The sequence below is a fragment of the Lepisma saccharinum genome, chromosome 30 (genome assembly GCF_977018435.1).
Source record: "Lepisma saccharinum chromosome 30, izLepSacc3.1, whole genome shotgun sequence".
Taxonomy (NCBI): domain Eukaryota; kingdom Metazoa; phylum Arthropoda; class Insecta; order Zygentoma; family Lepismatidae; genus Lepisma; species Lepisma saccharinum.
Genome location: NC_139258.1, coordinates 31,257,957 through 31,330,045, shown reverse-complemented (window position 1 = coordinate 31,330,045; position 72,089 = coordinate 31,257,957). Strand labels below are relative to the sequence as shown.

The window sequence follows — 72,089 nt, the reverse complement described above, 5'->3', positions numbered from 1 at the left end:
ATGTATCACAGGTTTTCGGAAATAAATATTATTATTATTATTATTTTCATCTCCATGGAAATCGTTTGTCGTCTGCTAGCGTGTTTCCTCCGCCGGTCACGGCAGTGAGCGCTAGTATCGCCGGAAGCATGACGTCACATGCTGTCGTCATATCGTTACTATGGCAACACATAGCATAGTTCGTCTGCTTTCAGTGTCCTTCTTTGAAAAGGAAGAAAGACGCCAATATTTTACCTTGTTAACATATAACAGAAAAAGTTCAACCAATATTGTAGAAAATGCTGCTTTTTTGCTTCCACTTATAAGTACACAGCACCTAGAAAACTTTTTGTTGCATATAGGAATAAAGGTAAAGTGCTCCCCTGTGCTTAGCACCACGCCATGAAGGTGTATAGGGGGTGTGGGGGTAACGCCCCACACTTTCTTGATCCGGTCATGAGTGGGGGTGATGTGATCAGCATCACGCCCCTGACCGCCTTTACCCCCAGGGTTTCCCCCAGGTACCCATGTTATTCGACGCTGGGTGGGCGCCGGGCCCGCTTCCATCGATAGAAGAGTTCCCGGATTTGAACCGGCCGGGGATCGAACACGGGACCTTTAGCATGGTAGTCAGACGCGTTACCGACTGAGCCACTGCGGCCAAGTGAATATAGGAAATGCCAACAAGACTAAGATCTATAAAATAATAGAAGATATCCTCATCTTCACCAACCTTTCCGATAATTATTATCATATTATCAATTTACTTCAGTTATCAATCAGATATCTGGACTGCAAGTTTTACTTTGATACTCTTTCTAATATCTAGTATTATAAAAGTGAAAATTTATTACAGAAATTCAAAGGGACCATAATTTTGCACAAGACTAAGAATCATACGAATGAAAGGAACACATTTCAAAACTGGGAGTGGAATCACAAGAACCCAATCCAGAAGTAGAAGTGAACTGTTTGTTCATTCTGCAACTGTTTCTCTTGCAGACTCCAAAATGCACGTCAATTCCAGACGATTTGCAAAATTCCCTGATTTTTCCATGACAAGCCAAATTCCGACATTTCCCAGTTTTCCAGGTTGTCCATACGTAGCAAACCTGCCAATGTACACTTGCTCATACCTGGAATTGTGGTGTCAATAATCTTAACTGCTACTACTTCTTGCAGTTACAGGGACAACTGGAAGTTGTGAAGCAACATGGCTCCTCACGGACTCAAAAACTTCACGGTCATATTAAACTAGATACGATTCATTAAAATGTTAAATTGGTACAGAAGACGTGTTTTGTTTGGCAGAACCCATGACACACCTATGATTTTACTACAGTTCTGGTGTGCTAACCCCCTTTTTGCTTGATATTTCTATTTGCTTAGGAGGGGGGGATCTTATTTGGTTGAATTACATTATACACTTTTATGACCTATAGGGTTATATGGCCTATTTTTAGGAAGGCTGTTTTTTTTTATGTTTCTCTTTCCAATTTGGTTCTTTCTGTCCCACTATTATGTTGTTCCACTGAATGCAATTCATTCCATGCAAGTTCAGCTAGAAAGGTAAAAAATAACAATTAACAAAATAGGCTACACTTACAGTGTGAATGATAAAAATGTAATTCAATTGTTATCACTATGTTCTATGGAGATTGCACATGCTGTTGGTTTGTTGGGAACATCACCGTCCCCTTCTTCATCCCAATGTTTGTTTGCAGGGGGGTCATTCCATGTCAAATCAACCAATTTTAAAATATTTGGTTGCATGACCATTTTAGAAAAAAATCATTTTTAGTACATAGGTTTGTACATGTTTCTAGATATCAAAACCAATGTTCAAAAAAATGTATTGTCTTTAGTTCTCCTGGGGCAGCCATTTTTCCAACATGGCGTATGGCTTTTTTTGCTCATGTAGCAGTATACAGAAACCTTAATATCTCAGAAACCATTAGAGCTAAAAACCTGAAACAAAATTCATTTTGTAGCTAATGAAGTATACTTCCTATGCTATTCAAGTATATTTCGCTTAAAATTGCATCGTAAGTATGAAAATTATGGTGGAAAATGGGGTAACAATAGTTAAAAAATTGGATTTTTAAGCCCAATTTTTTTAATGAAGGGGTTTAGTCTAAGGCTTGATTTTTTTTTCATGTGTAGACCTACCTGCAGGGTGTCTGTAAATAAAATATCATGGAATGACCCAGGGCAAAAGCTAGAAGGCAACCGTGGAAAACGCAAGAAATGTATAACAGGGTATCACCCTAGGACGATAAAATTCAAGTATAATTCCCAGTTTTCAAAGCGAACTTTCCAAAAATTCAAGGGTACAAGCAGATGTATTCTCTATTTCAACCTTACGTATTACCGCCTTTCACCCCCCCCCGCCGCCCACACACACACAAATATATTAACAATATAAAGGGTCTGTGCGAATCCAATTTATCAAAAAATTATAATTCGATTCAATTAAACAGTGTGTGTATATAATATTTAATCTAAATTGCGGAGTTTACATTTGCCATTTCACATACTCAGACTTGAAATACATCCACAAACACAAGTCACAAATGTTGTTGGATATAGTGATCTTTGAAAATTTATAAATTGTATAAACATTTCAGCAAATTTCAGCCGTTTGTCCGATACGAGAAATTTACCAAAATTTCAATTGAAATTTACCTAATCAACTTCAAGATATCTTGCAATAATCTTCCATCTGTCAAATAGATTGTTCTGCAAAGGACACTAACAAAGTAAATGGGTTGAGAGAATTCTGTTTTATTTTTCATGCAGCTCTCTCTTCTTTTCATTCCTCGGTAAAAATAAAAGCTAAAACTGTGAAAACTTGCCTCAGGGCATTAATAAATTTGTATAAATTCTGTGGTATTTAGATTAGTGTAAGTTTCAATTTTTCACGTCTACGGAGAAAAATTCACGTAGAATCCACACATAGTACCCGAGAGCCAACAATTCACGCATAATTCCCAGAATTCAAGGAATTCCCGGTGAGAAGCCACCATGTATAAGCTTTTGTAGCATGATCTGGATTGTAAGAGAAAGGGTAGAAAATTACAACATTGTATACCATATAAAGGGTCTAGTAATTTGAACATCAGAACTTTAAAATTAGATAGAATGTAAACCACAAGTGATAATGACATATATATTTTTATTTTATTTTGAAGAGCAAACAATGGCATTAAGTTTTGAACAATATGTCGTTCAAATGTCCTCCTCTGCTTCGATGGCTGGAATGGATTCTGAATGTCCAATTATGCAGCATGACTTCACACATATTGAGTGGTATAGCCTCAATGGTTCGTTCGATGTTCCATTTCAGGTCACGAACTGTGCGTGGCTTAGTCTCATAGACCTTAGATTTGACATAACCCCATAGAAAATAATCCAGGGGGTTAGATCACATGATCTTGGTGGCCAGTTCACATCACCCTTTCTGGACAGAACTCGTCCGGGGAACTTTTCTTTCAATAATTCCATTGTTTGGCGAGCTGTGTGGCAAGTTGCACCGTCCTGTTGGAAAAACACATTGTTGATTTCAAGATTTGCCAGTTTAGGCCACAAAATCTGTACCACCATATTCCTGTATCGCTCCCCATTGACAGTGACGTGATTTTCATGTTGGTCCTCAAAAAAATAAGGCCTGATCATGCCATTGGCCCAAAAACCACACCACACAGTCACTTTCTCAGGATGAAGGGGTACGTCCAGAATCACTTGCGGATTTTCATCTGCCCAAATCCTACACTTTTGTTTGTTAACGTAACCATGAAGAAAAAAATGTGCTTCATCAGAAAAGATGATTTTCCGGCCAAAATCTGGATCGGCATCCAACTGCTGTAGAGCCCAATTAGCGAACTTCCTATGCAGACATTGATCATTAGGCTTAAGTTCTTGAGTCAGTTGAACTTTATAAGCTTTTAGGTGAAGATCATGATGCAAAATTTGCCATGTTGTCATCTGTGAAGGGCAGAGTTGCTGCGAATGCCGTGAAACAGACAGGTTTGGATCATCCACCATGCTCCGGCTTACCGAAGCGATATTCTCAGCTGAACAACCGACTCAACGATGGACAGATGTTGGCCTGTTTGCTACTGAGCCTGTTCATTCAAATTTTTCTACGAGGTGGTAAATATGGCATTCTGTTGGTCAATTATATTGACCATAAATTCCTCTCAATGCACGAAATGTCTGTTGAACTGAACACGAATTTTGATAATAAATTTGAATAATTTCTATGCGTTGTTGCATTGTGTATCTCTCCATGATAACTTGCTACAGACTACTGCACAGAGATGTCACAGTTGAATCTAGTCATTTCAGTCAGCGTTGCCACAACACTCTTTCAAAGTTCTGACGTTCAAATTGGTAGACCCTTTACTTGGTGCATATTCATTCTTTTCTCTTAATATTCATTAGAATTCATTCTTTTGATTTCTGAGGAAAATACTCTTATTTGGAGTGATATAATCTCAGAACATAAAAAGCCCATAATGAATTCTTAATTTGGGATTACCTATGTATGTGATGGTAACATATATACCACACCACATACATATAAGATGACACATGTAGTATGCTGCCCATTATTTTGAATCTACTATATTTGATTGATGAATACATGGCAGTTTTGGGAATGTTTAGTGTGTTATTTATTCAGGGCAGTTTAAAGTAACTCTCCACCAGTTTTCAGCTTTACTTTTTTTTTCAGTTTGATTATTTTGTATCTAGGCTTGCCAACTTTAAAGAATAAAATTCCAGGAGATTTCTTTACAGCCTTTGAACCCAAAACAAAATCCATATACAGATTCAGACTCTTCCGAATCTGTAATACTATAACAGAATTCTTCAAAATGATATACCACAGGGTCATACCATGTAAAGTGGCCTAAATTCAGATATGGCCCCTCCTCAACCCTCTTCAATTTTCATGAAATTTCTACAGGTTGTACACATGTATCTTACACGGAGACCTGCAAAGTTTCAGATTCATAAGTTGTTTGGTTGGGGCGTCAGGGGTGCTTCTGTGAAGGTCACTTTTTCAAAGCCTCAGCAAATATGAATGTTCTGAAGTATTTGCCCCAACGTTTTGCAAGCTCTAACTACTGAATAAATTGCGTTGAGAGGCTGGTGTTTCTCCAGTTCAAGGGCCATGGGTATGTCGTAGACTCGAAATATATCTACACACGAAATATATCTACACATGTGCACAAAAACAATTTACAAATGTTATAGGATACACTAATCTATGAAAAATTGTTAATTGTATAAGAATTTCTGACTCAAATTTAACTAATCACCTTCAAGATATCTTGCAATAATCTTCCGTCTGTCAGATACATTGTTGTGCAAAGGACACTAACAAAGTAAACAGATTGAGAGAATTCTGTTTTATTTTCCACGTTTCTTTCTTTTCCTTCCTCGATAAAAATAAAAGTTAAACTGTGGAAAACTTGCCTCGGGGCATTTATAAATATGTACAAACTGAATAGAATTTGGATTAATAAAAGTTGCAATTTTTCACATCAATGGAGAAAAATTTACGCTGTGTAGCCAACCTGTGAATTCATCAGTAAAATATGCAAAGTATTTGTGTGTGGCGGTAGAGAAAGAAATATCAAACAATGGATAGGCATTTTAGAGTTTGAATGTAGGTTACATCCAATATAATACAATGGTAAAAAATATAATAATACATTATATTTTAAAAAAAAATATATTTTACAGCTGTTATCTTGAGCATGCCTAATTTACAAATAAGTATCAAATGAATACCTTACTCGAATCCAAGTGTGGGCATTTTTTGTGACCGTTCCTTCATCAATTTCATTGTATCATCACTCATCATCTTCCCAATTAGCCAAAAGTGGCAGAAAAGCGAAGTAAAATAAACCAATAGTTAGGTTATTCAGTTGGGGAGGGGGCCAAATCTGAAAGTTAGAAATTTGTTCCTATGTAACTATTAGCAGAAACAAAATAATAATAATAAAAAAATGCCTCTATTGAGAGGGCATGTTTCAGCCTCATGGGTCGTTCTTACAACAAACCCTTGTGAAATACATATTACATTTGACACTTTAAATAAGAGTGAGTGAGTGTGTGTGTAAAACATAGACGCTGGGCCTGGTCCTACCCCGAATAACATCCCTGTCAATCAATCAAACAAGGATGGGGATTTTTTTCCTGGTCCCAGTACTAGAATTTTGGGTTGCTTATTTGCAAATCACTTTTTCTGCATTAAAACTTTTCTAATGGGCTTGAATTTCAGTTTCAACCATTGGCATGGTTGTAGCACGTGTGACGTTTTTCCACGCAAACTGTAATAAAAAAGTATTACGTTAATTTATCGCGTGAAAAAGCCCCACATTCCCCTCATTCTTCGGTACGCCTGTGCGTCAGTCTGTTATTTGGCGGCTAGTTGGTCGATTGACCGCTAGAGGCCCTCAGTGGTAAATCCCTTTTTTTGTGCGATCACGATCGAAAGGAAAAAATCAGTTCGTCAGTTGCATAGGAGTAAGAAGTCACGACCTCGACTCGTGGGTGAGCAGGAACTCGTATGGCTAGACATACCTCATCCTTGCTTCGATGATCTTCGGTAGAAGGGGACCACGCTATTTCGTTCAAACACGGCGTGAAGCTGCCCCTGTTTCGTATTTGAGTGAGGAAAAATACGTGGAGCTTCCAGTTGGTTTTTTTTGGAGGAACTACAGTAAGCATATGAGACGACCATGTGAAGCAGATTTTGACAATTGGCCGTTTTGATCGTCGTTCTCTTGTGTTTGAAACGGAATCGGAAGCTATGAAGACGTGATTGGGCAATCTCAAGAAGGAAGTATAGAGGCAGGAGGACAGGATACTGTGGATGTACGTGGACAGGAATATTTGGAAGGCCTCTTTCGGTTCTCTAGTTGCCACCATCGATGTGCCACGCAGCCTGATTGTTCCATTTTTTTGAGGTATGTACTTTTGCAACCATAACGTAGTGAACAGTGAAGTGTTTCCCGACAAAGGTACGCGTCGCTCAGCAACAAACCACGGGTTGCAATACCAGCCGGAATGTCAAAAAAAGAAAACTCAAATGGAAAGTTTTATTGACGTTTTCCCCCCAATTTGCATTGCGTCGTCGCGATTGCTCTGATAGGTCGTGACGTGACTTTTGTTCATTCCCTTTTATTCGCAAGGCAAGCACTGACCGTAATTAATTGGGGATATAAAAAAAAGGAGGGGAATACAATTAACTAATTTCTGTTGGCTCTCTAGCGCACAAGTAAGCACTTTATGCATTTTTGACGAAAAGATTAAGAGCATCAAAGGTTGGGGGTTCCTTTTCCCAAGAATGTTGTGGTCATACAAAAGCCAAGAATTGATGTTATAACTTTTAACGGTATTTTGTATACGTCATTCATTTGTATACACATGTTATTCGTTTAACTAATTTATTGTATTGTTACAGGGGAAGGTTAAACTTTTGAACATTTGTTGAATTCATCAAAGAAAGAATTGTTGTAGTTATATGGATGTATTTGTGATTTGAATGAGAAAAAATATTAACCATTCTCCGTTGCGCGGTTAATATAATAAAATTGACCACGCGTCACAAACTATTTCTTGTAGTACGTGTTTGTTTGCCGTACCAGAACTGTGCCTTAGATTATAAATTGTACAAAATGAGGTTGTGGTTGTTCGAATACGGAATCGTGGCAAAACTTACATTCTAATTTAAGGTTTACGTGATTATAAAAAGAGAAGGAGGGGGTCAAGTCTTGACGTCAAGACGAAGAAACCGTTTTGTTAAACGCGTCGCATTGTCCCGATTTAATTGGTTCTCACTCGAGACTGAGGTGACCGTACAAAATACGCGTCATTAACCTCAAACAACGACATTTGTAACCGTTAGGTTGGGTGCGTGTAAGTTGTCTACGGCCTCTTTGCGCGTCTTCCCACATTTTTTGCTATTTAATTGAGCGCCCACCTATCTAGTTACAAAGTTTTGGTAGCAGATCTGGTTCTGCATACTTACATTTTTCCGCTTTACGTCTTAAAAGTAAGAAAAGTAAGAAAAGTTTGGATTCATTTCTTTTTTTAATAAAAAATTTCCCCCCCCCCTCTAGAACTTTTTCATTCTCCCCTTTCCTGGACGTCTGGTTTTGTAATATTTGAGGGTTAGTTGGTTTTACAAAACACCTGCAGTCGATTATATTTCTTTTTATATCTATATTTCCTTATGTTGCAGTTCCGTATTGTTATCACGTATGTGATAGTACCATTTACCCTTTTGTTTTGGTTATTTACTCTTTTGAATTTGGAACAGATTTTTCGAGTGGTTTCAATAATGTCAACCCCTCTTCCTGGCCATTTGTATGGCTCGTCGACCTTCCCATTTCCGCCTGTGACTATACAACCTTCCCCCTTTCAGCAGACCCCGCATCTCCATACACCCAGAGAACTTTTTTTACCCCCCGACTATTCACATGTTACACACAGGCCCGTAGCTAGAATTGATCTCTAGGGGGGGCTCAGGGTTTATCAGGGGGGCTCACGGTTTATCAGGTGACTTTTTAAAAAAACGTTTCACATTAAATAAAGGTAAGCTATTTTGTGTGTGTTAAGGGGGTCATTAAGTTAATATAAAACATTAAAGAAATAGAAATATAATACAAATAATACCCTCTTTTTCAATATCTTCTAAAACACGGTCATCTCTCGAAGTGCTAATTGAATGCTACTGACCTCATTCCTTACTAAACACTTCATACACTTTTGATTACACAAATATTTGTATCCCATATGAAAAATGCATGTTACTTCTCTCTTCATAAACTTTTGTCTTCTCGTATACTATCTAAGAAACTAAAAGTTAAAATATACAAAACAATAATTTTGCCTGTAGTATTATATGGATGTGAAACTTGGTCCCTTACATTGAAAGAGGAACATAAATTGAGAGTATTTGAAAATAAGATCCTTAGGAAAATCTTTGGACCTAAATGGGATGAGGAGACAGGTGAGTGGAGAAGGTTACATAATTTAGAACTACATAATTTGTATTCATGTCCAGATATTATTAGAATAATTAAATCAAGAAGACTTAGGTGGGCAGGCCATGTGGCACGAATGGGAGAGGAGAGAGGAGTTTACAGGATTCTTGCTGGGGAACCTGATGGTAAGAGACCTGTAGGAAGGCCAAGACGAAGATGGAGGGACAACGTTGAGATGGACCTAAGGGAAATCTGTAGGGATGGAAAAGAGTATATAGATCTTGCTCAAGATAGGGAAAGATGGAAGGCCTGTGTTGCTGCAGCCATGAACCTTCGGGTTTAAGAAGGCTAGAGAGTTAGTTAGTTAGTTAGTTAGCATATGAAAAATGCACAATATTCAATAATAGTGACTACAGTACATACCTCTGCCATAAAAAAGTTGGAGTCGACGATTCTTCATGTTGTTGAACCTGTGAAGCAGTCTCGACATATCTATGTTCGATGCTCGTTTCTTCTCAAATGCCAGAAAAACAAGATTTGCCAGGCGCTTGATGCACATTGACAGTCTCTGAGGGCTATTGATGCGGGTTAACACAGAGAAAGTGGATTCACACAACGCTGTACTGCATGCAAAAGTTCTTATGCCAGCAAGTAGAGCATAAGTGTCTTCGTAGGCCATTCTAGTTTTGTACAGTTCTTTAAAAGTATCAGGGGAATCCAGTTTCTTGAGATATGCATTGGCAACAGTTAGTTCCTCTTTTGACGGAATGGTGATTCCAAAGGCTGATAAATATTCAATGTTGCTAAATTGAAGGGACTCAGCCGATGATATAGCCTCCAATAAGTCGTCGTTATTGGTAAAACGTCTATTTATTTCTGTTAGCACAAGATCTAAACATTCGTAGAATATTTGTGTGAGAGATGTGAGCTTTTCCTCTCCTAGGACGTCAGTGATAACGAAGTCTTGCAACTGTGTATTTCGTTTTCTCTTTCTTGTGGGGTGCTCAACAATCTCGTCATGAATTCCATCCTCTTCTAGCAGTACATTACTTTCTTGCAGAATGCCTTCGTACACATCTTCCTGACGCATGCTCCTTAATGTTTCTATGGCAGCTTCAGTCATCTTTCTACCAGCATCCAAATGAACATTACCTGCTTGAAGCATTTTATCAATTGGGCTTAATATTTCAAGGATCTTTTTCATGAACACTAAGCAAAACCGAAACTGAGGTTTGCTAATGACTACAAGCAAACCAACACTTGCTGCTACGGCATCCCCGTTAAAATTTCCATTTTTCACCAACTGCAAAACATGAATTATATCTCTGTAGTTTTCAAATATTGTTCTCGTCATTTTTAAATGTCCTGACCAACGTTGTTCTAAAAGTCGCGATAGACTTCTCCCCTCGTATAAAATGGCAACTTTTCCGTTTTTTAGAAAATTGTGCAACATGGAACTCTGTTCGAAAAAGTGTTTAATTGGAGAAATTTCATCCACACATTTAACAATTATCAGATGTAACCGGTGGTTAAAACAATGAACGTAAGGAATTGGACGCCCAAGCCGTTGCTGGATTAAAGCTTGCACACCCCCTTTCTTCCCACTCATAACTGAAGCCCCGTCAAAACACTGGCTGAGCAATTTCGCACTATCCAAACCATATTTCTGAAAAATATTTAGAGTTAGATCTGCAAAAGACTCTGCATCAAAAGCGGACAGTGTTTCTATGCACAGAATTGATTCCACGACTGTCCCATTCTTTACATAGCGGATTCCTATGGCTACGTTTTCTCTGTTGTTTTTATCTCGCGTACCATCTTCAAGCAAAGTATACAAAGGAACATCTGCACTATTAATGTCACTAACAATGTTTTCACGTACGATGTCAGCCATTATTTCAATAATGTCATTTTGAATTTCAGGGGAGAAGTAAGATGCGTTTTTAGGCACCTGCTTAAAACAGTCTGCCAGTTTCTCATCTTTTCGAAGCGTGAACTCGAAAAGATTTCGAAACAGGCTTTGTTCCTCATGTTCTTCTAAGTGGTACGTTCCCCTAAAGCCCCTATCACACGGAACTGGATTTCTAGTTGGAATGCCCTAGTTGGCGATGAACTGACTTTCTGGGTAGTAATCATGGCCGCCTGGCTGACTGCTTGACTGGTTTTGAGGAATAGGACATGTTCTAATTGCTACTAACTTCTTCGACTAGATTCTGTGGAACAGCCAATCAGAGCAAAGTTTGGCCATGTGAAGATATTCTGTGAGTTTGTAAAGTAGCCTTTTTTTGTCTGTGGCTTCCGAGTGCATACAACACGAAAGGCATGTTTACAATTGAAAAAGCTAAAATATTCTTCCATACGTGTATAGTAAACGTTGTAAAGTATGTATTTTATCAGCGCCGTTCTTCTCTACCTAAAACCATTTAATACGAAGCGATATTCCTCTCGGTTGGATAGTTATCGTATTTTAAAAGTGTGAAGTGATACGTTGTTTACATCTCGCGCGGCCGCCATTATGGGAACGAAAGACTATCGACAAGTACGGTATAACAAGTACCGTGTGAGGCGAAAACTAGCAAATGGGTAGCCAGTCCAGCGTCAACTAGAGCATTCCAACTAGAAATCCAGTTCCGTGTGATAGGGGCTTAAGAGGCAATTCGTTTATTGCAAGGAACTGAAAAACTTCAGCAATGCTCTTGACATAATATTGATTATTTTCAAGAACATTCTGATTGACTAGTGTAGAGATAGATTTTCCTACCAACGAACGGTTTTGCTTTTCTGCCCACCTTGACATTGCTTCTATGTGTGTAAGTGTCGCATCATGTTTCACTAGCCCTGCTTTGGTTTTATCGAGAGCTGCCTTCCAGTTCTTAAAACCTTTAGATGTAAAGGCCACTTCTTTGCATCCGAAAGGCCGATATTGTCTACAAGCATAGCAGAATGCTGCATCTAAAAATTGTGAATACTCTAACCGTTTGAACCTTTTAAACCAGTCACTTTGAAAACACCGTCCATCAGCATTTCGGGGGTAATGTTTGAGTTTTAGCTGTTTAATTTCCTCACCTGGTTTGGAAATGTCCTTTACTTCTGTAGGCAAGAAATCCTCTTCTTGATTGGAGGCAGCCGTAGATGGGGAAAGAGTAGGTACGGTGGTCGCCGTGGTCAAAGATTCAGATGTTTTTTTACGAATTATAAATTTATCCATGGTGCTGGGGAATCGTTAAAATATCACAATACTACACACCAAGGACGAAACATGGTTATATTATTCGTCACTAAAACCACTCACTATCACACGAATCAGTTTTACGAAGATACGAAACACAATAACACCCGCGCAAACGCGAAACCTTCTTTACACGAATGAAGAACTCAACAAAGTGTCTTTGTCAATGTTTTTCCCCGACAGGGCATGGGCAAGCCCTTATATTCCACCCCCGACCGGGCAATAAAACTTCCCTTCGCAAAACTTGGGAGCCTATGACCTTTGATGCAGATGGAAAGGACCTGCTACAAGGGAAAGCCGAAAGAGGGGGAGCGAAGGTGCATAGATCCCCTGTGGAAGAAATTTGGAGAACCTTCTAAATACTTCCCGTTACTTAAACTTCGGTTTATAAACAAGATGAACAAATGTGATAGCTGCTCTTCATGTTCTGTGAATTTATCCTTCTATCAAGTTATGAGCAAATAATATCCACACTCTACATTTTCACTTGTCACGGCAAACAAATTATGCAATAGTTTTACCTAATACTAGGAGGCTGACGACAACGCCAGGGGGGCTGACGACAATGCCAGGGGGGGCTGAGCCCCCCCTGGCCCCTGCCTAGCTACGGGCCTGGTTACAAACCACATTAGATATTCCGCAGCGATAGAACTTTTACAAGCTTTACCGCATACGGATGGTTCAGACCCCGACCAATTGTTTCATTTTTTGCTAACTATATATAAAACTTTCAAACTTAATCTTTTGGATTTAGAATCCTTATTGTTAATGGCGTTTTCATCCACTATGGGACTACTTCGGGAGGTTTGGTACAATTCTCTTATTGAGAAATTTCCCTGGCCAACGTTCACACGAGTTATTTGGTATCGTTTGGTTCCCTTTTCAAAATTGCAGATCTTATTGAACAAATATCTAATGCGTCCTCAGAAAACCGATGAATTTCTTTCTAGCTATTTGCATGACATTTTTGACGCTTTCACATATTACCCATTGATTGGTCCGAATCAAGTCTTTTGGAATCGGTCCTGCTGAATTTACAAGATGCCACCCGTCTACTTTTAATGGGTTTCAATCGGCCCACTTCTATAGTCAATTTTATAAATTTATCTAGAGAAATATGGCCCATGGAATTACGTCGTGTAGAGCAACAAGCCGAGGAATACACCCCACAATTGGGTGCCTCACCGCCAACCCCGTTGCTTGTCCCTGTAGAACATCCTTCCACCAAAACTTTGAAACTAGATAGGTGGGCGCTCAATTAAATAGCAAAAAATATGGGAAGACGCGCAAAGAGGCCGTGGACACAAATTACACGTGCCCAACCTAACGGTTACAAATGTCGTTGTTTGAGGTTAATGACACGTATTTTGTACGGTCACCTCAGTCTCGAGTGAGAACCAATTAAATCGGGACAATGCGACGCGTTAAACAAAACGGTTTCTTCGTCTTGACGTCAAGACTTGACCCCCTCCTTCTCTTTTTATAATCACGTAAACCTTAAATTAGAACATAAGTTTTGCCACGATTCCGTATTCGAACAACCACAACCTCATTTTGTACAATTTATAATCTAAGGCCCAGTTCTGGTACGGCAAACAAAACGTACTACAAGAAATAGTTTGTGACGCGTGGTCAATTTTATTATATTAACCGCGCAACGGAGAATGGTTAATATTTTTTCTCATTCAAATCACAAATACATCCATATAACTACAACAATTCTTTCTTTGATGAATTCAACAAATGTTCAAAAGGTTTAACATTCCCCTGTAACAATACAATAAATTAGTTAAACGACTAACATGTGTATACAAATGAATGACGTATACAAAATACCGTTAAAAGTTATAACATCAATTCTTGGCTTTGTATGACCACAACATTCTTGGGAAAAGGAACCCCCAACTTTTTGATGCTCTTAATCTTTTCGTCAAAAATGCATAAAGTGCTTACTTGTACGCTAGAGAGCCAACAGAAATTTAGTTAATTGTATTCCCCTCCTTTTCTATATCCCCCATTAATTACGGTCAGTGCCTGCCTTCCGAATAAAAGGGAATGAAACAAAAGTCACGTCACGACCTATCAGTGCAATCGCGACGACGCAATGCAAATTGGGGGGAAAACGTCAATAAAACTTTCCATTTTAGTTTTCTTTTTTTGACATTCCGGCTGGTATTGCAACTCGTGGTTTGTTGCTGAGTGACACGTACATTTGTCGGGAAACACTTCACTGTTCACTACGTTATGGTTGCAAAAGTACATACCTCGTAAAATGGAACAATCAGGCTGCGTGGCACATCGACGGTGGCAACTAGAGAACCGAACGAGACCTTCCAATAATTCCTGTCCACGTACATCCACAGTATCCTGTCCTCTTGCCTCTATACTTCCTTCTTGAGATTGCCCAATCACGTCTTCATAGCTTCCGATTCCGTTCCAAACACAAGAGGACGACGATCAAAACGGCCAATTGTCAAAAATCTGCTTCACATGGTCGTCTCATATGCTTACTGTAGTTCCTCCAAAAAAACCAACTGGAAACTCCACGTATTTCTCCTCACTCAAATACGAAAACAGGGGCAGCTTCACGTCGTGTTTGAACGAAATAGCATGGTCCCCTTCTACCGAAGATCATCGAAGCAAAGACGAGGCATGTCTAGCCATACGAGTTCCTGCTCACCCACGAGTCGAGGTCGTGACTTCTTACTCCTATGCAACTGACGAACTGGTTTTTCCTTTCGATCGTGATCGCACAAAAAAAAGGAATTTACCACTGTGGGCCTCTAGCGGTCAATCGACCAACTAGCCGCCAAATAACAGACTGACGCACAGGCGTACCGAAGAATGAGGGGAATGTGGGGCTTTTTCACGCGATAAATTAACGTAATACTTTTTTATTACAGTTGGCGTGGAAAAACGTCACAAACTCCCCCCACTAGCACAAAAGGAACCTCCCTAGGCAAGGCACTGAAACAATCAATAGTATATGCACCCAGAGCACCATAAATATAATGAAACCCGTAATGAATAAAGTAGATATAAATAGAATGAGAGCATTTCATGACCCCTTTTTTGTTTTAGAGAACTCGATGAACATTGAATTAGATAAGCCAAATACAAACAATGTCATGTTGCATATTGAATAACTTGAAAAATATTTCGCCCAAGGAACCTGTTACATTTGTATAAGTCAATAACCAATATCAGAATAAATATACATAAAACATCCCATAAAATTGAAACATAGCAAATAGGAATGATTAATAATTACAATTAATGTGATTTTAAAAAATGGACATGAATGAAGCGATTGCAATCTGAAATGAAATGAAACAAGAAATATGAAAACACTTAACGATTATAAGATATGAAAATACATAACATTACTTTCCAAAAAATTACCCTTATACGCCTATAAATAGTCTATAATATTCCTTGGTTGATGCGTATGAATTGTACTGCAGAGAATAGGATGATAGTATACCTGGTTGTGTTGCACTTGTTTTTGTTGGGGGGGGGCTAACGATTAAGGAAAGCACTCGGGATGTACACTAGTATGTAGAAATATTCCAGAGAACACGTAAGACCACTATTTTTTTTTACGTAGAGGATAGGCTGGCCATTCCAGTTGATGCCTCATTCCAGAATTCCGAGGTGGTACGTAAATTTTGTAGGTTTCCTCGTAAACCATGAAAAATAAAGAAAACCGCAAATTAGAAGGAAAAAATAGAAGAAAAGATAGGAAAGAAAAGAGGAAACAAGAAAGAAAGGGAATACAAAGGGAGATAAGAGCACCATTACAATTTTGTTTTGTTTAAAACAGCCAAATATAGACATATCCTCAAGAATATACTACAAGTGAGATCAAAAGTTACGAAATGAATTTAATATGAGGTATGCAATTATAAATCATCTCAAAATGAGCATATTTGAACAAATGGTTATAAGTTATACAGAGTTCCAACAATGAACATAAGGGAACACCTCTGCATAATGAAAAAAATACATCATACAAAAATCCATAATAAAACCCTTAATATTCTAATATACACAAACAATACTAATACAGCCCAACAGTCTTATTGCTAAATGGACCTGTCACTGTTTATAACTCATGGGTCCCGAGGATTGTAGTTGTTCGGAGAGGGACGACGTCGGCAGTACTGTGAGGAGTGTCCAGTTCTCCGGCAAAAATTGCAGTACAGCGCTGGAAGGTGACGCTGTGGACGATTATAAGTTTGTCCCCGTGTGGTGACATTAGGTGGTGGAAAGGCATCACGTTGATTAACCTGGCCTAGTTGCTGTTGAGTGTACGCTTTTTGCATTTCTAGAGGCGTAATAGATTGTGCCAATGCCACTAATTCAGTCATAGACTGCGGACGAGCCTGGAATAAAAGGCAATTGGTGGAGGTGTTATTGAGATGTTGGAGAATGAAGGTTACCAAAACGGCAGGATCCCATCCCAATTCCAAAGCCTCTGCCGAATCTCTGACGTCCGACACGTAAGTATGGAGCATCGCAGTTTCCTTTTGAGAGCGTGTAACATGTGTATTTACCAAAACGGTATACAAAGACATCGGAACAGAATGGCGCCAAATATAAACTTTCATGTCCTGCCAGGACATCATCGAAGCCATGGCGGTCATCCAAAGGGTTTGTAAAACTCCCGCAGTACGACGAGTAGCATTTTGCAGGAGCCAATGTAAAGGATATTGGTGGGACATCACTAAACGTTGTAAGGCCAACATAAATATAAACAAAGCGGTATGGCATTGGCCATCACACATGACAAGGGCATCAATATGGGTATGTAAATTCCTCAACAGTATCTTATTAGAGATAGAAAAATCGCTACTATGGTGGGAAGACATAACTGAAATCGGAGATGTAGGGACCGTTACCGTCGCGGCGGTTGTGGCTGGCGAAGGTGATGAAAAGGTTAAGGAGGCCGTAGAAGTTGTAGCCACATTTTCAGGAATTAAGGTTGCCTGGGAGGTAACATTAGCTGGATGTGAAGAATGGGGACCAGTTAAAGACGGAGGTGGTGGTATAACAAATGGGGAGGACTGCTGCTGTATATGTACCAATTCTCCAACACTACTAAATTCAGGTGGAGCCATGATAACAAAAGGTCAGTAATGTGTGTGTGTGTGGGGGGGGGGCTGCTGTGATGCTATAACCAAACTTTCAAAATGAGGAGAAAATTTTTTTTTCCAAAATTAAGCTCGATTAATTCTTCCTTTTGCAAAAAAAAATAATATATAAGGTACAACCAGACGTCCCGGAAAGGGGAGACTGAAAAGTTCTAGAGGGGGGGGGAGGAAAAAAATTTTTATTAAAAAAAGAAATGAATCCAAACTTTTCTTACTTTTAAGACGTAACGCGGAAAAATGTAAGTATGCAGAACCAGATCTGCTACCAAAACTTGGTCCTGCTGAATTTACAAGATGCCACCCGTCTACTTTTAATGGGTTTCAATCGGCCCACTTCTATAGTCAATTTTATAAATTTATCTAGAGAAATATGGCCCATGGAATTACGTCGTGTAGAGCAACAAGCCGAGGAATACACCCCACAATTGGGTGCCTCACCGCCAACCCCGTTGCTTGTCCCTGTAGAACATCCACTACCGACTGGATCTGCATTTCCTTCTCCTACCCCCCCCCCTTTTGGAAACCTTTGATACGTGGGACGATTTTCCTTCTCATCCGGTTCCACGGACTAGTGTTGATTTACCGAATCCTATGTCTTCACATTTGGGCACTCAACAAGTTTCGGTACCAGCGGCTACCACCTTAACGCATATTGAACACCCTTTGACTATTATTGAGACAGCTGTGCCGATTATTAATGCCACCTTGAATTCTACACCGAGTCGCATTCTTCTCGATTCGGGAAGTTCCGTGTCCTTGATTGCGAGGGGATTTTTGGCTAGCTTACGCCCCAGACCCCCCGTTCGTAAAGACACTACTCGTACGTTGCAAACGGTCAATAGTCAGGCCATACGCCTTGACACAAGTGTTGTATTGACTTTGAAGTTACATGGTTTGTCCTGGAAATGGAATTTTTGGATCTCAGAAAATTTACCCCTTCCTGTTATCCTTGGTTCAGATTTTTTTTCCCATTCCAAGGGTACTATTTCCTTTGAACATTTACTTGTTTCTTTTCCCTATTCCACTGATCCCATTCCTTTCGCCTCGTCCGTACCTCCCACCACGCTACACCAGGCACGGTCTCCGGAAGACGATGGCCCTCCTCATTTGATGGAGGTTCCCTCTAACATAACAAGTTTATTACATGAATATGATGATGTGGTCACAGAACGTGTTGGCAGTTGTACACTGGAACCAGTGTCTATTCCTTTAATTACTAATGTTCCCTTTCGTTCTAAGCCCTTTCAGTTAAACCCTACACAAACGGCCATTCTACGTCAACAAATTCAGGAGTTGATGGATCAGAACATCATAGAAGCGTGCGCCTCTCCTTACGCATCCCCTTGTTTCCTTGTTGATAAGAAGGATGGTGGACATCGCCTGGTATGTAGTTATAAGCATTTAAATAGACTCATCGCCTATGACAACTTTCCCCAAAGCCGTATCGATTTGATATTTCAACATTTACAATCGGCTCGGGTATTTTCTTGCTTGGATCTCTGTCAAAGTTTCCATCAGATACGGCTGGATGAGCCCAGTAAAGACTTAACGGCGTTTGTCACCTCTTTCGGTCAATACCGGTATACCAGGGTTCCCTTTGGTATCAATCTGGGTACTCAACTTTTGACACGTGCCTTAGATAAAATTTTGGGTCCATATAAATTTGAATTCCTGGTCACATATGCCGATGACGTCTTGATCTTTAGTCCGGATGAGGAAACTCACCTGCAACATCTTCAATTGGTTCTTCAAGCATTTCGAGAAGCTGGGTTAACAATCAATCCCATTAAGTCCAAATGGATGCAAAGGGAAGTTAAATACTTAGGATACATTTTACGTGAGGGACAGCTTGTCTTAGACCCTGACCGTATCTCCGCGATTCAGGACATACCCCCCCCCCCCTAGGAACCTTAAAGCTGTCCAGCGCATTCTTGGATTATTGGGGTACTATTCCCGCTTCATTCCATCATATTCGGAGTTGACTTCTTTTCTTACAGATAAAAAGAAAAAGGGCATAACCTTCACATGGTCAGAGAGTGACCAACTACAATTTGATCACCTTAAGCAGGTTTTTCTTGAACATACGGTTTTAGCTTTACCGGACTTTTCTAAGGAATTTGTCCTTCAATGTGACGCTTCCGGTTTGGCATTAGGGGCTACTCTTAATCAACGTATGCCTGATGGGTCTTTACGCCCTATTGCTTTTGCTTCCCGTAAGCGGACCGATATGGAACGTCGACAATCCATATACGAGGCCGAATGTTGCGCGATCGTTTATGGATTCAAAAAGTTCGAGACTTATTTAACTGAGAAGCATTTTACTCTTCAGACCGATAATCAGGCTCTTTCCTGGCTTCTACGACACCCTGAGCAATATGGCAAATTTGGGCGATGGTTGCTGTACCTGTCGCGATTTTCGTATTCGGTCGAGCATATCGCCTCTCGACTTAATCCTGTTGCCGATTGTTTGTCACGAATGTACTCACCTGAGGAATTCCAGGTTTCTCCCCTACCTGTTACCTCTTTTGCTTGTGCGGCACCTAAATTCCAAATTATCCCCTTTAGTAAATCCGATATTCTTGATCTTCAACAAAAAGATTCTAATTTACAACCAATAGTAGAACAATTACGTGCAGGACAAAAATATAAACATTATGCTCTGTATCATGACTTACTTGTTTGGCAACCCCCACGCTCTACAGCTTCCTTAGTTGTTGTTCCCCACACTCTTCAACATCTGATTTGTCGATATTATCACGATACGCCTATGGGAGGTTCACATTTGGGTATTCAAAAATGTACTAAGAAAATAATGTCAGTTTTTTGGTGGCCATCCTGTGTTCAAGATATTAAAGCCTATGTCAAGTCTTGTGATACGTGTCAAAAGGCCAAATTGGCCATACGAAAGCCTCCGGGGTTCTTGTCATCTGAGATCATAAAACATCCTTGGCGACGCTTATATATTGATCTTGTTGGTCCTCTTGTGCGTTCGTCAAAGGGTCATTCCTATATTCTAGTAGTGGTGGATGCCTTTTCAAAATGGGTTTCTCTTTATCCTATTCGGGGACCCACATCAAATCACATAGTGGAAAAGCTTCGCTCTTTATTTCTTGTGTTTGGGGCTCCTTGCGAACTGGTGTCGGATAATGCTTCTTATTTTCGATCCCGTCACTTTAATTCCTTTTTGTTTGAATCTCGGGTGAAACATATTTATACTAGCTCCTACTACCCTAATCCCTCATTGGCTGAACGATTTATTCGTAACTTAAAGGCTTCCTTGATAGCGTATCATTCCGATGACCAACCAAATGGGATGTACACTTAAATGCTATTTCCTTTGCCTTTAATACAGCAGTACATGATAGCATCCAAACTACTCCATCACAAATATTGTTTGGACGGGACATTGATGGGCCCATGAATTTTTTCTGGGAATTTCAATCAGACTCAGAATTGGCCGGTCCTCCTTCTGCCGACCGTGCCAAATGTTGGGCTCAGGCTTTTCACCATTTACAAAAGGCTTGGGCTACGCGGAGAGCCAGATATGACCCCAAAAGGCAACCTTCTTCCTTCAAGGTAGGGGATATGGTTCTTTACAAAACATTTCCACAGAGCAATGCCTTTCAGAAAGTCACCGCTAAACTCAAAGAACGTTGGGCAGGTCCTGCCAAAATTTTCAAGCTTTTGGGTCCGGTAACAGTTCTTCTGGTGGATCCTGAAACTGAGGTTTTTCTTCGTAAAGTGCATATCGCACATATCAAGCCTTATTTTATTAGGGATGAACCTTCACCTGATGTAGATTTGTCGGATACCTATATTGCTTCAGTATTGCAATCGTCACGGGGACAAACTTATAATCGTCCACAGCGTCACCTTCCAGCGCTGTACTGCAATTTTTGCCGGAGAACTGGACACTCCTCACAGTACTGCCGACGTCGTCCCTCTCCGAACAACTACAATCCTCGGGACCCATGAGTTATAAACAGTGACAGGTCCATTTAGCAATAAGACTGTTGGGCTGTATTAGTATTGTTTGTGTATATTAGAATATTAAGGGTTTTATTATGGATTTTTGTATGATGTATTTTTTTCATTATGCAGAGGTGTTCCCTTATGTTCATTGTTGGAACTCTGTATAACTTATAACCATTTGTTCAAATATGCTCATTTTGAGATGATTTATAATTGCATACCTCATATTAAATTCATTTCGTAACTTTTGATCTCACTTGTAGTATATTCTTGAGGATATGTCTATATTTGGCTGTTTTAAACAAAACAAAATTGTAATGGTGCTCTTATCTCCCTTTGTATTCCCTTTCTTTCTTGTTTCCTCTTTTCTTTCCTATCTTTTCTTCTATTTTTTCCTTCTAATTTGCGGTTTTCTTTATTTTTCATGGTTTACGAGGAAACCTACAAAATTTACGTACCACCTCGGAATTCTGGAATGAGGCATCAACTGGAATGGCCAGCCTATCCTCTACGTAAAAAAAAATAGTGGTCTTACGTGTTCTCTGGAATATTTCTACATACTAGTGTACATCCCGAGTGCTTTCCTTAATCGTTAGCCCCCCCCCCAACAAAAACAAGTGCAACACAACCAGGTATACTATCATCCTATTCTCTGCAGTACAATTCATACGCATCAACCAAGGAATATTATAGACTATTTATAGGCGTATAAGGGTAATTTTTTGGAAAGTAATGTTATGTATTTTCATATCTTATAATCGTTAAGTGTTTTCATATTTCTTGTTTCATTTCATTTCAGATTGCAATCGCTTCATTCATGTCCATTTTTTAAAATCACATTAATTGTAATAATTAATCATTCCTATTTGCTATGTTTCAATTTTATGGGATGTTTTATGTATATTTATTCTGATATTGGTTATTGACTTATACAAATGTAACAGGTTCCTTGGGCGAAATATTTTTCAAGTTATTCAATATGCAACATGACATTGTTTGTATTTGGCTTATCTAATTCAATGTTCATCGAGTTCTCTAAAACAAAAAAGGGGTCATGAAATGCTCTCATTATATTTATATCTACTTTATTCATTACGGGTTTCATTATATTTATGGTGCTCTGGGTGCATATACTATTGATTGTTTCAGTGCCTTGCCTAGGGAGGTTCCTTTTGTGCTAGTGGGGGGAGTTTGTGACGTTTTTCCACGCAAACTGTAATAAAAAAGTATTACGTTAATTTATCGCGTGAAAAAGCCCCACATTCTTCGGTACGCCTGTGCGTCAGTCTGTTATTTGGCAGCTAGTTGGTCGATTGACCGCTAGAGGCCCTCAGTGGTAAATCCCTTTTTTTGTGCGATCACGATCGAAAGGAAAAAATCAGTTCGTCAGTTGCATAGGAGTAAGAAGTCACGACCTCGACTCGTGGGTGAGCAGGAACTCGTATGGCTAGACATACCTCATCCTTGCTTCGATGATCTTCGGTAGAAGGGGACCACGCTATTTCGTTCAAACACGACGTGAAGCTGCCCCTGTTTTCGTATTTGAGTGAGGAGAAATACGTGGAGTTTCCAGTTGGTTTTTTTGGAGGAACTACAGTAAGCATATGAGACGACCATGTGAAGCAGATTTTGACAATTGGCCGTTTTGATCGTCGTTCTCTTGTGTTTGAAACGGAATCGGAAGCTATGAAGACGTGATTGGGCAATCTCAAGAAGGAAGTATAGAGGCAGGAGGACAGGATACTGTGGATGTACGTGGACAGGAATATTTGGAAGGCCTCTTTCGGTTCTCTAGTTGCCACCATCGATGTGCCACGCAGCCTGATTGTTCCATTTTTTTGAGGTATGTACTTTTGCAACCATAACGTAGTGAACAGTGAAGTGTTTCCCGACAAAGGTACGCGTCGCTCAGCAACAAACCACGGGTTGCAATACCAGCCGGAATGTCAAAAAAAGAAAACTCAAATGGAAAGTTTTATTGACGTTTTCCCCCCAATTTGCATTGCGTCGTCGCGATTGCTCTGATAGGTCGTGACGTGACTTTTGTTCATTCCCTTTTATTCGCAAGGCAAGCACTGACCGTAATTAATTGGGGATATAAAAAAAAGGAGGGGAATACAATTAACTAATTTCTGTTGGCTCTCTAGCGCACAAGTAAGCACTTTATGCATTTTTGACGAAAAGATTAAGAGCATCAAAGGTTGGGGGTTCCTTTTCCCAAGAATGTTGTGGTCACACAAAAGCCAAGAATTGATGTTATAACTTTTAACGGTATTTTGTATACGTCATTCATTTGTATACACATGTTATTCGTTTAACTAATTTATTGTATTGTTACAGGGGAAGGTTAAACTTTTGAACATTTGTTGAATTCATCAAAGAAAGAATTGTTGTAGTTATATGGATGTATTTGTGATTTGAATGAGAAAAAATATTAACCATTCTCCGTTGCGCGGTTAATATAATAAAATTGACCACGCGTCACAAACTATTTCTTGTAGTACGTGTTTGTTTGCCGTACCAGAACTGTGCCTTAGATTATAAATTGTACAAAATGAGGTTGTGGTTGTTCGAATACGGAATCGTGGCAAAACTTACATTCTAATTTAAGGTTTACGTGATTATAAAAAGAGAAGGAGGGGGGCAAGTCTTGACGTCAAGACGAAGAAACCGTTTTGTTAAACGCGTCGCATTGTCCCGATTTAATTGGTTCTCACTCGAGACTGAGGTGACCGTACAAAATACGCGTCATTAACCTCAAACAACGACATTTGTAACCGTTAGGTTGGGTGCGTGTAAGTTGTCTACGGCCTCTTTGCGCGTCTTCCCACATTTTTTGCTATTTAATTGAGCGCCCACCTATCTAGTTCCTATTCGAAATATTGTCTACTCAGTCCCCTCTACTTGCCCTAGGAGTTTGTAAGGGGAATTTCCGAGCACCCTGTATATATATATATATATAGGAATTGTTCTATGTACCTTGCACTCTTTTTCAACATAGTCACCACAGCAGTTCAGGCATTCGTCCCATCACACTAGTTTGGAGATGCTGCTGTTGTAGAATTCAGCCAGTTGATTGTTGAAGCACTGCTGGACAGCAGTCTTCGCTTCGTTGTTGCAAATGAACCTGTCCTGCCAGGAACTTCTTCAGTGGTGCCACGTCCCGGAGAGGGTGACACCAGTCCGGCTTAGGCCAGGGTAAAACATGAGTTTCTCAGGGCAACTAAAACTGATTGATAACTTATTTTAGGAGAAAAAGAAAACAAAGCAAACACTTGTTTAACCTACTATGGAAGGTACAATGCACCATATATTCTTAATTTTCATACTACATTAAATTTATATACAGGATTGTAGTTAAAGCTGTCTCTTTGTTTCTTGGTCACATATATCTCTATTAAACATATTTCATCTACTGGAAGGCTTCTTCTTCTTCTTTGATGGATACGTGATGGACTACTACTTCTATTTGGCTAACAAGATTCTTCTTCCATCGTTGATTGGTTGAGGGACTTCTTCTAACGTTGATTGGTTAATAGACTACTACTTCTATCGGCTGAGAGGCTTCTTCTTCTATCAATTAGTTAATAACTTCTTCTTCTATCAATTGGTTGATAGGCTTCTTCTTCTATCAATTAGTTAATAGACTTCTTCTTCTATCAATTAGTTAATAGACTTCATCTATTGATTGGTTAATAGGCTTCTTCCATCAATTAGTTAATAGGCTTCTTCTTCTATCAATTGGTTAATATACTACTTCTTCTATCAATTGGTTAATAGACTTCTTCTTCTATCAATTGGTTAATAGACTTCTTCCTATATAAGTTGTTTAATAGGCTTCTTCTTTTATCAATTAGTTAATAGACTTCTTCTTCTATTGATGAAATCATATGCCTTTCATATATTTATTCTTCTAGTAAATATATCCTTCATTTACAAAAGCTCCTATATCCAAATTCCTTCATTTATTAAACATTGGATTTGTTCCCGTATCTTCCCTGCTATATTTCTCTTCTTTTTGGGCTTTGTCAAAGATACAACAATAATTCAAATCAATATTTTTCTGCATGATGGCTTAGTACTTGTACTTGTACAAAAGGGGTTAATCGAGGGGTTCCACCTGTCCCGCTCTCGATCTCGATCCGGGTCAGCAACATATTCACACCAACGAAAGTGCTTGAGGGCCACCACTGAGTTGTCACCGCACTGGGGGAAAAAACCAAAAAGGTCTAGTGGGAAAACTCCTTCCCACTAAGACGGTAGCTATATAAAATTGTAATCGCTTTTTACCTTCACTAATCTTTACATACAATCACATATGCTGCAAGTGTCGATCATTTCTTTATCTCGCCTTTATCCATCTCTATTGTTTATCTCAGTTTATAAATTTATGTAAGCAAAATTAAATTCAGTTCTCCCAAACACTTTCATTCAATTCGTGTGCGCATTATTACTTATTTCAGTCATTGGCCATATGGTTTACATGTGCGGGTACGTAACAGGGGATCGAACCCATGGAAATCACTGGGGGCAAGGTCTGGCCTATTCGGTGCATGCTCCAGAATCTCCCATTCGAATGACTGAAATCTGTCAATGGTTCTGTTTGCCACATGAGGCCTGGCGTTCTCGTGGAGGATACCAGCATTGTCCACATCAAGAATCCCTGATAACAGCATTGTCCACATCAAGAATCCCTTGGTGCTTTTTCCTGATGGCAGCTTGCAGCCGTGAGAATGTGCCACAATAGCTGTCAGCGTTGATAGTGTGACCTTTAGGCATGAAATCCAGCAGGAGTGGTCCTCGGCGATACCAGAAGACTGTGAGTAATGTTTTCTGTTGTAAGCGAGGACACCCTGACCGCTCATTGTCATGAAGGTCTTCTCGGTCATTTTTGAACTCACACCACCACCGCACACTTCTCAAAGTGAAACACTTGTCCCCATACGTCGGCTGCATTTCCTTATGGATCTCGATGGGTGTTCGTTGGAACGAATAACACTTAGCTGCTCATACGACGTGGACATGTTCAGTACTACAGCCATCTTTGCAAACTGACAGCAGCGGGGCAGCTGAGAGTTAATGCTGGGTCGTTCCAAGAAAAACCTATTACATTGAATGTTTATCTCGGTTTCTCAATCACACTAATATTTCGGCTGAAACAAATAGGGGCAGACTTTTCAATTTGCCCTCGTATATACATTTATTTTTTAAAAAGAAATTTGAATTATATCGGATCCCCACGAAGCTAACACAAGGATGCGAGGGTTCAAAACAGTACCTGCATATTGCCGGATATGTGTTCCCTTCACGCGGCTAGAATTGCACACTTGCTGCCAATACTTTTCGGAGATAAAAAAAAAAATTATAATGTAAAAGGCATGATTTTCTATGGGAGGAAAATTGTCCCCATCCCTCCAAATATATCCAGAATTAAGTTAAACTTTACACATTGCTTATAAGAAACCTCAGGGACTTGTGTAGCATTCAAAGCATGTATATCCGAACATTACCTCTCAGAGTATGCTCCAAAATGTGACATACATGTCACATTGCGACATTTAAGGGTTAGTTCACGTTATTGTAATTAAAAATTGACACATTTTCATGATTGTCACTTTCTTCATCTGAAGTAATTGATACAATCTCAGTTGTTCTTCTATTCCCAATATTATTAATATTACCTTCACATGAAAGAGAAGTCTGCTCAGATTTACTTTGTGTTATTTTGTTCATGGTGATCGCAAACATTACAGACCTTAAAATGGATGCTACACTTCACTGGTACGTGCAACAAATGTAGTAAATATGACTTGTTGATCTCTTGCCAAACTGAACTCTATGTAGAATGCAAATTGGTAGCTGTAGCCAGGGGCGGATTTTAAAGTGGCCCCTCGGGCAATGTAAAACTTTGATTTGTTCTCACATTTATTTAATCTAATTGTCAGTAATTTTCATCATCACAATTAAAACAAGCACAAAAAAAGATGACCCAAAATTACCAAAATATAATACATACACATATTATAGCTAAAGAAATTTGAAAGAAATTACTTATTACCCAATCACCAGAAATTAATAAAATTCCACCTTCCTGCACCAACAGGACAACAACATAGAAAAAAAAACAATAGGGATCTTTTAATCATATTTCTAGGCATGAGAAACACATGTGGTCACCAAAAGTGGCATCCTAATAAATGAAGGTAAGTGTGAAAATTAAAAATTGTGGTTGTATTTTGCAACTGATAATTTTAAATCTTGCTGAATTACATCATATTACAAATTATATTTATTTTCCAAACATACTGTAAAATTATCTCACAAAATAATATTCATTTTATAACAATGATATAGAAAAATATAATTCGAATTACAATAGCCATCTTCTAGACATTTCTGTATAAGCAAACATGTGGTAAAATTCTCTCATACAATAATATTTTTTTATACCTATGGTAGAAAAATATAAATTATTTAATTACATTAACCATCTTCAAGATATTACTGTACAAGAAATTCTGAACAAAGAATAACTAACTTCCTCCTTACTGCATAACTTACATAATTAAATGTTAATTGTCTTCTAAAAAAAATAGAAGTTGAAAATATTTTGCAATTATTAATTTTCAATATGTATTTACATTATACAGAGTTGACTCATTTTACAATAATACACAAAATAAAAAGTGGAATGTTAGTTCCTGTTTACTATTATTTTTTGTATGAAGTGTAAATAATGTATATACAGTATTTAAAGAAAAATATAGCTTTGATATGTTTTGATTCATTTTCACATTTTATGATTTTCTTTTATATTTAAGTATGATTTTAAAAACTTTCAGCTATCATCTACAACACTTAAGGCAGCATGGTTTATTATTTTCTTTTTTTTAAGAAAATGCATGCATAAATACAACCATTATTGGTGCTTGTTTGTTCCTTAATCATATAATCATATAATGAGTAATTCGTCCAAATAAAAGAACTCTTAAATGCACAGACTGGAGTTTTCACAGGAAACTGAATCCCATTATAACATTTTCAAAAAAAAAGAAAACACACGTTGACACATTTTCATGATTGTCACAGACTCTTTGAGTTTTCACAGGAAACTGAATCACATTTTAACATTTTGTTCACATTAATCATGATCTACTTTCTTCAGTGCCTTTCTTTCCATCTTCTTGTTCCTTTGCATGTTTTCTTCGAGTATGTTTAGTTTTATTTGCAGCATTTGTAAAAGATTTATCACAGAAATTACAGACGTAAGGTCTTGCTCCCGTATGTATATTAATATGGTTCTGCAAGATAAAATGAACAATAGTGCATTACATTAAGTCTCCAGTTTGACATATTGAATAATATTCACTAAATTTTACTTATATGAACTTGTAAAGTTATTGTTGGCGTTACATATTAATGCATTATGATTGAATTAGGTTATGTTACGTTTCTGCCACTTTTGGCTAATTGCGACAATGAGGATGGGTCATTATTAGGAAGTGGATTTCTAGATTTTTTGTTGCCTCGGAAGTTGGCCAAACTCGATAGGAGTGATGACCATAAGCCTTGAATGTTATCTGCGAAGTTTTATTTCACACAAAAATGCAAAATTTTACCTTTAGCACATAAAACATATATTTTTAGGGAAAGAACATAAAATATACATAATTTAGACATTCCAGACAAAATAGAGTTTCCAAATTCATTAGGTAAATACATATTTTGGAGTTAATGCACAAAATACATAAAATATGCAGCAAATTAGTAAATTGATAACCTATTCGGGACTCCACAACACACCGATCACTACCACCCTCTACGGGCATGCTACTGAAATGTGCAAGCTTTGTTCAGTTAGTGGATTGTAATATGCCGGAAGTGAAAATAAGTTTGTTAATGTCTTCAGTGACATGAGTATGTTTACAACTGATGGGCAGGTGGTGTTTTGTCAACTATGTGGCAAAACAGTGCTTGCATTCTCTTTCTCTCTCTTCTGAGGGAGAGAGGAAGAGAACAAGGGACAAATTCCATGTTTTTCATCATTTGTTGAATCCGAATCAATGAACATTTTTGTAATTTTAGTTGCAGTTATCCTCATAACTCTTTCATAACGGTAGACAAAATATTCGTCATGCATGGAAATCCCCCAAGGTTGGGGCTCATTTGAAGCAAAATGTAACATGTTGGAAAGTGATTTGTTAAAAACATTGTAATAACATGAAACATGCAAATGAGGGCTCGTTTTATTCAGAATTTCCAAGCCTTTCGATCTGTAAGGTAAACATGTCAATGTGTACCTATTTTCGGAAGCAACAAACAGAGGAATTTCCAAATTTATTATTATTATTTTTTTAAAATTTTTTCAAAATTTGGCTAGCTTCCATCTGCTAGTGCCCATCGATCTGGGCAAACTGCCACTAGTCGCTGATTGCCCCAAGTTATATAAAGGCGAATACGTAGTATCAAAACGATAATACAAATAGTAAATTAAAAAAAACCTCAAAATCAAGAATTTTCATCACAACTGGCCGCAGAGACGTCATCAGAAATGCACCCATTGATCAGGGCAAACCGCCACTAGTCACAGATTGCTCCAAGCTATATAAAGGCGAATACGACAGCACAACAATCAGCCTGGCAACACGAGAATGACGTAATGACGTCAGAGTCTACTCGGCGATGACGGCAGATGTGAGGCGAAAGCTTGGAGATTAAACCCGCGAAACCCTCCCAGTGTTCCACAAAGGTTCAGAAAAATACTAAGACAAGAGCATCTACTCTTTAATGCTAAGAATGGATTATGAGAGAAAGAAAATATACAAATTTACAGTGTTTATTTACTGAGTTAAAGAAATTGAAGTAGATAAGCCGAAAACATAGACATGACTAAGCATCGCCAGTTCCTACAGGTTGTTATTAGGAAGAGTTTGCATGTCCCCCTATTTTTCTTTGCAAGTAGATGAAAGCACAGACATTACAAACAAAGCAACACTGATGTGCTACGTCAGATATGAACATCTCAAAAGTGTTTACGAGGACTTACTCTTCATCTCCTATTTGACGCACACTACAGCTAAAGAAGTCTTTGCCAGCTTAAACGTGTTTAAAATATCTCATAATATGGACTGGTTGAAATGCGTTGGAGTTACCACAGATGGAGCATGAGCAATGTCGGGAAGGCTTACTGAACTTGCAGCACGAATAAAAGTCACTGTATTCAAGACTTTTTGAGCAACTCTGCAAAGAAATGGACATGAATATCATCAACTTTTGCTTCACTGTGAAGTTTACTGGCTGTCATGAGGTAAAGTTTTGTAAGTTTTGAGAGACGAAATAAGAATATTTCTGTTCGATAAGCAATTTCATCTCAGCAATCGTTTCAATGATTTTTCCTGGTTAGTCAAGTTCGCACACTTATCAAATATCTTCATCCATTTAAATAATCTGAACTTAAGCCTTCAAGGACAAAAAGTAACAGTCTTTTTAGTTGAAGACAAGATTGAAGCAATGATGAAAAAGTTGGAGTTGTGGCGTCAGCGTATACTGAATGGAAAATTTTCCTTCATTCCATGGAAGAAGAGTTTTCAAGAGAACAACAAGTCACTCTTTGCACAACATTTGAAACACTTGCAGCAGTCGTTCAGAGAATATTTTCCTGTGCCTGACACAAGCAAAAATTGGATCAGGGATCCATTTTCAGTTAGCGTGCATCAAGTAGAAGGGTTCACAGAAGCAGAAGAAGACCAACTCCTGAAAGTAACAACGGGCAATGCTCTGAAAATGCAGTTCAAAGAAATGACACTTGCAAACGTTTGGGCTTACTTACAGGATGATTTTCCTGGACTATCAAAAAAAGGCCATGAAAGTATTAATGCCTTTTGTAACAACCTCCTTATGTGAAAAATCATTCTCTGCTCTCATCTATCTTAAAAAGAAGTACAGAAACCGTTTGGAAAATGTAGAATCAGAACTTAGGATTCAGGTTTCTACCATTAAGCCCGATATATCACGACTTGTCAGTGAAATGCAGCATCATCCCTTTCACAGGAAATAAGATTAACAAGTAGTGTTGTCTCATCTCTTGTTAGTATTCATTATTAATACAAAAATTGTATTTTACATACTTTTAATTAATTGAATGTAATTGCTACAATTAACATTACAATAAAATGCAAATAAAAATAAAATATGCATGTTCATTTAATTTTCCCTTCCTTAAATGGTGAAAATCAGTGATAAAACACTAGAGTGCACTTCAAATCTCCTTCATATGGCGATAGCCAATAGCAGCGCACTGTAGCGGTACCATGTCGAAATCTCACACGAAAAAGAGACAGCGTGGTTGAGCGAAACGCCTTGTCACGGAACAAGGCAACGCCGCACGTTTGTGATTCGCTGGTGCTGTTCAGCCGTTCAAGGCCATATGCAGGAGATTTGACGTGCACTTTAGACATAAATATGTATGATGCAAATTCCAGGCTTTAAACTTTGAGTTAATTCTTGGGGGTCCGCGAGGGCAAGTGATTACTGAAGGGGGTCCGCGGTGTAGGAAAGTTCAAGAATTGCTGTTCTAGCAAATATATTGGTATAGACTGATTGATTTATTTGGTTTATTTTACTTTGCATTTCTGCCACTTTTGGCTAATCGCAAAGACTAGGATGAGAGATGATATGATTAAATTGAAGGGAAATTTACAAAGCAAAGCAATGCCCAGGCCAAGATTCAAACCTAGGACCTCTAATGTCCCAGTGCACTATGCTAACCACTCCATCACAGAGTCTGGTGAATATACTTGAAAAAAATATAATAAATTCTTAACTAGTATTCATGTTTTCTTGAGCTTTTCAGGACAATTTTCTATGTTCACAGCATTTCCATTTTTGCAAAAGTTATATTAATCTTGTTACTAAAAAGGTCAGTTGATAAAAGTTTTAAAAACCCACATGAAATGATGTTGATCATTCGGCACATAATTATGTTGAACTATAAACATGCATTAATACACTAAAAGGAAATACTCACTTAACCTTGATCACAGATAAGTCAGTACTCACTTTGAGCGTACTAACTTAGTAACACATCTTTTATTCCCAAAAACATAAAAACATTAATATTTGCAAAATTTACACCAATTTTATGAAAAAATAATGAAATACAGTGGAACCCCGATTTTATGGACCTGGATTTTACATTTTCCCATATTATACATTAAATCTTGATAGCCCCAAGACAGTAAAATGTTAATAAATTTTCCTCGATTTTACATTTTCCTACATTTTAATTTTTTTCAGCTTGGTCCCCTGATCAACATAAAATCGAAGTTCCACTGTAATTACTTTTCATACAAAATGTTAAAAATTCGAAAAAAAAAAAAATCAAGATTGCAACTACCATTATTCAAGTCTCACATTGGTATTTATAAGATGCACTTCTTACAAATATTGTACACAAAATTATGCACCGCTTAAGTTAATGCTTTACTAACTTACATTTTTAATCCATGTTTGGGGAATAACAAAAATAAGAAAATGCTGTAGGATAATCAATACAAGTAATCGAATTACTAGCTTTATCTGCGAGACTTACATCAAGTTCTCAAATGGATGGTGGCAGGTGCCACCAAACTTAATAGAACAATGGATAAAGCTGGTAGTTCAAATACATGTAATAATTAGAATTTTGCATGTGTATACATGCACTAAATCACAATCTTGTCACCAAAAGTTCTGGGTTCAAGTCTTGCCCTGCGGAAGAGTGACTCTCAACAATCTTATCAATTCCATTGTCAAAATTAGTCAGGCATGACAGTAAAGCAACTCAAAGGAAGAACATAACCCCCTCCCCTCCCTCACATGCACACACTGAAATGTGACGAACTCTTGTTTTTAATGAAACATGTACTGTCAAAAAAATAAGTTGTACAAAATATGAAATCAGAATCACATTTACCTTCAGTCCTACATGAAGATGAAATCCCTTACTGCAATAAGGGCACGTATATGATGGATTAGGCGAATGTGTTTTCACGTGATCCCTTAACTGCCTCCGTGATCTGTATGTTTTTGAACACACTGCACAGAGAAATGGGCGTTCGTCACTATGGCATCCATACCAATGCAGTTTCATTCGTTCTTTTGTTGCACACCTAAAATGAAATTAAAGGAAACATTTCTCATGAGTATCTACCATCATAGATACACCAGGTTCAGTTACTAGTGGAAATCGGCAAAACATTGGCATTGATCCAGCAGCGTGACCAGTTAGGGAGTTACTTGAAAAAAAGTAGCCAGCTCCAGTATCGAAAGACAAAAATTAGAGGTGATGAGACTTGATGCATTGATTGAATTATTAATTGAATTAATGTTACTCCATGTTAACTGATTTACATGTTTCAGTGTGAATATTTTAAATTTATTATTCATTTTTTTCTTAGTTAAATGTTAACCTTTAGGTGCCCAAGCGTCTCGATCGAGATACCCAAAAGTAACCCTCAATTGCCCAAGCGTCTCGATCGAGATGCTGTGTCAAGGTCGTTTTGAGAGTTAGCCCCCTCCCCCCCCCCCCCCCACCACCACCACCACATATACGCCGAATTTGCAAAAATTTCATATAGTCTGAATCTCTGGTTCATTCCGCGTACAACGGTATATCACTCATCTCTCTAGGGCAATTAGCTTCCGAACTACACTCATTTAATTGAAACTCTGCATTTTGCTCAAAATCGGCTTGGGCAACCGAGGCTTACTATTGAAAAAGGGCTTGGGCGTCAAAAGGTTAAAGATAATTTGAAAATTGTTTAGATACATGTCTTATGTGACCAAGGTACAGCAACTGCTGTCCAAGGCTGCTGAGACCTGAGACCAGGAGAGTTGCCTGCTGGCCTCCAAATAGTCCAGATTTAGACCCTCTGGACTATTATGTGTGGAGCATGGAACATTATTGAAAGGGTTAATAACATGTCACCCCAATGTCGCTGGTTTTGAGACGACATTTGCAGATTTGGACCAAAGCAGTTAAAGAGGCTGTGCTTATACTTAAGTCATCAAAAGAAAGTGGGTTACATTTAATAACAGGACTCAATAAGGATCCCGTCGGTGATACATAAAAGCAGATTTGGTAAGTGTAAGTTATTGATGAATAAACACTTGCTATAATAAAATTGTTTGTTTTGTTCAGATTTTGCTGACACACCCTGTATATGCTACAGGGAAAGTTGATACAAACATGCACAAAAGAAGGCAGCAGGTTTCAAAGCTGTGCTTTGTTTGTATTCGTTCTTTTGTTTTTGATTATCATCGATCGCTTCATTGCATTTGTGATAGTGTTTACAACTTTTAACTCCCCTCTTAACATATTTTGCTCGTGACCTTACTCTGTTGTTTGAACAGCATACAGTTTTATGGAACCTATGTCCTTATCCGTTTCACCCCCTATTTTGCCACTGACTTGTTTATTTACTCATGTGCACTTGTGTCAATGGTCATGACCAAGGTAGACAGACTATATTGTACATTCCGATTTGCAAGTGAAAGGAGTACACTTAACGTAATTTGATTAATTTGCTTTATTTTACTTCGCTTCTTGTGCCACTTTTGGCTAATTTGCGAAGATGGGGATAAGAGATGATATGATAAAATTGATGAATAGACACTCACAAACATCCATGCCCAGGCCAGGATTCAGGTTTGGGACCCCTGACATCATAGCGCAACATGCTAACCACTCCATCATGGGGACCGGCTCGAAACAATAGATTCCACCCCATGATCATAGAATCCTCTAAAGTCATTCCTAACCATATTTTAACATTTTTATCACATCTTGTGGTTATCTCCCATCCATGAGGAATGATCAACAAAACAAAGGTAAGTAGTTGCTTTTATAATTCTGTTGATTAAGTGTTGAATTAACCAGAAAAAGTTGCCACAATATATCTAGATATGTAAAAATAATGAATTGAAAGTATCATTTTTTTCCGGCCGGTTCAAATCCGGGAACTTTTCTAACGGTGAAAGCGGCCCCGGCGCCTACCCAGCGTCGAATAACATGGGTACCTGGGGGAAACCCTGGGGGGTAAAGGCGGTCAGGGGCGTGATGCTGATCACATCACCCCCACTCACGACCGGATCAAGAAAGTGTGGGGCGTTACCCCCACACCCCCTATACGCCTTCATGGCGTGGTGCTAAGCACAGGGGAACACTTTACCTTTTTTTACCTTTTTTACATGCAGAACATTTTCAATAAATATTTCACCATGTGTACTGTCTCTCCAAGTCATGAAATCTTCTACGTGTATATTCCAGGCATTAAAGGTAATTTGTAAGAACTATTTTAAAGTTCAAACTAAATTACAATTTTTGTAATTACAATTTAAAATTAACAAATGAGCTAATACTTTCAATATACAGTAAAAATAAATATTCTCTTACCTTTTACCACAAGTGTCACAAATAAATGGAAATTCTTTTGTGTGTGAAATATGGTGGGTCTGCAAACTCCCTTTCTGCCTAAATGTTTTTCCACATGTCTCACATACAAACAGAGTCCTGAATCCATTTCTTTTGTGATTCAACATATGTTCATTGTAACCATGTTGTGAATACAAACTGCAATAGAAAGACTATATTCATATAGTAACAACACATTTTTCTCTTAACTTAAAATATCACATTGAATTCATGAACCTGGACTCCAGAAACCACCTAGTTGATTCTTGTTATTTCATCGTGAAGTCAACACACTGGGTTACTAGTGTGAATCAGAAATACATATAAAAATATGTCATAAATACATGTAAGTAAATTACTAACTTTTTTTTTTGCAAGACTTACTTGTAATGGTTTTATTAATTTTGGTGGCTCCTGCCATCATTCACATGGGAACAAGAACAACTGAAATTAATAGAACCATAACATGTAAGTCTCACAGAAAAGGTTCCTAATTTGCTCACATGTATTTATTATACTACTGTACCTTTCATTCCCAAAAATGAAAAAAAAACATGTAATATTTATTATTTATAAAAATATTCTTCCAACTAAGCTCTAGTTAAATATATAAATCCCCATGAAATGAATTCATCTGAAGGTAAATTTATTTCTCAAAATAAATATAAAAATTCAAATTATCTTGGATTTTATGTTTAAAAAAATTCAATATGTTGTTCGAAAGCCACCTTTCAGTTGCACACAGAAGGCATGTTATAATTCTTTCTGGATACTGAGCTTTTTAATAAATATCCTTAATTTTTAAGCTGTTCCTGCAATCAGAATTCTGTAGGTTTCTTTCTGTCGTCTCAGAAATATGAAAAAAAAAAATCATCTTTGTTGCATTTATGTCTATGTCAAACTTCATTGAAAAACTAAAAAAAAACTTAAAACTAGAAACACTTACATTTTATTACACTTCTCGCAGGCAAACTGTTCTCTTGTAGGAGCATGGATTGTTTCCTGATGTTTGTAAAAACCTAGAGCTGAATAGAGCCCTTTGTTGCAAATATCACACACGAAAGGTGCCGAAGGTGAATGATTGGCCAGCTTGTGTAGATTCAGCTCATACATATTTGAACATGTTTTTTCACACATATCACACCTATTAATAAAAGTATGAAAAAGGCATTTTATAAAATAATACAATTGCATCTGCGTGATTCAAAAATTACACAGCATGAAAACATAATCAACACTCGAACATCTTTAAACCTGAAATTTTAATGCTGCAGCACCAATCAATTTTAAAAATGTAGCACAGCTACAGCCTTTAGTGGCCAGCAGGCCCAGATTTCCCAATAGGCCTCATAGACCCGGGCCTAGGGCGGCACTTTGTTTTAAATTTATAAGGAATACCTAATTCTCGGATTGCCTCTTTTTTTCTCCGGACACATGAATGGAATGACTGAATGTAGTTGTATTGTAAATATAAGTTAACGAAGAATATTTCTTAAGAGAGATAGGCTAGCAGGGCTCGGAACTAGTTTACTAATTTGTTGTTTTAATTACCGATGCTGTTGTTTTGAATGTACAGTATTGTGCTGAGTCGGGTCGGCGATTGCAGCAAGAACGTGAAGCCTGCCGCTTGCTTTTGAAATAAAACACTGACTTGGCTGCATTCTAGGAATGCCGTTCCTTGTTACTGCTGGCATTGGCCGCATATCAAAAGCATGCGATTCGCGTTGAATTGTTGAGAATTAAACTGTCAAGCATTATTAAAGGGGTTTCGCATTGTACTATTTTACTGTTAGTTGCTCGAGAATATTATTCAAGAAGTAGGTGCTGTGTCGCGTCTCTCGTGTCTCAGTGGCTGACGTGCATTTGTTGGGGTAAGTTTAAAACGTCATTATGCTCATTATGAGTGATTAAAGAGTAAGACTCAGTGGGTCACAATACAAAAAGAGAAAAGCAGGAAGTATTTCTGATGAAGGTTCTGAAAATCAGTTCTTTTTTTATACAGAAATGTAATCAGGAAAAACGTGAGGAACGTGCCGTTGATGAGCCCAGTGTGTGTTCTGTCAATTCTACAGATGTTCCTCATGCATCCAATGAATCTCAGGCATCGGCATCAGTCATCAGTGGCGGATCATCTAATGATTCTTCAGTTGCAATGGCAAGAATAAAAGTCTTCTCTGAAAAACTAGGTAAATGTTACAATGTAATTTCTATAATTTATGTCATATCGCTTTGTTACATTTTTTGTATGTAACTATCATTTAATTAATACTGCATGCCGTTAATAGTAAAAATAGTAATACAGAAAATAATGACTTTTTTTCATTCTTGATAAACGGTATGGGGGGGTAGCAGAGCCTGTTTGGCCTAGGGGCAGCAAAGACCGGCCCTAGGTGGCCGGATGGGAAAGTTCTTTCCACTGGCTGACCTATTGACGACGGACGGGAAAAGGCTCTCCCAGTACATGATTAGCAATTATTGGAATGCCATTCCTTGAAAATTACAATATTTCATTTCTGTCTTTTTGTTCATTAGTATACCTATGAAGGTTTGACATACTTAAATTACAAAACAAAATATTCATTGTTACTATTATTAACAAGCAATGTTTGAAAAGTACTTGGGTTCCCTCTGTTAAATTATGGGATAGGTTTTATAAAAAGGAATCAAATTTCTCATCCACCACTTTTTTCTCATACATATTTCATTTTTATGACTAATAATGAGCACAAAAGAAAGATGTTAACAATGTGTAACAGTTAAGAGGTACAGAGGGGAGCCAGGGGCAATGGCTGAAACTTCCAAATTTATGAATGTCGTAAAATCCAATTATTTTCCAAGTTGGGGCATGAGCATTACATATTTTCAGAGTGGTATTTTGTCATGCTTCCCTTTAATTTGGTTTATCCAGTATCAATGCTAGAAACAAAATTCCTGAAATTGTTTCCGTAAGCTTGCAACATTGCCGTTCTTATATATTGTTATTATTTTTTCCCAAGAAGTAAGAGTCTGTTTTCAACAAAACTTGGCACTGTTGTAGGAATGTACCTTCTACATAATTCATTCACTTTGGTGAATTGTAGTTTGTACAGGGACATGCTGAATACCATTTTTTAAAAATTGTATTCTTCACCTCTGCTAACAGCTCTGTCATTTAGAAAGAAAACAAAACAGATTTAATCTTTCTACAGCAATTATTTCCCAAACTACTTTCTTTTTAATTTTCTATACAGGGGAACCTCAATTTTACATTTTTCTGGGGACCAAACTGAAAATACTTGATATGCGGGAAAATGTAATATCTGGGAAAATTTTATAGTATTTTGCTCTATTGGGACTATGAATATTGAATGTATAAAGCAAGAAAATGTAAAACCAGGGAATGTAAAATTGGGGGTTCACTGTGCAAATATATCGCAGCAAGTGTGAAAAGCTCATGCTTGAAAAGTTCCCGGTGAAGAGGCTATCCACAGGTTCAAGGTTCTGTCTACTAAAGGTTAAATAGGGTTCTACCAAAATAACAAATCCAAAATTCTTGACTTTCTCATGCCGTTTTCTTGACTTCCCCCCCCCCCCTATTTCTTAACATGGATATAATCGCCCCCTACTTAGGTATAGTTGGAAATTAAGAAAATAGGTACTTTTATTCAATGAAAAACCCCTACCATAAGGCCGGTTAAGATGAAAACTGAAGCTGTACTTTAACAAGAGATGTAGACTTGCTTTAATTATTAACGCATGTAAAAATTAATGCTTCAGACTTCATCCTAGATGGGGAATGGCCACATTACTTTAATATTTTTACAAAACTTCACAAATAAGAGAATGTAATTTTTAAGAAACAAAGGAAAAAATCTTAACCACAATTCAATACGATTTTAGATTTCCAAAAATTCAATTTTATCAAATTCCACTACAGGTATGTAACAATGTAAATTCGCTATACTATAAAAAATAGCAAAAATTCTTGACCACAAGCATAATTATTAACCTAACCTAAACTGTGATTTCTTGACTTTTTCTTGACATTCTTGACAGGTAGACACCCTGTTAAAAATCTATTACTGCTACAGCTACACATTTTGCAGCTAGCTACAGTAGCACCACCACAAGTATTACACTTCTTCTGATCTCTGGGTGTGGCAAAGCTTTACAAATGCTCATGATACTAAATCTTGAGTTCCTTCCTCTCACGATGTGGTGAAGCACAGATTTCGTGTGTCTAAAGAACAACCTATAGAGGTGGTTTAGTTCTTAAAAATCACACAATGGCAAAGGATTAAAAGCAGCAAAACGAGGTACACTACTTCAATTCCCAGGGTGTGTTTTTATGCAGAGAATATCCAAATAATTATTCCTCAATAAAAAAAAAAAATGGGAAAGTATGGTGACACTGTAGGGAAGTAATACACATACAGGGTGTATCATAAGTAATAGCGCAAACTGACACAGCTGAAAGTACTCGATAATAGAAGCAAAACATGGGTCCGCAAATGAACCATTTTCGAGATAATTGCAAATGTGTGGTTATAAGCCGCCACTGATTTCATTCTTTGTAAACGTTGTCCTAGTTGGTAAATTGCTAATAATAAAAAAAATCCCATTGCTTTTATTGAACATTCTACTTACCTTAACAAACGTTAGTATGTTACATGTTACAATTACTGTACACTTGTACCTGTTAAAGGAGGTGTTCAAAGTGTCATCCTTGCATCTGGATGCAATACTGTACATGATTCCGCATTGAGTTTCGAATTCTTTCGAACACCCCCTGTTCATTTCGGAATTGGTCACAAGCATGTACAATTCTCTGTACTGATTGTATCCATCCTGTTCTATTACAATGCCAACTCTCGGAAATGGTCTGTTTTGTAAACAAAGAACAAACCTCGGAATGTGCAAGGAGTAAAGCACTCGGTGTTTACAAAATGCAATCAGTGATGGCTTGTAACCACACATTATTAGCATTTCACCAACTAGGATGACTTTTTCAAACAATGAAGTCAGTGGCAGCTTCTAACTACACATTCGCAATTATCTCGAAAATGGCCTGTTTTCCATTTCCCATTTTCACTGCGACTTTTTTGCTTCTATTATTGTGTCTGTTTTTAAATTCCAGGTTTGTCCAGGTCTATATTTTTTTAAACAAAGAAAAGTTGTTATTGTTAATAACCCCTACCAGAAGGGCAGTTGAGAAAAATTTGCAGTAACTAACAAAAGCAAGCTGAGTTCTCACCTTTAACTGCCATGTAATTCATATCCCTTGGTAGTAGTATATTTTTTACATTTTGTTTTTACTACAAAAATTTAAAAAAATTAATTTAAATTCTAAGCATATGTTAATTTATATAATTACATGTAACTGCATATTCTTCTTGGATGGGGAATAGCCAGTTACTTTATTCTTACAAAATTTACTCATACATACGTGGTCATACCCAGGACCAAGCTTTCACAGACTTACTCAAAATTAACGAAAAAATCCCTTGAATCGCAGCATTCCCCCAAGGGAGGCAGTGACAGACTCTGCTCAGGTATCCCCGTGGTCGCCATCCACGGTCTCACAAAACATAAGCCCCTAAGTGAAGTGGACACATGTAGTGAAAATGGTAATTTTGAGAAAAATCCAGGTTTCTGGTTAAATTCCAGGCTTTTTCCAGGTTATCCAGGTACAAAAGTAGTTTCCAGGCTAATTCCAGGTTTTCCAGGTCAGTAGACACCCTGTATGTATAGTTATGGAATGTAGTGGTATCGATACAACCCAAAAGTGTCCGTGACTATACAATATGTTTGTGTTTCAAGTACACTTTATGCACAGAAAGGCTAATCGGGACTGGACCTACAGTTTAAAGTGGGATCCGAACCACTATGTGCCTCCACCGGGTATCAAACCCAGGACCCCTTGATTACAAGGCATCGACGCTACCACTGCGCCATTGGGGAGGCCCTATACAATATGTGTACAAGCAATAAACTTCTATTACTTTGACTTTTACTTCAAGAGACCAATCAGCCCTAACTTGTCAAATATACACAACTTATTTGAAAACAGCAGATATTATTACTTGGTATATTATACTGATATCCTTTTTTCTTTAAATTTTCTTCATTACCTGCAATATTTCGCTCTGATGTGTCTGTAGACGTGACGTGTATAAACATCGTAAGTTTCCTTTATTTTGTCACAAACTGAACACTGATAAACTGGTACTTTGTCATATGTTTCCCAATAGTGTTTATGAAACTCTTCTCGTGAAGAAAATATCTGATTACAATTCACACATTTTACAGTCCACTCACGGATCAAAGCAACCCTCATTTGTCTACCCAGATTCTCATTCCGAACTGGTATTTCTGCATTTTCAGATTTCACTACATCATCTTCAATTTTTGGTTTCTTGCCTGGAGGGGAAAAGTATGTAATTAAATTTGTTCAAAATTAAATATTACAAAAAGCAATATTATAAGTCATGACAGGACATAATACTACAACTGAGCTGGTATTGATGTTGATGTATCAGTATTGGCAAAAAAAAAAAAAATGAAGCTAGATAATAATAATAATAAATTTCTTTATTAAGCGGGCGAGGTTCAGCCTATAGCTGCTCTGTCACCTAACCCTTGTCAATGTATGTTACATATATAATAAAATGCATGTGGAGCAGTGAGCTACAAGTAAGATAATATATATATATATATATATATATATACTTGTAAGAGATACACAAAATTAAATGAATACACAAAGTGATTAACTGCAAATACAAAAGACAAAATAAAAAGTAATAATAAAAGACAAAAGTAATAAATAATAATAAAAATACAATTTCATGTAGTGACTTGATACCTTCAATATGTGCCGCAACTGCCATTGTTCCATTAACAGTATATCTTTTACTTTACCTCTGAAATTTACGGGGTTCTTTATGCATGCAATGTTTGCAGGCAATGCATTCCATGCTTTGGGAGCCGAAAAGGAGAAACGTTCTTTGTAGGCCGTGGTAGATCAGAACAAATTTACTTTAAAATTTTTGTATAAATATTGTGTATAAAAAGCAATTTTTTTATTTCAATGAAATTCTGATTTTCTCCTGTGTAATTCTTCAAATATTTTTAAGCAAAACTCTGGCAGACTATTATCCTTTTTTTAATTTCAAAGGAATACTTATTAAAAATAATAAATATTCTTAACACTACTTTTAATTCTAACAGTATTCAAGCATCGGTGTGGGTATTGGTTCAAAGTAGTATGGTGAATGTTTTGAGTAACATAGTTGTTTCAATGTATTTGTCCCATCATCTATTTCATTCTTCAACCTCTTTGTTTGAAATAGTAAAGAAAAAGTGAGAATTAACATAAAATAACCAAAATAGAAGAAAGAAGTTGATAGAGTGGATATTAATTTGGTTTTACTTTTCATGTAAATGCATGCTCTAATGATTTGGTAGGCTATACCAGTGGTGGCATAGCTACTGGTAGGGTCTCCTTTAGATGGATGGCCATCTCAACAGCGAAAAAGCACACAAACCTAGAGAAGTAACACGTCTTTAACTTTAGTGGACAGTTGGTTTCAAGTGAAACCACCTAAATTATGGCATTCTGAGTGTCTGGTTTCGATCAAGACCACTTCCATTAACACATCATATCTAGAAAACTACACATGATATTTCAGTTGTGTCTTTTTTGTCATTAGTATACATATGAAGATAATATAGGACATACTCGAATTACAAAACAATATATCAATTGTTACTATTATTAAGAAGCGGAGATTGAAAAAGTCCTTTGTTGCACCTGTGATATTATAGGATAGATATATAAAAGTGGCTATAACTTCTAAACTATTGAAAAATTTTAATTCTGCAAGCAAGAATGAGTAAAAAGCAACATTTCAAGCAAGGCTTGACGAGAGATGCGAGGGCAAAGGAACGATTGTCGAAATTTACCCAGACCACGATTTCAGTTCTTTTTGTTCATTAGTACACATCTAAAGGTATTAGATATTAGAATTAAGAAACAATATATCCTTTGTTACTATGGGATAAATTGAAGATAAAAGGCTATAACTCTTCAACCACTACACCTTCTTGAAAATTTTAAATTCTAAATGTAAGAATGAGCAAAAAGCAACATCCGACAATTAAAGGTCCAGGGGGTAAGCAGAGGTAAGGGCCAAAGTTCAAAAGTTTCCGTAATTAAGCAAAATTAAACTGATTTCATCTCTCTACGACAATTGATTCTTGAGCAACATTTTTTTTAAAATTCATTCAAGTTTGAAATCCCATTTAAGAGGCTTACACGCGAGAGGCTCTCACCGTCTAAAGGTTAAAACTCATGGTTCAGCTGGTTCTGGCTGGTAGTACTATGTAAAGGCCCCGTACCAGGGTTATGGCGACGGCAGATGCAGCAGAGAAGGAGTCCATCGGTATGGCACACATGGTGGAAGAGGCAGCCCACTCTTTTGGGAATAAGGAAGAGAAATCCACTGCCTTGTGGAGTAGAGGGAACTTCAAAGGCTAAGGAAGTACACTCTAACAGAAAAACTAGCAGGCCAAGGGCTAAGGAGGGAGGCATCTCCACTGGCTATGGACTCAGGGGGCTAGCAATCCACTAGTCCAAGAACCCTTCATTACAAGAAAACAGAAGGATGCTGGATGACAACGTTGACAACCAGAAGGGGAAACGGGGTATTGAAAATTGCAACTTGGAATGTGCATAGAGTACAGTGGGATCCATGAGCATTGCCGTGCAAATTATCCATCACCAAGTTCGTGCACTTTATTTGACCCAATAAGAGCTTCAAGAATAAAAAGAAAACTTAAAACAAGCTGTTGACAATTTCTGCACCAGCATACATAAAAATCCATCACTTAAAAACACATCGGATGTAAGAGAAAAATTAATGAAAATAGTCATGGACAATTTGCATGGTAATACTCCTGGATCCGACTGTACATGGTAGAACTTACAACAGAAATAAATAAAGCAAAACTACACGTCCTAGCAATAGGGTCGGATTAGGATTAACCTATGGGCAACTGGGGCAGCCCCGGGGCCCCCGCCAAAAAAAAATTCTGCGAAAGAGGTAAGAAATGTGTGTCTACTATAAGTGTTAAGCCTTTGGAAAATTTCTTGACAAAAGTGTAGTTACTACAATTTCCACAATGTACCTGTTGGTAATTGACTAGTAGATGGACCGTGCATATGTAGTGACATATTTACTCTTAATTGTAAATAATATCATTTATAAAAAATTATGTATATAAGTACATTCTACTGCTCAGTTCTCTGTTTCTGTCTGAACCCCCTTAGTATTTACTATATATTGTAGTTACGGTGTTCACTCTTCATATATACTGTAGACATTTAGACGCAGAATTTTACTGCTGCTATAGTGCTACAATTTTCGTCCTCTAACTTTATTTTACTGCGCTATTCTCCCTGCAAACATATCTGCGATATGTTCGATTAAGAATGACTACTTATTCTAAAATCAGGTCTACCATTTCAACTGCTGAAAATTGGTGGTTAACAGAATTTTGGAAGATATGTGATGCTAGAGTGTATAGAGGTTTTCAAATAGGAAGTGATCATCATCTATTAGTAATGAAGACAGCAAATAACATCACCATTTAGGAAAGAATCTAACACAAAGACATAAGGGAAGAAATTATGAATCACAAAATTGAAGAATAAAAACAAAAGGCAAAGAAAAGGAAGAAAAGAAAGAAGAAAAAATGATTTACAAGCAGAAATCCAACAAAAGATACAGGAAATAAATGGCACTTCAAATACTCTAGATGATACATGGCAAAATTTTAAATGGATTATTTTTGAACCAGCAAGAAAAGCATGTGGAAAGATGAAGGTAGGAAGGCAGCAAAAGAGTGGTGAACAGAAGTAATCAGGGAATAAGTCAAAAGGAAAAAGGAATCTGGAAGAAATACTTGAATAAGAGATCAGCTAATGCATACAAAAATGTAAGAAACAAAGAATAATGTTAAAGAAATGGTAAAGCTAGAAAACGAAAATCTTGGGAACACTTTGGCCAGAAATTAGAAATTAATTTTAATTGAAACAAGAAACTGTTCCACAGACCACTAAAGGCTACAAGGAAAGATAAAGAACACCCATTGAAATTTATAACGAGTAACAATGACACCCTTTTAACTGATTAGGAACACATAATGAAAAGGTCAAGGAACTGTTGACCACAGAGGAAGATCAAAACGAGGAAAGAGAACAGTGTGAGCAAGAGGAGAACTTGAAAAATGAAGGAAATAGAAGAGGATTACCTGGATAAGGTTATCAAAAAGATGAAGTTAGGAGTCAGCAGGCTATGATGAGATAACACCAGAGATGTTAAGATAAATGGGAATAGAAGGTAAACAAATGCTGCTGCAAGCAATCAACCCAGAATGGAAGGAGAGCAGAATACCAGAGGATTGGCAACTCAGTATCATTATATCAATATGTAAAAAAGGAGAGAATATGAAATGTGAAAACCATAGAGGGATTTCTTTATTCAGTTTCCCAGGGAAAATTTATGCTCGAATGCTGGAATAATATTAAGAACTAAGGGGTGTCTCAAAAATATTTTCATTTTTAAATCTGCCCTCTGGGGAAACTCGCACATTACGGAGAAATGAGATAGATCGCAAACACTTGGCAACATTGTTAATATTTAGTAGCCATGGAGTGCTTTACGGGGCAGCAACGTGCTTCTTGTGTTCGTGCGTTTTATAAAAATAATGATTCTTATGTTGTAGTGCATCATTTGTACCAGCATCATTATGACCTGGCAACAAATTTAATGTAATACTCGGTGAGAAAGTTTGAAAACAGTGGAAAAACTATGACGAGTAAACCACCGGGATGTCCAAGGACATCAAGATCGAACAGAAACGTTGACCGTGTGCGCCAGTCTGTTAGTGAGGATCCTCGCCAATCGTTAAGACTGCGTGCAGCTTAATTCAAATTGAATGTGAAAACACCATTTGTCCAATTCTCTTTTCCACAAATAAAAATTTAATGTTTAAGCTTTCTTTTGGTAATAAATTTATCTTTATACAAAATATTTAAGTATTTAGTTTAATAGTTTTAAAAACGAAAATATTTCTGAGACACCCTGTATAATTGAACCAAATCTAGTTGAGGCTCAGTGCAGATTCCATTCTGCGAGAAGCATGCAGAATCTCATTTTCAGCATATGGCAAATTCATGAGAAGCTATAGAGTTTTCAAAAACAGTACATATGGCTTTCATAGATCAAGAAAAAGCCATTGACAACATGCTTATGATCTGGGCAATCCTAAAGCAAGGAGGTGTAGGGATAGATCCACTACATGTCATACAGAGTCTGTTTACAAAATGTCATAACTATGATGCTAAATCAGAAAAGTTTGAAACAAGGATGTATACTCAATCCTCTCCTTTTCATCAAATTGATGGATAAAGTCACAAAAGAATGTAACAGCTAGCATATAAAAAATATGAGGACGTTTATTTAATGCCTTGAAGAGAAGTTTTCTCAATAAAAAGGAAATAACAAAATCAACAAAATTAGCAGCGTACAAAACTATAGAAGTACCCACAATTCTGCACAGGTGCGAGTCATGGACATTGACATCAAAACACCAAAATAAAACTACAGGCAATGGAAATGAGATTCTTGTGTAGATCGAGTGAGAAATCAAACCATAAGAAATTGTCCGAGAGGTTCTCCATTAGTAGAGATGGAAGAACAGATCATGTGAAGAGAATCACTGGAATGAATGTAGCCAAAGCAGTATAACATGTGAAAATGCAGGGCACAAGACCAACAGGAAGACCAGAAAAGTGTGAGAAGATGATGTAGAGAGAGCTGCGGAAGTAAGGGGCAGAGACTGGAAAGAAGTTTAAGATCTAGCATGATGGTGATCCTTCTGGAAAACCTCTACACCACAAGCTAGAAGAGGATGAATTAAGTAAGTAAAATAACTTAATACCATGTTCCAATCTTGTGAGATTATGAATGGTGACAGACAGTTACTGAAATCAATATACGGATAACTTATATCTCTTATAAGTTACATGTATTAATGTAAGGTGTGTCCGGAAAAATATCTACCAATAAGAAATTAATATTTGTCGGCAACCAACAGTTATAGGATCATCCGGTTTCATTTTTCTGAAGGATAAATGCATCAAGTTTATCACAAACAGGTGTAAGATTGCAACATTGCTAGAATGCATGAACTTCGTGTTTGTTTACAAGTGGGCAATATGGTGTGCATCAGAAAGTTGAGTTCTGTTTTTGGTTTGCTGAATTCAAGTCTCCTGTTACCATACAGAAAAAATTCAGACAACATGGACAGGAACCACAAGACCATCATTCCATTGTTTGGTGACATAATCAATTGTTGGACACGGGTTCTGTGTTGAGGAAGAAAGGTAGTGGCAAGAAACCAGTGAGGAACAAGTGGAGGCAGTTCGGGATGCTTTTCAATATAGCACACAGAAATCGATTAGAGTACACAACTTAAAATCCCTTGATCGATTGTGCATGACATTGCACACAAAAGGCTGCAGCTTACAGCTTACAAGATACAGCTCTTTCAAAAAATTCAGCTTAATGAGGGACCTCGAAGGAAAGAGTTCGCTATTGAAATGCTATTCTGCATTGATGAAGACAGTGAATTCCTAAAACATGTAGCATTTTCTGATGAAGCCACATTCCATACATCAGGTAAAGTGAATAGGCATTAACTGCAGGATATGGGGTGAGTAAAATCCCCACTTGATGGAACATGAACGGGACACCCTCAAATTAAATGTGTAGTGTGTATCGACTCATGATTCTGTGATCAGTTCAAGGGAAAGTCTCCTTCCATTAACAGTAAAAGAAACTGAAATTTGTTACTAATTATTGAAAACAATAATGTAGTCACAGTTACTAGTATGAAAAAGTTATTTATGTACTTGTAACTGAATTACAAGTAAATAATTACCACCTTACCTGATTCATCAACTGTGTCCTCTGCAAAAAAATCAAATTCTTCTTCTTTGAAGAATAAAATGTGTTCATCTGAGACATCTTCCGTTTTTCCAACAGTAATTAATTCTGGAGTTATACTTTTTGTAATTTCATTATCATACACTACTCCAGATTTTCCAGCAGACCCATCTTTCTTCTAAAATTAAAAAGGAGATTATTAGCATTCAATTGTTATCATTATACTTTACAGTATGCAAAAGAATTGTATGGTGTAGAACCGTAGTGAACCAAGTGACATCTTACAAACTTATGAGAAAAACAGGTCTAAGCTCTTATTCAAAAAATTCTCACTTTAATTTTCAGAGTGTATACTTTACTAATAGACTGAATTATTGAATTGTTATTTTAAGTCCACTTTATGCACATAAAGGCTAATCAGGACTTTAAAGTGGGATCCAAAGGTCTATGTGCCTCCACCGGGTATTGAACCCAGGATCCTTTGATTATGCAACAACACACATTCGGAATGACGAGCTTACCCAATGTGACAGGAGGACAACTGTGCAAGAAATTTCATTTTTCAACATGACATCGCACGTCCACATACAGGTGGGCACACAGTACATGAAATTGAATAGATGGACTGGGAGCTAATGTCCACCATCCCAGCATCCCAGACCTAGCCCTGTCCGACTTTCACTTGTTTGCTCCATTGAAGAACAACATTCAGGGTTCCAAGTTTGACAATGATGACGAGTTGAAGGATGTGGTTCGCTGGTGGTTATGTCGTGCCGAAACGGACTTCTACAAGAGTGACATTTTCCAGCTGCCATTACAATGACGCAAATGTGTTGACCGATCTGGATATGTTACAAGGAAAAGTAACAACAATGTCCAAATTATGTATTACCACAGGTAGAATAAAAATAGCGGTTTCTGACTTTAAGAAATATCACTTGGCTTATTACTTTCAGTACATACCTTGTGCATATTGCCTTCTGCCAGACAAGCCACATAATGGTAAAAAAAAGTCAAGATGCAATACATGATATGCAAGGTTGTTTTACATGGTATAAGATGTACAAATTTCTGTGTGTTTTACAGTACATTCCTACTAGGGATGGGCCGATACTGATAAAGTACCGATAACTGATCCAATATAAAATTAGGAATGGTCCTTGAAGAACCTGAAAGGTGCATTGACCTCCATAATAAATGTGTGTTCCAAGGTAACTGCAGTTAGACATTTACTTTTTTAGAAATTAGGGCATGGAGATAATCCATAAAAATTACAACAAAATGGCAGAATTTTGCACTAAATTATCAGATATTTATCGTATCAGTAAAATAATCGGTAATTTTACCGAAAAATTGATACATCAATATGCCTATACCGATAGAGTACAGATTAATCGGTCCCATCCCTAATTCCTACCAACAATTTCTCCTGCCTGCGCATTTAAGTTCAGTGATCCGGGGCTTTTCAATAAGAATCTTTGCATGTCATATGCTAATAGCTAATTCAGTTTGAAATATAGTTCCTTCATTTGAAGAGAGATGGCACTAGTCCTCATGCCTAATGGAAGCCACAGGCTTACAATTCCACTCAAAATAACCAGTGATTCTTCTATTCAAAGTAACACTCAGCACAAAAGAGGTGTTAGCTCTTACATGTCATCTTAATGGTTACATAAATAAAAACAACTAGGTGCAATACATTGTAATATATGGCCAACTTTACCATATCAAAGCAGATTTAAAATTCAGCTAGAAACAGTACAAAACTTTATGACAGCAAATTTATTACATAATACATAACCTGTGGTAACAGCACCTTGAGGGCCAGGGCCAACTTACAGACTGCCGGCCTCACTCCTACATGCCTCAGCAGAGGTGGGAGATTATGTGGTCAGAATGACGAACCCCCAGTCATTGCTTAAAGTTTCCATGATGGGGTAACACCACTCATTCATAGTTCCTCAATGTCCTCGTGATGGTGGGTGCCTACCGGTCCCACACACTGGACGAAATCTCAGGAGAAAAGATGTTATGTCTCCCCTCCCCCTCTGGAGGCTTGAAACAGCATGCATCTTGTAGCCCGAGCCCAAAGCCTGACATTTTAGACTGCATGGCCCTGGTGCGGGACATGGCATGTTCATTATTCTGACTTAATGATACACATGATACCAGTGGCGGCGATTGGGTCCCAAAACTGGCCCCCCTTGCCTCCTAAATCTGAAATGGGTCAGGTTGAAAAATTCATTTTCTGTTATGATTTGGCATGGAATGACCCATATGCATGTACATAAAATTTGTTTTAATGAAGATTTATTAATAGAAACAGTGCAAATCCCACTAATTTTATTTTATAGCCTTTCAGAACATACTCTAAACTTAAATTTTTTTTAAAAAAATGGCATGATAACTGATTGCCTTTTAGTGATAATGCAATTTTAGTAACGCCAGACGTTGACACAATTCTGTTAAGCACTGCAGGCTATCACCACATGTGACATCAACCATGACCGATCTGTGCAAGAATCTGAAACTTTGACCTCCTGTTTCTCAGTAATCATGAGGTCTACAGAAGAAAAAATTTGCATGTGTTCATACCTTGGTAGTATTAACAAATATGCCAAGTTTCATTGAAATCTGAATCAGTGGTTGCCCTGGCCTGGGTGCTTTGACATGGAATCAGTCTAAGCATACACACTTTTCAGCAAGCAGTTGCTCTTTGTTGAATGTTGATTGATTAGATTTATTTTACTTCACTTCTCTGCTACTTTTGGCTAATTGTGAAGAAACTGATGAAGGGGCACTCACAAACACCTATGCCCAGGTCGGGATTCGAATCTGGAACCCCTGGCATCATAGCAAGCAGCACTAACCACTTCACCAAGGAGGCTGGCTTGGTTGAATGTTGTCTCAAAACTTGGAATACTACATGAAACTTGAAAGGGGGTTTTGTGCTTGAGACCACATATCACATGGTCAGTTATTGAAAGCATTTACAAACTTTGTTTTAACGCCAAGAGCCCTAAACCTGATCTTCCTAACTAAACAATGAAATTCATTTAGCAGTAATTTATTAATGCTAAGAACCATAAGCCTAACCTATCTAAGCTAACATTTAGGGATATAAACCCCTTCGCACCTAACATTGTCCATATCCAGGACAACAGTAAATGAATATGCACATTCCAATATGCATAACTCACAAAGAATTATGCAGATTGGAATATGTGGAAGACAAATGCTTCTACACTAAACACACAGTAAGTAATCACACACTGTGAAGCATATGTGTAAAGATGATATGATCCACATTTTTATGTGACGTCACCAGTAGAAAATATGTCACTAATGAATTTATTTTTGTGAAAGAAAGCGTAATTTCTTTGTTATTATATGTAATAATGCACCTTGTTTGTAATGTATATCTTTTGTTTATTGTATTTTATGCTACATTATGGGTAATTTAATGTATCTTTGTTTGAGAGAGTGCACTATACGAATTTGTATTTCTAAACTTGCACAGATGTCAGTTTTGTTGGTAGTATCCTTTTGTAGATAGTGAGTGATTCATCTGTACTTGAATCTGTGCTCTCGAAAATAGTATAAAAGCGAGGATGTCGTGTAAGAAATATCACACTTTTTCGCCACGGATCGACGAAGCTTTTAAATTAAAAAGAACTCCTCGGTGTTGTGCATACATCTTGGTATGGTAGTTCGGGGCGCAAGCTAGGCCTATGTGATCATAGATACGCCATGCATTGATGATATGCACAATACTGCAACCATTCTATGTTAAATAATAAAGCTAGCCTAAGGATTAATTTGGAAATAAAAGGCTAAAGAGCAAATATTGGCTCAGTTATCATTGCATATCCCTTGGTGTGGTAGTTCGGGGCGTAAGCTAGGTCTATGTTATCATAGGCTTGCCGATATCCACGCATTGAGTTTATGCGTTTTAGTTGAGTCAATTCATCGACAAAGGAAAATCCTCGCCTTCATCTCAAGTATATTTGCATTATAATTGCAATAAATAAAGAATAAAACCTTTCAGTTTATACATACTGCAGTAATTAGGTTTTATTTCTCTGTGCTGTGAATATTGTCTTTGCCTAACACTATCCCTGTACCTGAGAGGAGTCTGTGTACTTCACCGAGTCTCATCGTTCACCGCTGAGTATTATTAAGTTAATATTAATAGTATAATAATACGACACATCTAATTACAAGAACGTATCAAAGACATGAACAGAAATCAAACAATATTAAAATTCATGGGTACAAACAATCCAAACTTAGACTGAATTATTATACTTGAACAGTGAATTCAAGATTACAGATTGGGCCAAAAATACAGGGTGGCACGGAGCCGATTGACACATTTGAAAGTTGAATATATTACGCATGCGCGATAGTTTGAAATGGATTGCGGGGGAAATGAGAAGAGGATATGATGCCATTTCATATGAAGACAGCAACAGTCATAATGGACCGTTGAACATCGCGTTTTCTGTGTTCGTAGTTATTACGAAACGAAGTCAGTGGTTAAAGTGCAGCGATTGTTCAGAAAACAATTCATTGTTAGCCGACATGGTAACGCACAGTCTCGGAATATCATATTGGCTTGGTGAAGAAATTTGAAGAAACTGTCAGTGTATTGGATGTGACACATGGAGCTCCAACAACAGTGCGTACGTCCGAGAACGTGCTGAGAGTGAACGTAGTCCACAATGCTCGGCACGCCATATGGCCCGTAGTGCGCGCGGAGCCGTCATTTTGTTTATTTGTGTGCCAGATGGATGGAATCTTCTTAATTTTGCCACCAGAGGGCAATAGCATCGGTTATGCAATGACGTAACAAGGAAACCTTGGTGCGAAGTCGCAGCCCTTCAGGCAGCGCATTTTTGGATTCTGGCCCAGGGAGAGGAAGTAGTTTTTCCTCTAGACAGACACCTTAAGAAGGGGTCCGAGAAACCACGACATGGGAGGAGAAGGATAAGTACTTTTAAGTTTCGAATTGGCACTCACACACCCAAATTATATTTTGTTCATCTTTCTCGTCCGTTAAACTACGTGGAGAATTGATTTGACTGTAAAGGAATAGATTTAGTTCATCATTATTAATTATTTAGTTCAATTAATATCCATCCAACTGGCACAAGTGGTACGACACGAAAATGTTTATTTCAGCGAGTTTAACATCCAAAAATCTTTCTTTATGTAGACTAATGGTGCTTGCACATTATGTGAAAATGAATAAACTCGCATATTTTGGAAAAGGTGTTGTATCTGTACTTTCTATTAACATAGCTGCCCCATAGCAAATAAGTAGACCTATAAGGCGGAAATTTCCACTGCACGCTTTTTAAAGATTTGTATGCATTAAACAAGCCAGTTTAACGTGCATACAGATGCAGAGCATGGTTCTCTGTCGAATTGTATGGGGCAGTTAAAACTTCTGTAAAATGGCGCACTACCAGGGGGTACTAGATACTCCACAAGGAATTCATTTCGCCGGAATGTCTTCAACTAGAAGATCTGCGTTACATAATGAACTAACTCCTTTATCTGCAATGGAGTTCACGTGTGTAAACCGTGGTAACTCGAGTGTGGGAGATTTGATTAACTTTCAACCCATTTCTCCTGTGCGTAAACCTCCTTATTATGCACCGAAGGAGAAACAAAAAGAAATAGACGATGCCGTTCAAGAATTATTAGACGCAAAGCTCGTTGAACCGTGTAATTCTCCTTATGCGAGCCCTGCATTTATAGTTAAGGGGAAAGGTTCCAGTAAACGATTAGTAGTAGATTATTCTGAACTGAATAAAAAGATCGTGTATGATTCGTACCCAACACAACCTATGCAAGAATCTCTTTCGTATCTCTCTCGGGGAAACGTCTATTCGGTTCTCGACGTCAGAAAGGCTTTTCACCAGGTCTTATTAGACGAAAAAAGTAGAGATCTTACTGCTTTCCTTACGCCAACGCAACAATTAAGATATTGTCGGGTTCCATTTGGTATGACCATTGGTACAGCTTGTCTCGCAAGAATGATGGAATGTATATTAGGAGATTTGCGAGGCAAGTGCCTAGAATATTATGCTGACGATATTATTGTCATAAGTAAGGATTTTGACACACATTTACGTGACCTACGTACTGTGTTTGAACGTTTGAAAAAATTCGGGGTGACAGTTTCAAAGAAGAAAAGTACCTTTATGACTAAAGAAATTAAATTTATTGGTTTTTTAATTAAAGATCACAAAATAGAAATAGATCCTGAAAGGATAGAAATAATTAAGAATTTACCACGTCCCAAAAATTTACGTGCATTGCGACGATGTCTGGGATTTTTTAATTTTTTTCATACATGGCTCCCAGGGTTCGCTGAAATAGCAACACCACTGTACGAGCTTAGTTCGCCAAAAACACCGTTCCAATGGGAAACGATTCACGAAGATAGTTTCAACCAAATTAAAAGGTTATTTATGGAAAACGCCATTTTGTCCCTTCCAGATTTTGAAAGAATGTTTGTATCAGATACTGATGCGTCTCTTAAGAGTTATGGGGGATGTTTGATGCAACCAGATGATGATGGGATACTCCAACCAGTTGCATTTTTCTCTAAAAAGATACCAGAAAGTTCCAAAAACAGAACAATTTATGAGCATGAATTAAAATATCTTGTACTTTGCTTAGAGAAATTTTCATATTATCTAAAACACAAAAAATTTGTACTAAGGGTAGATAATATGGCATTATTTCATGTGTTAAGAAAAGCCCAAATATTCTCCAAATTTGCCAGGTGGGCAGAATTTATATCTGAATTTAAATTTGACTTGATCCATATATCTTCTAGTCGCAATTTAGTTGGTGACTTTTTAAGTCGTCTATATGATCAACGTGACTTTGAGAGTGATGAATTATATGAAAAAGAAATTCCTGCAACATATTTGTCACTTTGGAATAATAGTACACTAATTGACAATATTCGTCAAGAACAAAAGGGAGACCCTGAAATAGCCGAGATATTGCACAAGATACAGGTTCAAAAATTACAAGTTCCAAATTGTATTGTGAAAGATGGTATAGTCTTTAAGAAAACAAAAAACAAAAATATGCCATTTAAAGTTCTTGTTCCAAAACTAATGATTAAAGCATTGGTTGATTTCTATCATACAAATGCATTAGGCAGAATACATAGTAATTGGTCCCGAACACTGAAGAAACTGCATAGATTTTATACCTGGGACAACATGTTAAATTATGTTAAACAAAAGGTAATGTCATGTCAAATTTGTCAGAAGGCAAAATACACTAACATATCTCCTGTAAATATATTAACTTCGGAAGTTATTAAGAAGCCTTTACAGCGTATTTGCTGTGATATTGTGGGAGTTTTGCCTCAGTCCCATGGGTATAAATACATTCTAGTAGTTGTAGATTGCGCAACTCGTTTCGTTTGGTTTCAACCCATACGAAACCTTACCTCAAGAATCATAGCTGATTATCTGTTAAGATATTTTCTGCAATTTGGATGGTGTGCGGAAATAACCACCGATAATGCAAGTTACTTTACATCAGAATATTTCGCAGGATTCTTATATGGCAATGGTATAAGACATATCACTATCAGTGCTTATAATCCTCGTGCAAATTTAGCTGAAAGAATTATCAAGAATCTGAAAACTTCTTTGAGATGTTTTTGCTATGATGATCACAATTCATGGTTCAAATATTTATATTATATTCAACTTGGACTTAATACTATTTGGCATCAAGCCCTTAATCTTACTCCATTTGAATTATTCCTGGGTAGAGCTCCCTTAGATCCTCTCATAAATAATTGGAGTTTAACTGAACAGGAACTCTTGCAGGATAAGGTTAATCTGAGTGAAAAATGGAATAAGGCAATTCACAAGATGAAATTAGAATGGAACAAGAGAAACAGGCTATATCAAAGAAAGTTTCAAATACCGAAGTATAAAATACATGATTTCGTTCTGGTAAAAACTCATCCAAGGTCTTCATTGCTAGAAAATAAGACAAAGTCATTGTCATTAGTTTACGAAGGCCCATACAAAATTGTTAAAATGCTAACTGAAAATAGTGTTCTTCTGGAAGATCCTAAAAATAATACTAATATAAGACGTTGTCATGTAGATCAATTGAAACCATATATTGAACGTAATTAGTTGGAATCCAAAATGCCATTTGTCATTTCTTCTTCTTAGGGAATAAAAGGGAATAAATAAAGAAAAGAAACAAATTGAAGTTTTTGTGTGAAATTAAAGGAAGAGGAAATTAAAAATTAAATGGGTATTATAATTTTGTAATGTCAAATGATGCTGGTAATTTATTTTGTTTCCTTCAGGAATATATCCTGGAGATTCCAATTGTGAAATGGGAGAAGGAAGACCGTAGCCATAAAACCTTACTCCAAAATCGACAGACATGGAAAAGTCGACACCTACCATCTATTATACCATCTGTCTGCGATCAACAATAAGGGCTGGCAAGAAACGATTTACACTTCCAATGTTATCCATCCATTATTAAGTTTTCATTAGTGTTTGTATATTTTTTTGTTTGAGGGTCTCGCCCGCACTGAGTCCATGTTTTTCTGATTTCACATGGGGGGAGGGGGAAGTTTATGGCCCGTAGTGCGCGTGGAGCCGTCATTTTGTTTATTTGTGTGCCAGATGGATGGAATCTTCTTAATTTTGCCACCAGAGGGCAATAGCATCGGTTACGCAATGACGTAACAAGGAAACCTTGGTGCGAAGTCTCAACCCTTCAGGCAGCGCATTTTTGGATTCTGGCCCAGGGAGAGGAAGTAGTTTTTCCTCTAGACAGACACCTTAAGAAGGGGTCCGAGAAACCACGACATGGGAGGAGAAGGATAAGTACTTTTAAGTTTCGAATTGGCACTCACACACCCAAATTATATTTTGTTCATCTTTCTCGTCCGTTAAACTACGTGGAGAATTGATTTGACTGTAAAGGAATAGATTTAGTTCATCATTATTAATTATTTAATTCAATTAATATCCATCCAACTGGCACAAGTGGTACGACACGAAAATGTTTATTTCGGCAAGTTTAACATCCAAAAATCTTTCTTTATGTAGACTAATGGTGCTTGCACATTATGTGAAAATGAATAAACTCGCATATTTTGGAAAAGGTGTTGTATCTGTACTTTCTATTAACATAGCTGCCCCATAGCAAATAAGTAGACCTATAAGGCGGAAATTTCCACTGCGCGCTTTTTAAAGGTTTGTATGCATTAAACAAGCCAGTTTAACGTGCATAGCCAGCAGTCTCTGGGGATTCTTGAAAGACTGTGTGTGCAGGAAGCATATCACGACTCTTCAACAATTGAAAGAAGCCATTGTTGAGGAAGTAACGGCTATTGATGAGGAACTACAGAGATAACTTCCAGAGACATCTGCAACAATGCATTGAAGCCAAAGGAGGCCACCTGTCTGATGTAATTTTCAAAAAATGAACTTGTAAGTTCTTAGTAATAAAATTACATACTTCAATGTACCATTACATACGGGTTTCCTTATTCTCCTTCCTTTCTTTCATCATCTATGAGCATATCAAATGTGTCAGTTGGCTCCACGCCACCCTGTATATTCGGTATGATTCTCTTGCAGTAAACAACAGAGCACAGAACAGAAATGCAACAGTATCATCTGAGGGAGAAACAATACTTAACAGAACAAGCAAGGACTAATACGGTACCCTTAACCCTCTGTACTCCCTGGAGAAAGTGAAATATTTTACGGAGCGAATTTACAATACCGGAAGTATCTCCAATTTGTTTGAAATTCGGCATACCCACTAATTTTGGCCTCCTAATCACGAATTTGCAGATGAAATTTCACGGTTACGTCTAGAAATTGCAAAATAAGACGAAATAAGTGGATCCGTCAATGGAGTAAACACCCCTGATTTATGACAAAAACAACTATTTTTTGCAATGATTAGCGTTTCAAAACTATGGTTATGATGACCCTTAATTTTTACTATGCTTGCCTAACCTAACCTTAACGTGAATGGGTTGTGGGGCAAACATTTTTTCCACCTTATACAAGATGCCATTTTCTCAAATGCAAATCAACGCTCCATGCAACGGGTAGCAAATTTAACTTGTTTACATCATCAAACATGGCTACCATAACAGTGTATCAACAATCATAGCGTTAATATGTTCACGTAATTTCACAATTTCTGGAAGTGACCGCCAATTTTTAACTGCAGATTCTTGATTATGAGACCAAAATTAGTGACTATGCGTAATTTCAAAGCAACGGAGATACTTTCGGTATTGTAAATCTATACCTATTTGCCTATTTTACTTGGTTCGTGAAGATTACATTGTTCATAAACAATTTCAGTTCTATTTAGCTCTCGGAAATGTTATTGTGAAGTACGTCTGTTACCGTACCGTGAAACAGAAATTTCTGCGCAAGTGAATGTAGCACCCAACATGACATTCCACAACAGCAGCAATATGTTCTTAGGTTAGGAACCGATAGCAATCTCCGACGTGTTCTTTTTATTATTATAGCGTGCATACAACCGGTTTCTACTACTAAAATGTGGCGAAAGTACTCCGAAGAATATAGAGAATGTCTCTAATTACGTTAATATTTGGTATACTAACTAAATTTGGCCTTCTAATCACAAATCTGATGTTAAAATGCCACGGATGCATGTAAAAATTCACGGGTAGCCCCACAAACCATTGACGGATAGTCCCACAAACCATTTCCGGCAAGGTTAGGATAGGTTCAGTTAGGTTAGGCAAGCATAGTTAAAATTTTGTTTGTAAAACAACGTGAAAAAGCTTTTTTTTAAAAAATCAACTTACATCAGCTTTCTTCACGATTTCCAGATGTGTCCGTGGCATTTTAACAAGAGATTCGTGATTAGAAGGCCAAATTTAGTTAGTATACCAAATATTAACGAAATTAGAGACCTTCTCGGTAAATTTCTCGTATCAGACATACGGCTGAAATTTGCTAGTTCATTTAATTTGAATATTCGTACTTACGTATTCTGCATTGAGAAACATTGCTGAAGGTGGCATATCGCTTTTCTCACGGAAATAAGCTAAATTGATGCAAGAGCTTTTGTGCATCGGTCACAAAGTTATATCGAAAAATAGATGATTTACCGGCAAAATTCAATGAACGATGCGAGAAAACACTTTGCCGAACTTCCACAAGTCTAAAGAAACTGCATACGGTAAGTAATTTCTCCTGTAAATTTGAATAAATCCGCTTGTCCGATACGAGAAATTTACCGAAACTGCATTCGGTAAGTAATTTCCCCTGTAAATTTGAAGAAATCCGTTTGTCCGATACGAGAAATTTACCTAATTTTATATCCTATGTAAAACAACGAAATCTGTCGATAATAATAATAAAAAAAATCAACATATTTCTCGAGGAGTACATTGGGTAAACGGGTCCTCCTCCACAAATGTATAAGTATCTATCCTAAAGGCTATGTAATAATATACATGTATAAGTACCACAGATGCTGGTCTGGAAGCCTTCACATTTGTCATTTCCTCATTCATTTCTCTTTTCTCTTCCTACTCCTTAAAACAACCCTATATTAGTCGTTTATATCGCTCACAGTAAATTTGGTCAAGGTCTTAGCAGATAAAAGGTATTTGCAGCGCACTCTTTCAACGCACATACCAAGGTCACTTCGTTGTGGACAAACATTTTATTTGTTTATTCATGGCATGGAAATGCGCTTATTTTCCTTGTCATGTGTTTTATCTTGTTCCACTTATACGTTCACGTCAAGCCAACGGCAGATAGGCAAAGGCAAACACCACCGCGTTCATTCGCTCTGCTTTCCGGTATGTAAATAAATTGTAAAAAAAAACATGGAAATAATAAGCAGCTGCTACGGCAAAAACAAAGTGTTATTGTAGTATGTCTATGGATATTCCTAAAAAGAACACAGGATGTCAAAGAAAATTCAACATAAATAGGAATGGACAATTTGCGTATACTAATAACAGCTGATGTGCAGTCTACGAATTCGTAATTTATACAGCGTTAAATTCACTTATTAATTTTTAAGTTCCTTATGCTTTCACATTTTCACAAAAGCAGTGAGAATAGAATTAGAATAGAGATCAATGTACGAAATATAAAATAAAGGCAGAGTCTGCTGCCACGCACGTGTCAGCAGTAAGAATAAGCATCAAATTTGCTGCTGCCACGTAATTCGTCTGCTAAGAGTATGTTACAAATCTTAAGAACGAGAGAAATGCAAGTTCATGGTTAGTGGGAATGAATGTACAGGTAATTTTTCTTTAGAAAGCATTTAACGGTATTATTTTAATGCTCATAGAACTTAACCTAACTAGGAGAGCATTTAGGTTTATTATTAGAAGAATGCTGAGGGACCTAATCTTAAAACATTTTTGTGAAAGTAATCGCTACAACTTCACAGTATGTGTTACAGACGTAATTGCATACATAGCATGATGAAATCACGATAAAACAAAGACCGAGTCTACTGCCACGCGCATCTTTTTTGAGGTTCCAGCAGAAAAAGGACGTGGCAGCAGACACTGCCTAAAATAAAATTCCGAATGCATAATCATGCGTGTCCGACTTGCAAACTACTTGACTAGCACTCCGTACTTTCTGCGGTGCTTTGCTAGGCTGCCGTGATCACAATTTAACATTATATAAGAAAAAAAGGTAAAGTGCTCCCCTGTGCTTAGCACCACGCCATGAAGGCGTATAGGGGGTGTGGGGGTAACGCCCCACACTTTCTTGATCCGGTCGTGAGTGAAAGTGATGTGAACAGCATCACGCCCCTGACCGCCTTTACCAACCCCAGGGTTTCCCCCAGGTACCCATGTTATTCGACGCTGGGTGGGCGCCGGGGCCGCTTACAACGTTAGAAAAGTTCCCGGATTTGAACCGGCCGGGGATCGAACCCGGGATCTTGACCATGGTAGTCAGACGCGTTATCGACTGAGCCACCGCGGCCACAATTTAAGATTATATAAATTATTATAATATACATATGTTGCGCCAAAGGTTATGACTAAGTACCATAAAAAGGGATTACATCAGTAATTAAAAACAATTTTCATTTATCAACAAGTAGATGCAAAGAAAATAAAGAATCTGATATTTTTTAACGAAATCACTATATAGGCACATGGACGTCCGCAGGATTTTTTCCAGGGAGGGGCAAGCAAGGTAATTTTTTTTCCAGGGGGGGCAAAGGACACATATTTTCCTACAAAATAGTGATGCCCTCTCAAAAAACACTGTTTCAGTCTGAAATTATCATGTTTCTTCAACGAATTTATAATAATTAACATAAATTACTGTGATTGAAATGAAAGTATGTGTGAATTATATAATTTTTAAATACACATTCATTTTCCAGGGGAGGACCGTGGCCCCCCTTTCCGGACGCCCATGTATAGGCAACGCCGTGACGTGGCTGTTCAAAATGGTACTTGCACATTGCCTGATATGTTCTATTCTTGTGGCAAAAATTAAACTCTATTAATTGCTAATGACTAGAGACTGGATTCTAAAGGGGAAAATTTTACTTTAAAAAGGACAAAAAAAAAAGGGGGAAATCATTGCCAATAAAAGGAAATGAAAAATGACTACAGTTTACTTTCAGTCCACTAAAAATATTATTTGAAATGAAAGCACAATATAAATGTATGAAATAAAGTAAAAAAAACAAGAAATCTAATGTATACATTTTTATATACGAATGATATATATTGTTTTAATTGAAAATAATCTTTTCAGTTCCAGCTGGAAATTTTTCCAATTGTTTCCGATAGCCAATATGGGTTTTTAGACACTATATCGGAACCGTTTGTTCGATCGTCGTTTTCAATATATTGCTTATGAAAAATACATGCATATGTAAATGGAATGGAGAAATCATATAAAACAACTAAAGTAAATCTGTGGTAAAGCATGTGGAATTTGTAACTTAGAAAAACTTTCATATACAAAAATTTTCAAATATATGAACACATTTATAAGTTTGTAGCTTAATTGTGTTTCACACACTTCTAAAAAATTAAAAAAAACATGCTGCTTCAGTCATAAATTGACATGTTGATCTTCTTTTATACTTGCAAAAATAGCAAAAAATTAGGTTAAACAATAAATCTGACAAACACCACTTGAAGTGATAAACAAACAAAAAACTGTGGAGATCGACTTAGCTGATCAAAAGATTGCTCATTTTTCCAATTGCATTACATAGTACATACAACAATAAACATGGAAATTTCATATTGCAAAAAATAGGAACTACTATGAACATTTATATTCCAACTACTAGCTGCTTTAAGGTTGAGTTGGTTCTTCTTGGGTATTTATTAAGACAAATTTGACTTCAGTAGTATGCATTAGAATTCAGAAGAAATTCAGTTCAAATGTGCTGTTTCTCCAATGCACTTCTAAATCACAGGAAATGTGGTGTCAAGAATTAAACTACCTATGCTTCGAGTCAATAATTTAATTTAGAACAAATTTATTCTACAATATATACAAACTTACAATTGGATATAATTCACCTATTGAGATTTCGATTGAAACCAATATGCATCCGATTCATTTAAATTGAAACCAATTCAATCCAATTGGAACCAATAGAAAATTCCAGCTGGGGTGGAGTGCAAAATAAACTATAGTGTTTTTTTTTTTTTTTTTTTTTTTTTAATAATAATATAGGTAAAGTACAGCATATAATCTTACCATCCATTTCGATTAAATCTTCCCTGAAACAGCTTACCCCATTCCATAGCTTGCTGCCAATTGTACCTAGCTTCGCCATTTCACTGACACTGAATACTGTCATCATTGTCACACAGTAAAGTTAAAACTATTCTAAAAAGAACTTCACAATAAGAGTCTAAACTCAACAGGCGTGCCGCTTACAATGTGTTTGTTACTGATTAAGCCAAGATGCCATTGTTGCAGCAATCACTGCAAGGTCCTCCCAATGCTCATGGAGGGAAGGCAAAGTAGAAGGCACTTGTTCTTTCCTTTCTCTAAGCTGCACCAAGTAGACAATTGTTGAATGTCAATTAAGGGACCAAGGAAGATGTTTCTTAAAAAGAGGGGGGGGGGAATGTAGGCTGAAAAACTATTCAATAAAGCTACCAGAAAGGAGAATGTTATTAAAAAAGGGCAAAAAGGGGAATGTGGGCTAAAAAAGGGAAGTAAAAACCATGTATTGCTGGTGGAAGATAATTATCAACACTGTTATTTATTACATGATTTCCTTTGAAATCCGGTCTCTGCTAATGACATATGACCAGCGATATGCGGTGACCTGGGCACTAAGGTTAGTAACTGATTATGGGTAATTTTTAAGCAGCCAGCAAACCCCCCCTCCCCCTCTCACACATGTGCATGCACACAAATGCATAGATTGCAATGTTGAAAGAATTTAGCTGTTTCATGGAAGTGATGATTTAGCACCAAACCTGAATTTCATTTATCTGTATCCGCATCAGCAAATACCTGCATCCTCCGCTCTATGAAGTTTAACTTAAAAAAATAAACACAATTTGCATCTAATGTTATAGCAGATCACACACAACACTCCTTGTGCAATGGGTATCACAGCCAGCATTAGCAACAATATTTGGATGTGGCACGGGTGACTGAGCATTTAAGCATTAACAGCCGACCTGAAACCACATATTCCCAGCACCCACTTCCTTTTCAACAACCTTGTACTAACCTGTAACTTCCAACCAGCACTTCCTACCAATACGCAGATCAGCCATGGACACCAAAATGGCCCCCTCCTATGCCAACCTATTCATGTGCAGGCTGAAACAAGAGTTCCTAGACTCCCAATCACAGAAACAACTCCTCTGGCTAAGATTCATTGATGAGATTTTCCTCCTTTGGACACATGGTAAACCCTTAGTAGTTGTATTTATGATAGGATAAGGACGAGAAAGTATGAGCCCCCCTCCAGCAGATTTGCTTACACTTAAAACTAGCTCAACATGAGCATATGAGCTTTTTGCTCAAGTGTGGAACCCTGCCTAATCCAAGATTTTTGTAAAAATGCCCTCATGGATTCCATGAGAAAGTATGACCCCCCTCAGATTGATGTGCCTATACTTACAAAAGGCACTTCTGTGAGATTGTTGTCCATAATCCTGTCAAAAATATGCCCCTCTTGATATTTTTTTTGGCCACACTTAAAACTAGGCCAAGACACACACACATACACACCTACACCCACCCACATACACACATATTTACTTCTGGTTTAAGTTTAATTGGACCCCAGCCTCAACTTGCATATCCAATATTAAAACAATGCAATATGCAGAGACCCTCTAGAATTGCTCCGTGACTCTCTCATTTCTTACATCATAAACATATGATTTTTCCCCTATGAGAATAACACTACATATGGTGTCATCAGGTAATGCCTGATGGAATTCACAGATAATTTTAATGTTTGTTCTGTCATTCACCACAACTTGTTTTCTTTTTGAAGTGTTGATGACAAACATGGGTCTCTGTGTTTTGAATTCATCTGGTGTGTAATACATTTCAATATTGCCTGTAGTGACCCTCTTGAAAGCCGTAAAAGCTTCATATAATTTGAGGAAATCATCCTTGGACATGTCTAAATTGTAATTTTCTCTAGGAAATACCTCATTTCTGCCATTTTTAAGATATATGTTCTTGATGTTGCGGTTATCAAATTTGCTTGAATTTTTTTCCTGATTATTGTGTCTTCCAGTCTGAAACAATACTACTACAAAATCAGGCATGTCATATTGAATGCTGGAGAATGAATTTGTGGCATCAAATTCATAATAAGAACCAGTTGCGGGCTTCTGTACACATTGATATGTATAAAATTGCAGAGGAATCTGTGGATTTTTTATTATATCTGCTTTGTATTTAAGAGCGTAACTGGCTTCATACTCAACAACAGGGATTCTTAACTCCATAGTCTGAATAATGCATTTGCCTGCATCTGGTAGGGTATTAGGCAGAGCTTCTCCTGTGGGGTTTATTGCACTGTACCTCATCAAAGCATTGTTATCATTTGCAGCTCTTCTAAATGTAATTCTTAACCCACCCTTCCACATAATTTCTTTGTAATCTGAGAAGAATCCAGGCAACAGGCGCATCGGGAACAGCACTGTGTGGTTCTTAGATAATATCTTATCACCAGCCTCAAATCCACCGATTTTGTAGTAAGAAGCCTCGGTTTTGGATAATTTCAATGTGGCCAAAGCGGTGGAGGTAATGCCGGGATAATCTATTCTGTTTATAACAACGCCATGTTTTCTGATCTCAATTTCAGAGAATAGATGTGGCACAAAATTGTCTACAAGTCTTATATTTGAATTTGCCGGATAATCTGTACCATCGAGCTTTACAACATCAAATTTGATGTATAGATCTGCTCTGTGAGGGTGTATAAATCCATCCCCTACATCAAGATCAACCTCAATCTCTGTGTTGGGTTGATTTAAATTTGCAAATGTCCTCCTGTTTGGAGGGAATGATTGTAGCTCATAACTCTCAATATTTTCCATTGTATGTATTTTTATTTAAATGTTAATCTCTATGATTGCAGTTGTTGTGGCTCCAGCAAAATCAACTAATTCTTCTTTTTCATTAGTGACCATCAATTCAATATAATCTATTCTATTATGACACACAGGAAAATATAATGTTGGGGATGGATTGTAGATGATGGGCTCCATAAATTCAGAATTAGGTTTGAATGTTGCAATGATGCCAGTTTGTTTGTGAGTGCCTATGCTATTTGATTTGGTGATCATACCCTCAGCCACATTGCAGTGAATATTCAGAGTCTCTATGGCTAAGAATTTGGGTATATTCATAGCAGTGTGTTTAATAGCTGGTTCAAGTTTTGTGTTGTTCTCAAAGCCCAACAGCTCTCCTATAGTACCCAGATCCACTGTTTCTGTAGCAGATACAATTTCTACTCTGTGAGTGACAGAATTTTGACTTAACACTACACCTCTGGGTAATTGAGCATTTAGAGTAGATAGATTATATTGCCCTGGAGTGATGACAATTTTTTCATCCCCTACTGCAATTGTATTGTTGTGGTGTGTAATATTAGGGATTAAGTACATGCCATAAAATGCTCTGAGAGCTATTGTTTTGGGATACACTATGTCATCATGCAATTTAAGTTTCAATATTGAATTTTGGCTGGTGAGATGGAATACCCCCATGATGTTTCAGATACCACAAGGCTTTTTGAAAATCTTCAATTGATGGTTTATTTATTTGAGACATATATCTAAGAACAGATAAACACAAATGTCCGCAATTAACATCTTTGAAATTTTGAACACGGGCATTATTGTAATAAAGATTAGGTAATTTTAGATATTTTATTAAATTTTCAGGAGGAACACCTCCAAATGAATCAAACACAAATGCCTCATTGTTTAAATATTTAAGATAACAAATCCAGTGAGTGCCCTGATTTTTGTACTCATCCAAATTAACAATGCCACACTCTTTGTTGAGTGGTTGTTCTGGTAAAGAATCAGACATGTACACACCTCTAAAATGTTTGATGCCCAGTGGCTTGATTAAAGCTTCAATATCTTGGTTTGTAAGCGGCTCTTGTTTTTTTTAAACTTATTCATGGCTCTTTTAACACCTTTGCCCTGTTTCTCCATTGCCAGGTTATGGCGCTTCTGCTCATCTAATTCTGCTCTATTTTTCTTGGCATCTATTACTGTTTTTGCTATTGCAGCTGAACCCCCAGCCAAGCTCCCAACAGCCCCGAGAGCAGCTAAGATGGCAGGGATGGTAAATATAAATCCCCCCACATGTGATTTTTTTCTTGATTGCTGTAATTTTTTTAATTGGGGGGTACTAAGTAACAATTTCATACCATGCCCCTTTGCAATACAAGAATTTTTTTTCTTGCGCTGCTTTTTGGTTAAGAGACTGTCAATAGTTTTAAGCGATTTGAGACCTGCATAAGGTATTTGATACATAACACCCTTGGCCTTCATTGTAGGTTTATTATATACATATTCACAACCCCCACCCCAGTTTTTGTTTGGTGTTCATGGCTATGGTGGTTCCCAATGCTGCTATTTTTTCACTCAAAGAAGCATCTTTGCTTACAAATCTGCCAAATGCAGCCTCTTCTAATTTCTTGTCTGCAACATGTCTCTTGTCAAGATCAGAATGTGTGTTGTATGCAATATCATGGTCTCTACAAGCAGCATCTAGGGGATTTACACCAGGATCCCCTCTGTTTAATCTATGGTCCAATTTTGTGCCTGGACCACAATATTGATAGCCTGGAATGTGTAGTTCAAATGGCAGCTTGTTTATAATGTCATTAACAAGGCCCCGACCCTCAGAAATATTCCAAAATTTAGGTGGTAGAGTATTAATAATTTTTATGAGATATCCAATCCCCTTAGTGTCATTCACTATAAAATTAGACAATTTGGTGCTTATCATGTCCATAATTCCAACTTTTTCATTGTAAAAATTGTGGTTCCCAGCATTTTCCTCCCCAGCTATCACCAACAACCTATCTACAAGTTTCCTGACATCATCAACCCACACAAATTCTTTAGGCAGGGTGTTGTATTGTTTGATTCCACTGCCAGTCTTGATCTGTGACCATATGGGCTTGATTAAATTATTGTATTTTGCCCCACTGCTCGACTTAACCCTATTTTGTGTGGGATCATTGTTCTGGTATAGAGCATCTGATTTTATTAATATTTCTTTGTAATCCTCATAATCTTGATCTGTATAGCTGCCAGGCCTTTTCCTGGTCATCAATTCCCACAATCCAGGTGTTCCGGAGTACTTAACAAAAGCACCTTTTTCTCCGAGACGAGATTCTGAATATACAATTATATCATCTCCCATAAATGTTACTCTGAAATTGCCAATTCTATGTATGATGCTCCCATCAAGCTCTGTGTCAGCATATAAGCCAAAAACCTCATCTTTATTGTCTTTAGGTGTGGTTAAATATTTTTGAGCAAGAAGACCCAATTCAATAGGATCCTGACTAGCCTCAATTCTTCTAGGAGCAATAGGACTAGGTGTGTGAATACTGGAAAGTGGGGTGAATGGATAATCTAATATGTTCCTAGCAGCTACAGGTACAAGCTCTGTGAGCAAATTTTGATTTTGATCTGTAACAGTTTTGATATTCTTACCTAAATTATTAATAGCATCAATTACAGGCTGTTCTGTTTGTTTGTGTTTTTCATAAATTCCACGGTTCTCTGATTTCCATCCCTTAAATCTTTTTACAAGATAATCTCTTAACTTATGATCATCAATGATTGGCCTTTTCATGTTTATTTATATACGTCTCTACGTCTAGAAAATTGTTGATTTTATTTCTGTATTTGCCACTACTGGGTGTTCTTGTCATATCAATTGTGACAAACCCATAACTGTCCTGGTTCCAGCACTTGCTGCAAAACTTGGAAAAATCATTGTAGCTCAGGTCCCCACCTACATATTCATCATGTATGTGTTTGAGGTTGGTATGGTCTTGATGAAACACGCATATAAAGTTGCTATTGTCTCGGATCAGCTGCTTGGGTATTTTTGAAAAAGTCTGTGCCAGGTAGAAGCAATCAATGTTTTTGTGCCGGCCCTGTGTAAAAAAGTTTCTAACCTTGTTTTGATTATCCAGTATAACATCATCAAACACAACAACAGAATTATCGAGACATTCATGGAGTGGCTTAACATCTGGTTCAAAAGTGGCAATATCCAATCCATCATAAAGCTTCATCAGCTGCTGATATTTTAATTGTTCCAAGCTCTTAGAGAAGATATACATGTGCCTGTTTTTCCAGTCTAACCAGTTGGGTGCCAATAAAAAATTATCAACCATTAGTGTAGTTTTACCACAAGCAGATGGCCCAACAATAAGACACCTAATATTATCAGGCAGCAATTTGCCATTTCTCTTATTTTGTTGTTCAGGTTCTGGCAGCCTTTTTATAACATCCCAGGTGCTCATATTATTATTTTGTTTGCATCGATCCAGCTGTGTTCTGGAAGTCCTAGCCATTTGACGAGTAACTTGTTGCCTTTTCTGCGGATGATTTTTTCTATGAGATATGTGTCAGGCTGTTTAGTTTTGCTGAGCTCTTGTTCATAGAACCTGCCTTTGAGAATTTCTCCTCGGTGATCTTTTATTATATATGTGTTAAGGGTCCCGGGTTTAACCTGAACCACTGTAAATAATTCAGTGCTCCAGTTTCTTGTAAAGCCTCTCTTGAATAAGTGCTTATATTTGCTGATTCTTACTTGATCCCCCACCTTGTATTTGGCCTTTCTTGTTGTTGGCTGATATCTAGGATAATAAACAGTGCTGATTAATTTTTGCTCATCAGATGAAGTTACTTCAGAGGGTTTCATGTTGATTGTGGAATGGACCGAGTTGTTATATTTATGTAGAAGTTCTGGAAGAATATTAATCCATTTATAATTACCTTGCAGTGTAAATTGTTTATACATAAGATTTTTTAAGGTTCTGTTGAATCTCTCTACAATTGAGGCTTTGAGATCACTGTAACTCGAATAATGTTTTATTGCCTGGCTTTTAATAAATTGTTGAAACACTGAATTATAAAATTCTTTGCCATTATCTGTTTGCAAATAGCGCGGGGATCTTCCACTCTGATTGATGATTGTCCTGAGGGCTTCTGTAACACATTTTCCAGTCTTGGATTTGAGTGGCACAGCCCAGGCAAATTTTGAAAATGTGTCTATAACAGTGAGTAGATACTTGTGGCCCTTGTTGATTTTGTCTAAGTTTTTCAACTGTCCACTTGCCATTTCAATCAAGTCGCTTTGCCATAAATCATCTATGCCCTTTGTGACTACTGGGAGTCTCTTAAAATTATGTCGGGCCTGTCTGTGTAATTCATCAACAATAATTTGTCTAGACATAATATGTAAACAAGAATATTGCAACTATGGGGTGTTCAGCAGCTGATACTGCAGGATTTTCTAAATATAATTTGTCTCCAATTTGTATTTTAAATTCCAAAGTGCCATCATCTTCAGTATAGGCTGTTTCTAATGTATTGGGATCTGTAAAATCCTCCAATTCTACACTGGTGATTTTCACTTTGTTATCAGCATTTGTTATTGATAAGGTCGGGTAGTGGTGTGCCTGTGGCTGAAGCCAATATTTGATCTTGATTGGTCTCAATGTGCCCCCAACAAAAAACTGGTAATAAAATTGTGCAGGGGACAGCATATATATTTTGCCACCTGGTGTAAATGGAGAATCATATTCTTTGTTGGGGATGCTGTACAATTCAAGAATTACTGTATGTTTAGGATTTTCAATTATGCCTGTTATTTCCTTTTCTGCTGTGAGCAATCTGCTTGTTACAGATTCAAGGTGCTCATTGATGGTCCTAACAACATCATCATGGCCTGGCTTGATTTTTATGTCCACAACAAGTTTTTTGTATTGTTGCACAATTTCTTGTAGCTGGGTGGCAAAAACAGACAGAGCATTTGCTTGATTGGATTCCATGGTCCCTAGCTGTTGCTTGATATTAGCTACAATTTGTTGCAAATTTTCAACAACTGCCAATTTTGAATTTTGAGCTGTAAGATCATGGACCTGCCTTCTGATATCCTCAAATAGGGCATGCAATTCATTAATATGTTGATTTGTTGGTAGAGTGGCCACTGTCTGTGTGAGATGTTTGATCTCTGCCTGGATATTCTTGATATCTTCTGATTTCAATATCCTATTCACTGCCCTCTTAATATTTTTAAGTTCCTGTGATGTAGGCAAATTTGATACTGTATTTTGCAAAAATTCAAGTGCCAATTTCACAGTGTTTAATTCAGATGCATCAGCCACATTTTGCATAGCATTTTGGAGCAGGGCTATATCTGCCTGAGTGGGTGTGGATTGTTGTAAAATTTCAAGTTTTGTTTGGATATCATCTATCAAGTGATGAAAATGAGATAGTTCAGATTCAGTGTTGAGGTTTTCAAGCTTTGTGATTTGTTGCTGGACACTGACAAGTGTATCTACAATACCGGGCAATCTGGATTCTAGTACATTTGCCAAATCACTTTGCACTGCTGCTATTGTACCTTCAAGATGGGTTATGGAACTTTGAATTTTTCCAAAATCTTCATATGTTTCAAGTTGCAGCTTGATGTTTGCAACACTCCGAGTTATTGCACTTAAAGCATCAGAAGATGGCAAATTGTT

At 37.4% G+C, this 72,089-nt stretch overlaps 2 protein-coding genes across 6 annotated transcripts in view; both read right to left on the bottom strand.

Moving 5' to 3' along the window:
* LOC145981824 (zinc finger protein 711-like) overlaps positions 1 to 87 on the bottom strand; it is a 22,981-nt gene extending 22,894 nt beyond the window's left edge. For all 5 annotated transcript variants that reach the window (XM_083115265.1, XM_083115263.1, XM_083115262.1 and 2 more), the window contains exon 1: positions 1 to 87. This exon is cut by the window's left edge. The gene's annotated coding sequence lies outside the window, so the exon portion shown is untranslated.
* Positions 88 to 27,560: 27,473 nt separating this feature from the next.
* LOC145981823 (uncharacterized) lies at positions 27,561 to 60,740 on the bottom strand. Its single transcript, XM_083115261.1, has 7 exons — positions 60,325 to 60,740; positions 48,783 to 48,957; positions 41,898 to 42,186; positions 36,734 to 36,931; positions 35,770 to 35,946; positions 33,289 to 33,484; positions 27,561 to 28,636 (listed from the first exon to the last, which is right to left on the bottom strand). The coding sequence occupies exons 1-7, from the start codon at positions 60,370 to 60,372 to the stop codon at positions 28,481 to 28,483; spliced, it is 1,239 nt and encodes a 412-aa protein (XP_082971387.1). The 5' UTR covers positions 60,373 to 60,740; the 3' UTR covers positions 27,561 to 28,480.
* Between the last annotated feature and the right edge of the window lie 11,349 nt (positions 60,741 to 72,089).

Bases quoted from the DNA above. Each gene is read 5' to 3' on its own strand.
- LOC145981823 (XM_083115261.1), bottom strand. From the start codon at position 60,372: ATGAATGAGGAAATGACAAATGTGAAGGCTTCCAGACCAGCATCTGTG. The intron at 35,947-36,733 runs GTAAGTGTTTCT...TTTCTATTGCAG, and splicing joins TGCGAGAAGTGTAATAAAAT to TTTGTATTCACAACATGGTT. The intron at 28,637-33,288 runs GTAAATGTGATT...TTTATCTTGCAG, and splicing joins ATCTTCATGTAGGACTGAAG to AACCATATTAATATACATAC.